Below are 72,089 nucleotides of genomic sequence, written 5' to 3'. Positions count from 1 at the left end.
GAAGACAACACAGGTAAAGGAGTCACCTTTCTCATTTGTGATTTTGCAATATGTAGATGATATTTTTCTTGCTACTGCAGATAAGGAGATTTGTTTGAAGTTGACCATCGATCTGCTGAACATGCTAGGTCAGGCTGGATACCGGGTGTCCAAAGAAAAAGCACAACTGGTAAGACCACAAGTTATCTACTTAGGATGTGAAATTTCTCAAGGAGTGCGTAAGTTTGGGGTCAATCGAATTCAGACTATCTGTGCTATCGTGACCCCACGAAATCATCAAGAATTGAGGTCATTCTTGGGAATGGTGGGGTGGTGCAGGTTGTGGATCCCTGATTTTGGATTAAAGGCCAAACCTCTCTACGAGGCTGTGAAAAATCCCGAACTGAAATGGGGCAAGATTGAGGAAAAAGCATTCCAGGCCCTCAAACAGGCACTGAGAGAAGCTCCGGCACTGGGATTGCCTGACCTCAATAAAGATTTTCAACTCTATGTGACCGAGAGGCAGAAATTGGCATTGGGAGTGCTCACCCAAAAATTGGGATCATGGAAACGCCCGGTAGGATACTTTTCCAAACAATTGGACTCAGTTAGTGCTGGATGGCCAGGATGCTTGAGAGCAGTGGCCGCAACGGTACTATTGATACAGGAAGTCAGGAAATTAACTCTTGGAAGGAAAATGGAGGTATACGTTCCCCATATGGTGTTGACTGTTTTAGAACAAAAAGGGGGGCATTGGTTATCCTCAAGCCGGATGTTACAATACCAGGCATTGCTGAGAGAGCAGGATGATATTGAATTAAAATCGACTAATCATCTTAACCCAGCAGAATTCTTAAGAGCAGAAGAGGAAACTGGAGAACTGGCACATGACTGTGTGGAAGTCATTGAGCAAGTATATGCCAGCCAAAAGGACTTAAAAGATGAGCCCTTGGAGAATCCCCATTGGGAACTGTTCATGGACGGATCAAGCTTTGTGGAGAATGGAACCAGGTATGCTGGGTATGCGGTGGTCACCTTGCAACAAGTGATAGAGGCCAAAGTTTTGCCTCCTGGGACCTCGGCCCAGAAGGCTGAAGTCTGGGCCCTAACACGTGCTCTCATATTAAGTCAAGGGATGAGGGTAAACATATGGACAGATTCTAAATACGCCTTTGGGGTGGTACATGTACATGGTGCCCTTTGGAAAGAGAGGGGCCTGCTGAATTCCCAAGGATCATTAATTAAACACCAGGAAGAAGTAAAAGCTCTTTTAGAAGCTATCCATAAGCCAGAGGCTGTTGTGGTGATGCATGTGAGAGGACACTGAAACAAGGAAGGGAAAGCATTCCAAGGGAACCAGTTGGCAGACCGGACGGCCAAGCAGGCAGCCCGAGAGGTATGGACTCAGTTGGTATTACTGCCCACACGAACCAATCCAGCCACACTGTTTATGGATAAACTGAGATATTAATTTTAAAGAATTAAGGACTTTAGTTAAAGTAGACGTGGACTTGCTGATGCAGACTTCCCTTTACATTTTGAAGAGCACGTAGACTCCCCTTTTACTAACTAGACATTGCTGAGGTAAACTTCCTTTTTTAACATAAGCCGGATTTAAGGAACCGATAAATCAGGAGACCTGTCAACTTAATCAATAGACCCCAAGAACACAATGTGATCATAAATCAGATAGTCTTGAGAAAACAGGATCCAGGTGTCACCAACACTAAAAGGTTAAAAAGGCAAAGCGAGGAAGACGCATCTTACTTCATCATTTTGAGACCCCACCCCCTAAAAAGGACCACCGACCCATTTCAAAGAACAAACTACGCATGCTTAATTGCTTTTTGGCTAATTACCATACGAAGCGGGGAATGGGATGGACCAGAGTCATGAATATGCATTTGTGTTTTGGGTATTCAACACTTTTGTACATAAAAAGACCCTGTGATCATCTGTAAATTGCGCGTGTGTATTTGGGAGCTATCCCTCACGCTGCCCGGCGTCGTAATAAACATCCACTTTCTAACTTCAAACTGTTAGAGAGTCTTTGTCCGTCATAGTTGGATATTGGTATTAGATCAATATCCATATTTTTTTAACAAATCATTTTGGCGACCGCGGCAGGACACTGCTCTCTCTGGCCGAGGGGGCCATCGGGGTCTGGGACCCCTCAGGGCGCCCGCCCAGAATTTCCTGGGAAGAGGGGCTCCCACGGCCCCGCTGACACCCCCGGGGAAAGACCAGAGCCTGCTGGAACTACGGACAAAAGGTATGTTTAAAATATTGGGAACAGGTACCTTGGAATAGAGGCGGCTTATAAGTCATAAGAGACGTCTTATGCAAAGCAGAAGCCTGACTGGGTTTTGGAAACTCCGCGGAGTCTTGTAAATGGTTGGTTGTGTTCCAGGTAGAGCTGGTAACTTGTAGCTCCCTCCCGTAGAGGGGAGGGCAGCAGCGGCCCCAGGGCTGCAGGTTTTGTTGGTTTGGGGAGCAGTGGTGGCTCCGATTTTGGTAATTTAAAGCTCCCTCCCGTAGAGGGGAGGGCAGCAGCGGCCCCAGGGCTGCAGGTTTTGTTGTTTGGGGAGCAGTGGTGGCTCCGATTTTGGTAATTTAAAGCTCCCTCCCGTAGAGGGGAGGGCAGCAGCGGCCCCAGGGCTGCAGGTTTTGTTGGTTTGGGGAGCAGTGGTGGCTCCGATTTTGGTAATTTAAAGCTCCCTCCCGTAGAGGGGAGGGCAGCAGCGGCCCCAGGGCTGCAGGTTTTGTTGGTTTGGGGAGCAGTGGTGGCTCCGATTTTGGTAATTTAAAGCTCCCTCCCGTAGAGGGGAGGGCAGCAGCGGCCCCAGGGCTGCAGGTTTGTTGGTTTGGGGAGCAGTGGTGGCTCCGATCTCGGCTTGTAGTTTAAAGGTGCGCCTTGGTGATTCATACTCTGAAAGGCCGGCCCGAGTTTTGGGGCACGGAAGGTGCTGTCTTGGGTCGTGGTCCCGCGCCGAAGGTGTGTGTGTGGTGGTCCTGTGGTTTGGTGATTGTGTGCGTTTTGGTGAGGAAAGAATCATTTGTGTACCGTATGTGTTGTGGTTTGTAAAAGCTTGTGTAGTACGCGTTTTGGTTTGTGTGACTTTGCTGCGTGTTACTAACCTTTGTGAGTGTTTTTGGAAGTTTTGCAAGTTTATGTCGTGATTGAAGTGTATCTGTAATTTGAATCAGTGTGTTGTTTAGTAGAAAAACATCTGTGGGTGAACAAATTGTTTAAAAGAAAAGGAAAAAAAAAAGGAAAAACAAACAAACAAACAAACAAAAAACAAGCAAGGGTAAGGGGTTTTCCTTTTCAAAGTGAATGCCCGACACAGCCGCGGTGATTGGGGGTGATTTGTTTCCCTGGTAACCGCAGAGGAATCTAGGCTTGCGCAACCTCAAGCCACGTCCCTTAGCTCTATGTAAGACGCGGAGAGGTTTTGGCGAGTGGATGTTTTAGTTAAAAAGAAATATTCTTATCTGTTTGTGAGGTTTGCAGTTGCCAGTGTGTGGTAGTATCTTAAAGTGCTGGTGGCTTAGTCCTCAACCACAGAGGAGCAGAAAAGCAGTGTAAGATCAAGGTCCCCCCCCGCTTTCCTGCGGAAGGGTCTGTGCTACGTCCCGGCTGAAATCTGTGGGAATTTTGGCGAGACCTTGTTAAATTTTTTTGGTTCAATGTGTTTAGGGGCGCAAGGGACCCCGGCTGTTTCTTTTGTGAGCCTAAAACTGTTGGTGTTTGAAGCCAGGTCCCTGCAGAAAAGGGAAACCCGGTCTAGCAGCTTTTGATTGTGTGCAGAGAACGGAAAGCCCAGTGCCAGCCGAGGTGGCCGAGGGATTTTAGTAGAATTGTTGGATTCCTGCGAGAACTCGGTTGATACTCTGCAAAGTTCACATTTGTTAATTTTAATTATTTTAGTAGTAATATACCCAAGGCAAGGCATAACAGAAGACCCGGTTTAATAAGTGATTAATAACCAGCAATTTGGGGTCAAGTGCCTGGCTGATTGTGTAGTGGGTTTTTTTTAAGAGGAAATTTTTTTTTTCCTCTGTTCTTTTTTTCTTTTTTCCTTTTTGTGTGTCAAAAGGCATTGGGAAAAATAGGATCCTGAATATGGGAGCAAATGAAAGCAAAGAGATTCCCAGAGGAAGCCCTTTGGGGTGCATTTTAACACACTGGAAAGAGCTGGTGGGTTGTGATGGTACAGAAACCAGGAGGGAGCTGGTTAAGTTATGTACACAGTGGTGGCCACTCTATAAACTTGATGAGGGAGTGAAGTGGCCAGCAAATGGTACACTGGACTATGAGACACTATTACAGTTAATGCTTTTCCTCCGGCGGGAACAAAGGTGGTCAGAAGTGACATATGCAGATATGTTTTTCAGCCTTCGAAATCACCCTGAGTAGGCAAAGGGCATTGTGGAATGAAGCCTCTATCTGATCCTTTAGTACTGGCCCTTGAAAAGGACAATAAAGCTACTAAAGGGAAGCCCAAACGTTGCTGCAGCACCTGCTCTATAAATCAGAGGTGCACACATCCCGACAAGGTATACCAAGTAGAGGCTTTGGAACAGGAGACAGAAGACATACTTAAACCACCTCCAAAGAGACAGGAAAGGGGGAGGGTGGGGGGAAATGCAGATTCAGAACCACCATTAACTCCTGCCTCCCCTGCTTCATCTGTAACTTCATCTTCCCTTGGAAGGACAGCAACTAAGGCAGGGGTTTCTCCACCCACTCCTGAACCATACCCACCACTGCCTAGCAGTGACAGTGAGTGGGATGAACCTGAACCTCCCCTGTCAGCCCCCAAACTTCCCCCACAAGGGCCTATAGCATCCAGGGCCCGAAAACAAACCACAGGGGTCATACAAGCACCTCTAAGACAAGCAATGACCTCTGATGGAGAAACAAAACTGATTAAAGTTCCCTTTTCCTCAATTGATTTAGAGATCTGGGAAAAGAGTGCTAAGGGTTATCGAAGTGATCCAATAGGGGTTGCTAAGAAAATGAAGTTTATAATTAAGCAGCATTTACCTGATTGGGCAGACCTCCAATTGCTGCTTGATGCCTTAACAGAAACTGAAAAACAATTAGTTTTGAAAGTAGCTAAAGACCTAGCTGAGGATGACTGTAGAACAACACAGGAAGATGTTAAAGATGTGTTTCCCCTTCAAGACCCGGGCTGGGATCCTAATAATGATGAGGGGTTGGGACGGTTAAAGAGATACCAGGAATTAATAGTAAAAGGGCTAGAAAGAGCAATCCCCAAAACCATAAATTGGTCAGCACTATATGCTGTCAAACAAGGCCCTTCCCAAACACCTTCTGAATTTCTAGATCACCTGCGAGACGCGATGCGCCGACACACCACCCTGGATCCTGGATCTAATGAAGGGACACAGCAATTAATAAATTTATTTTTAGGACAGTCTACAGGAGACATCAGGCGGAAACTCCAGAAGATCCGGGGTCCAGACAGCCGGAATTTAGAAGCTTTACTAGATGAAGCCTGGAGAGTTTTTAGTAACAGGGAAGAAGGATACAAACAGGGGATGAAGAAATTAGTAGCAGAAGTAAGGGAGAGAGAAAAAGAAAAACAGGGGCAAGGTCCACTGAAACAGGGACCACCCCGACTGGGAAAAGACCAGTGCGCATTCTGCAAGAAATTTGGGCACTGGAAAAACCAATGTCCAGAATTAAGAAAGGGTAATGAACATAGAAAAAGTGGTCAAAAAGGGGAAAAGGTGGTTGCTCATGTAAAAGAAGACTGAGGAAGACCGGAGGGCCCTACCCTAGAGGACCCTCTGGTTATAATGAAACTAGGGAAAAGAGAAGAAGAAGTAAAATTCCTAGTAGACACCGGGGCAACATTTTCAGTGTTAAATAAGGCCCTAATACCTGTAACCAATGACTATGTTATGGTAAAAGGAGCAACTGGCCAATCTGAAAGAGCTTATTTTTGTAAACCATTGAAGTATAAATTGGGGAAACAATGGGGAATTCATCGATTTTTATATATGCCTGGAGCTCCATCTGCACTGTTGGGCAGAGATCTGCTAGAGCAGCTGGAGGCAAAGATAATATTTAAGAATGGGGAAATTATTTTGGAGGTAAAAGATCAACAATATATAGAACTGTTAAGTTTAATGATGATAACCAAAGAAATTGAAGTTACAAATGAAGAAGAGAATTTCAGGAAAGTAATAGATCAGGTGTTTCCTGGAGTGTGGGCTTCTGACATACCAGGCAGGGCAAAGAATGCACTACCAGTACAAATCAAACTTAAAGAAGGAGAACAGCCAGTAAGAGTTAAACAATACCCCCTAAAGAAAGAAGATAGAGAAGGGATTAGTCCAATTATTGAGAATTTTCTGAAGATAGGGCTACTGAGGGAGTGTCAGTCTGATTTTAACACTCCTATCCTGCCAGTGAAGAAGCCCGATGGCACATACAGGCTGGTACAGGACTTAAGGGCTGTTAACAAGATAACTGAGGACTTGTATCCAGTAGTTGCTAATCCTTATACCTTGTTGAATCGTTTAACTCCCGAACTAACCTGGTTTACTGTTTTAGATTTGAAGGATGCTTTCTTTTGCCTCCCTCTCCATGAAGCCAGCCAGAAAATCTTTGCATTTGAGTGGGAGAACCCCAAAACGGGACGGAAGAACCAGCTCACATGGTGTGTGCTTCCCCAGGGGTACAAGAATTCACCCACTATATTTGGAGAGCAGCTTGCAAAGGACTTAGAGTCTTGGGTACCTCCACCAGGAGAAGGACAGTTGCTCCAGTATGTGGATGACCTCCTAATAGCCACCCAGACCCAGGAAACATGCGTGGACTGGACGGTAAGCCTCCTAAACTTTTTGGGCTTGCAGGGGTATCGAGTATCTCAAAAGAAAGCCCAAATAGTGAAGCAAACAGTAATTTACCTGGGCTATGAAGTGAGTGCTGGACAAAGAACCCTAGGGCAAGATCGCAAAGAGGCAATATGCCAGACCCCAAAGCCTCAGACAGTGAAGGAACTGAGAACCTTTTTAGGTATGACAGGATGGTGCAGATTGTGGATTTATAATTATGGATTACTTGTTAAACCTCTGTATGCCTTGATCACGGAAGGAAGCAGAGACCTTCAATGGACAAAAGAAGCAGCTCAAGCTTTTGACCAGCTAAAGAAGGCCCTCATGTCAGCACCAGCCTTGGGACTTCCAGATGTGAGTAGGCCATTCTTTTTGTTTTCTCATGAGAAGCAAGGGATTGCTTTAGGGATACTAGCACAAAATCTGGGTCCATATCGAAGGGTAGTTGCCTACCTCTCTAAACAGCTGGATACAGCAGCTAAGGGGTGGCCAGGGTGCCTCAGAGCCGTCGCAGCAGTGGCAGTGAACATCCAAGAGGCACGCAAGTTCACCCTGGGTCAGAAGATGACAGTGCTAGTGTCTCACACAGTGTCTACAGTCCTGGAAACGAAAGGGGGGCACTGGCTCTCCCCACAGAGATTCCTGAAGTACCAAGCTATACTGGTGGAACAAGATGATGTTGAGATTGTGTTAACTAACTCTGTGAACCCAGCTTCCTTCCTCAGTGGCAGTATGGGAGAACCAGTGATCCATGATTGCCTGGAGACCATTGAAGCCACCTACTCCAGTCGCCTGGATCTGAAAGATACCCCGCTTGAAAATGCCGAGACCTGGTTACTGATGGAGCAGCTATGTCATCAGTGGAAAGAGACATGCTGGGTATGCAGTTACCACAAGCAGAGAGGTAATAGAGTCCAAACCATTACCAGCAAATACCTCTGCACAGAAGGCTGAGATAGTTGCCTTAATTCGAGCTCTGGAGCTGGCAAAAGGAAAAAGAATTAACATCTATACGGACTCAAGGTATGCATTTGGAGTAGTTCATGCACATGGAGCCATTTGGAAAGAGAGAGGACTGTTAAACTCACAAGGGAAGAACATTAAACATGCACAAGAAATATTGAGACTGTTAGATGCAGTGCAACTGCCTGAAGAGGTAGCCATCATGCACATCAAGGCACACCAGAAAGTGAGCTCGGAGTTGGAAGAGGGGAACATGCTGGCGGATAGAGAGGCAAAAGAAGCAGCAAAAAGTAAGATAACTGATGAGACAATTGAGGCAGCATTAATCCCAGATGGAAAAATTTCTATTGAAGGTAAGCCCATATACAATAAAAAGGATAAGAGACTTATTAAGGCAGAAAAGGCAAGTTATAACCAGGAGGGATGGGCTGTGACAGAAGAAGGAAAACTTATAGTACCCTCCTATTTGTTGTGGTCATTAGTACAGAGAGAACATGAGAAAACACACTGGGGAATAGATGCCCTGTATAACCATTTAAAGGAAAGAATCATGGCCAGGAAATTGCAGGGCACAGTGATACAAGTAACTCGTCAGTGTAGCCTTTGCCTCCCAACTAATCCCAAAAACACCCCAAAGCCTAAAGTGGGACAAATTGGGAAAGGCTGTGGACCTGGGCAACAATGGCAAATTGACTTTACAGAGCTGCCCAGGAAGGGAGGATATCGTTACCTATTGGTGTTAACTGACACTTTTTCAGGATGGCCAGAAGCCTTTCCTGCCAAAACAGCTAAGGCCCGAGAGGTAACCAAAGCACTGTTGCAAGAAATAATACCTCGTTTTGGAGTTCCAGCCACCATATCCTCAGATAGAGGACCACACTTTATTTCAAAAATTGTACAGCAAATAAGCAACCATCTGGGAATAGACTGGGAATTACATACCCCATATCATCCTCAATCTAGTGGCCAAGTGGAAAAAATGAACCACTTGATTAAACAACAAATAGTGAGACTGGGGCAAGAAGCAAATTTGCCCTGGCCCCAGGCTCTTCCATTGGCATTATTGCGAATTCGGACAAAACCAAGGGCAAAAGAGAAACTGAGCCCTTTTGAAATATTATATGGAAGGCCATATGCAGTTCAAGAAGGAACAACACCCATGCAAGTGGGGGAAGAAACCCTACATAGATATATGGTGGCACTAAATAGACAACTCAGAGAAATTGAGAAACATGTGGCTGGAGCTCAAAACAGGGAATTAGATGGGCCAGTACATGATATACAACCTGGGGATTATGTATATATTAAGTCTTTTGCAGAAAAGACCTTGGAACCACAGTGGGAAGGACCATTCCAGGTGCTTCTTACTACCTTCACTGCAATCAAGGTCAAGGAACAGAAGGCCTGGATCCATCACTCCCGAGTGAAGAAAGCCCCAGAAGGAATCTGGAAGATCACACCAGGCGATAATGAACTGAAGCTGAAGCTCACTCGGAATCACGAATAGATGTATTGACAGTATGGACATTATGTGGAAAGTTGTAATTACTGCAGTAATTCCCTTAACCATAACGAGAGTCAATGCAGTACCTCGCAGATACAATGTGACTGAGATAAATAGGTGTCAAGGGAGAGCTTATGATGCTTACTCTCGTAAGGCTCTAAATAAGATGCTAAAAGTCACGAATGCAAGCTTGTGGGAAGGAAGAAATGTTTGGGGATGTAAATATGCATTCGTACAGGATGGGTTCCACGAGGCTTACCACCCACCCATGAGATCCATCCGCATTAGTCCTGAGTGTTGTGACAAATGCTTGAGTAAATGTCCACAGTTTAGGCTCAAAATAGAGGGGTGTGCAATAAGAGGGTATGACATTGACTTTAACATCACTCAAGTATGTACTGAGCTCCAGAAGGACCAGACCAAGATTACTCCACCAGTGCCAAAAAAGGCTGTGATCAACCAGGTGCCAGCTATCCCAGAAGTAGAGGAACAGATAACTCCTGTAATTACCAAAATTGGGCCATATGCTATTAAAAAGACGGGAGTACAAAAACTGATAATTAACCCAAAATGGTCTTTAAAACGAATAGAAATGGGAGTACAGGTAAATGCTTCTCACGTTAGACCAGAATGTGCTCCATTTCTCAAGAACTCCTTTACAGACTGGACTACTTGGCTCCAAAAAAGTATGCCTCCTGATGTTAGAAGTAAGAGGGATACTACAGGGTTGCTAGGAACAGGATTAGGAATACTAAATACCATAGATTCAGAAGTATTGATGAATAAATTAGCTTCAGTAGGGAATGATTTAGTCCAACTACAACAACCTTTGCAATCCTCTCTACTCTCACTGGGTAACAATCATTGGAAACTGACCCAAATAATACCAGAATGGGAAAATACAGAAGAGCGAGATCACGAGGTAATAATTAATGCACTGGGTACAGCTAGTAAAAATATTTCACTGGCTCTAGGATGTACTCAGGCACAATTGTGGATGCAATCAGTGGCCGCTGCGGTTATCAGAGAAGGTGGAGAAGGAACATTCCCTGCTGAAATTCGCAAAATTGTTTGGGATAATGCTTCTGATATGGAGAAGGAGCTTCAGTCTTGGTGGGTGTTGGTCAATTTCACCTATAACCCTGTGACTAGTATAGTGACAGCCTTTGTTTTAACCATACATGATGCCTCAGTGGACCTGATACATCCAATAGTCCCCTTAGGATTAAACCATGAGGGAACTGTATTGTACCCTTCTGAGCACAGGATGTGGGCACGAGAAATTGAAGGAAAATGGCAAACTGTTAATCTAGAGCCCTGCACTGCGAGGAGACAACTAGGATACATATGTGAGGGGACATTAGAAGGTGTCAAAGACACTTGCTTAGATACGGATCAAAATATTTGTCACTTTGAAACGCATCCAGGCGAACAGAAAACTTCATTGGTGTATACAGGACAAGGTTGTGTCTGTCTAAGGACAGCGTGCCCCATTATAAGAATAGACAGCCAAATTGTAAGGGAGACCAAATTCAATTTGTGTGTTTGCAATTTTGTCAGAATTAAGGGATGTGATTTTTCCTATCGAGCACCTGTAGTATCACAACAATATATAAAGACTAACCTAACCACTGTAGAGAAGATACTGCCTGTGCCCATAGGGATGAATTTGACTCTAGTTGCTCAATTGATGAAACACCCTGAACTGAGAGAAATCTTAAAGGAAATTAGAGAAGGGGGCAAAAAGACATTAATTACAATTCACCATGATACAGAGACCATCAAAGGAGTTTTTAAAAGGTTTGAAGAACATTTGTCTCATCATTGGTGGGATGTTCTTTTTGGGTGGTCTCCAACAGCAACGGGTATACTAAACACCTTAGTCCACCCCATAGTTGTGTTGCTTATTTTAGTTAGTATAAGTTTAATTTTATCTGTTGCAATACTTGTTTGGAATTGGAGGATGCTACGACGAGTAGCAGCCTTAACCTCACTATCAAAAGCATATGGCTTAGTCTTGAGAGACACCAGCTGTGCGGCTTGGATAGATGAAGAAGACTCTCTATATTGAGTAAAGGAATTTACTCACTTTAAAGAAGAAGTGGGGAATGAGATATTAATTTTAAAGAATTAAGGACTTTAGTTAAAGTAGACGTGGACTTGCTGACGTAGACTTCCCTTTACATTTTGAAGAGCACGTAGACTCCCCTTTTACTAACTAGACATTGCTGAGGTAAACTTCCTTTTTTAACATAAGCCGGATTTAAGGAACCGATAAATCAGGAGACCTGTCAACTTAATCAATAGACCCCAAGAACACAATGTGATCATAAATCAGATAGTCTTGAGAAAACAGGATCCAGGTGTCACCAACACTAAAAGGTTAAAAAGGCAAAGCGAGGAAGACGCATCTTACTTCATCATTTTGAGACCCCACCCCCTAAAAAGGACCACCGACCCATTTCAAAGAACAAACTACGCATGCTTAATTGCTTTTTGGCTAATTACCATACGAAGCGGGGAATGGGATGGACCAGAGTCATGAATATGCATTTGTGTTTTGGGTATTCAACACTTTTGTACATAAAAAGACCCTGTGATCATCTGTAAATTGCGCGTGTGTATTTGGGAGCTATCCCTCACGCTGCCCGGCGTCGTAATAAACATACACTTTCTAACTTCAAACTGTTAGAGAGTCTTTGTCCGTCATAGTTGGATATTGGTATTAGATCAATATCCATATTTTTTTAACAAATCACAACGACCCCTCTACTCGCCAGATGATGAAAAATTGGCAGCATTTGTTCAAGCTCGGAAAAATTTAAGAGGATGGTATGTAACTTCTACTGGACAGGTGGTACTGCCTCAGAGGATCATGAAAACAGTTTTGGAAATAGAACATAATAAATGCCATTGGGGAGCAGAGGCGCTGACAAAATTCTTGAAAAATGAGATAATCTCTAACCAGATGCTAACAATGGCGAAAAGGATCAATGCTATGTGCCCTTTGTGCATTAAGAACAATCCGGTGGTAAGAAAACAGGTGCAAATGGGTAAAATACAAATTGGACCACAGCCTGGAGACTATTGGCAAGTAGACTTTTCTGAGTTACCTAAAGCACAGGGGTATAAATATTTGTTGGTTTATGTGTGTACCTTTTCGGGATGGCCAGAAGCTTTCCCTTGCAGAACAAATCAGGCTAAAGAAGTAGTTAAAACGTTATTGAGAGAAATAATCCCTAGATTTGGGGTGCCATTAGGGCTATCATCAGACAGGGGTCCTCATTTTGTGGCAGGAATTGTGCAGGAGATAGCTAGGATGCTGGGAATCATGTGGAACTTACATACTCCATGGAGGCCTCAATCGAGTGGACAGGTAGAGAGGATCAATCAGACACTAAAAGGGCAGATCAAGAAAATATGCCAGGAAGCCAAAATCCAGTGGCCACAAGCTTTACCACTGGCCCTACTAAGAATAAGAATCAAACCGAGGGAGAAAGTTGGTGTAAGCCCATATGAGATTCTGTATGGCAAACCTTACCATGCATCCACCTATCAGGGAAACCCTCATTTGGTAGGAGATCAAGTGTTGATGAATTATGTGCTGTCACTAAACAAAACTCTTACAGCCATCCGAGGAGCTCTGCAGTGGAACCGCCCATTGCCGTTGGAAAATCCTGTTCACGACATTGTTCCCGGAGATCAGGTGTATGTGAAGAATTGGAACGCTGAGCCATTAAAAGAAACATGGGATGGTCCTCACCAGGTGATAATGACAACTTACACCGCAGTGAAGGTCGAAGGGATCGACAGTTGGATACACTATACCCGCGTAAAGAAGGCCCCGTCGAAATGGGAGGTGCAACCGCTATCTGCTACCCGAATGGTGTTCAGAGCAAAACACTGATAACTGTGTTTTTGTATATTGCATATCTGTCAAATGCTTTTGTGGTAGTGGATGTTCCTGAGCCTTTAGTGGTAATACCTGAAAATGCTACTCTGAAATTAACGTGTCTATTTTCTGACAATCAGGGAGCTGGATTCACTGACATAATTGCCGGATGGAGACGATCAGGAAAGGTAATAAAGGACGGAGTCACAAAATTTTGGGACGAGAATCAGCAAAGAGGAAATACTACCCTTCAAATACCTGGCATTCAGAGACATCAAGGTGGTCAATTTGCTTGTATTGTCTGGATAAGAAACAGTTTTGCATATGGGGATTTTGAAGTAAAGGTTTTGGCTGAGGATGAGGCAGCGGTCGGAGATTACCCAATATCAGTAATACCCGTAAGTACCCGAGTAGATATATGGGATGGCCCTCCGTTGCGGATAACTGTATGTTCAGGTTAGAAAAGGTTTGTAGGTGGAAGATACAGGTCAAATGGTGGAAACGGAATCAAGAACAAGGATGGGAAAGTCAAACAAAAGAAACAAGCTGGTGGTTGGAAGGAATGACAGGAAAAGGATGGTTGAATATCACTAATCCTCGAATAGGGGAGACAGAAGAACAATATTTGTGTGTAGTGTCCTGTGGGACTAATGGAAATTATGGGTTAAGGAAAGTGGAAGCCAGACCACATACAAATGTAGGGATACGCCCTCAACATAGTGTCTATAAAGCTGTCAGAGGGAGAGATGTCATTCTCAGTTGTAACTTGGAATCGGGAAGAAAGTTTTCAGATTATGGATGGTGGTTCAAGAGAAATTTGCTTTCTGGGGAAAAATACAAACTACAGGAAAGACCGGAGTTGTTGAATCTGACTCTCAAGGATGTGCGGGGGGGGGGGGGGGGGATAGATGAAGGAAATTACATTTGTTGGATAGCCCATGATGAATGGTGGGGGATGGGGACAATAACCGTGTCTATCTGGGAGATGGAGACAAGAGTGACTAGACAAACACCAGAAATTGACCATTTAGTCAGAAGTGCTGATCAGGAAAATTTGGTGGTAGGACTCATAAGGGATTTTGGTCAAATTCAGAATGTAACAACCATTACAGCTTGTCTACCTTTACCACACGCTGCTGGAGATCCTATACCATGGGGAGTAATCCCTGTGACGAATATGCCAACCATGGTAAAGAACGGGACTCGGGAATGTAGGAATGAATTACACAATCGAACTAAAACGGTAGAACGGTTGACGGTGGTTCGGAAACAGTGGTCAACTCCAGGACAACGTGCAGATTGTAAAGCACTTCCAAATTCGATTTTTACAAAGATAGGTAGATTTAAGGACGTGGGATGGTGTGAATATGATGAGATCCGGAAAACTGATAAATCTATTGTAGAGCATTATTATGAGATGGTATGTCAAGAAAATAAAGTTCAGTGGGAAAATTGGCAGGCCATTTGGGGACCAAGCTTACTGGAGACATATAGTTACTTAGGGGACATAGGATGATGTATAGAATGGAAAGGTTTGAAAAATCAAACTCATGGGAGGGTCGTAAGGGGAGACTCGGCTCATCGGAAAGGGAAGGAGCAATTAGGGAATTGGAACTGCACACAAGTGTTTACATGTGATAGTCCAGAACACCAAATCGGGTTAGTACCGGTGTTAATATTATTGAAATGGGGATGTGAATGTCGAGGATATAACCATACTATTAAAGGAACCTTAAAAGGGACAAATCAATTGGATTGCAAAAATACAATGGTTAGGAGCCCAGGGAATTTAGTTTGGATTATGGGACACAGACAATGGACTACTCACATGCCCATAGATGGTCCTGTCACTCAGATAACCTTAGGGGTACCTACTTTATGTCCATTTTGGAGACAGTCAAAATTAACAAGTGAGGAAATGAAAGGACGGACCCGACGAGAAACCGGAGATGAGTTAGGTCCTGAGGATGAGTGGCATGAACCATCAGGAGGAGTAAAATTCGGGTGGGTATTGGAATCTTTGTTTGCCCAAATTTCAACTTATCGTAATAGGGAAATGTTATATAAGTTAATGGGACAAACCGAAAGACTGGCTGCAGTCACAAAAAAAGGATTCAAAGATGTTAATTTGCAGTTACAGGCAACTACGAGGATGACAGTACAGAATCGTATGGCACTGGATATGATATTACTCAAGGAACATGGGGTGTGTGGGTATTTGAAGGGTAAGGATGACCATTGCTGTATACACATCCCAAATGTGACTACCGAAGTAGAGAGGGATATTAGCCAATTAGACCAAATTGAATCAAAAGTCCAGGAGGTAGAGAAGGAGGCAGAACATAATTGGGTTGGAGCTTTATTTAGCTCATTTGGAATCCAGATCTCTGGTTGGATCTCTTCAGTGATACAATATATGATCATGATTGTAATAATCATTATTGTAGTAGTAATCTCATACAGGTGCCTTCTGGGAATGATTATCCGGGAAGGAACTCATACCCGGAAGATCATGAAAGCAGTAACCCGAAGTGAAGTAATGGCTCCAACTTCTAGAAGAACTGCTCCCCTGCCGTATGTTGAAACCACAACTTGAAGAATTGAGCATCCTTGCAAAGAAGATTTTTGAAGAATGCTCAAAAGGGGGGAAATGTTACCAAAATATCAGAAAATCATATAGCAGTAGTTATGCTAAGGCTTCTTGGCTAGCATTAGGGCACTAGGCCTTGGGAAGGTAGCCTGGGAATATGTTGGGTCTGTGGAAACAATAATCAAAGGGATTAGCAAAGCATGAAGAACATGCTGAAAGGGAAAACCGTCTTAAAGATAAAGTTTGAAATATTACTAGGAGGGGGTCTAGTGACGGGGAAAAGTAAATTTTGGTAATTAACCTATAGTTTTAAACAAGACAAGCATGTAGAATTTATTACTTTAGAAGCCTGTTACCTAGTAGATGAACGTCATTGCTTTATCAAAGAATTTTTCTGTTTGTCACGTAGTATGATGAAGTAATCTTTGTAAAAAGGTATAAAAACCTGAGTCTTGATGAGGGTCTTTGGGAATCCTGATTTGGGACGTTGGTCCCCAGGACCCCGGGCCCCGAATAAAGCACGACATAAACTGACTCCTTGTTAGTTTGTGTTTCACTTCGTTCCGGGCAACACTTTGGTTTGGGGTCCTGGAAAGGGAGGAAGCCTCCGTATGTAGAGAGGACTTCCAAGACTTGTTCTATTATGCTAGAACCCATGTTTTTTTCTGTAGCGTTCAGGCTGCTTTCTCCACATTGGAGTGGCGGACCTTAGGGTCCCGCCTACTGCACGTGTTCAAGGCGGATGCTGGAGTGGATTTTTTGTGGTTGCTAATGACCTGGAAAAGGCGGGAAAAGGTGGTGCTCGGTATGCAGCTTCCCAGTTCTGGGACTTCAGAGGATGGCTCCAGCCTGATACTGTCTCCCGGGCTAGGTCCCAGGGGAGATGGTGCTGCCTTTTCTCCTGTCCCCGCACCGCGGACGCGCCGCTGGAGCGGAGAGGATTTAGCCCCTACCCCCGCTCGCACGGTGCCGGCGGGAACACCGATTCCCGGCCCACGTAGGCGCAGGAGTGAGGAAAGCCTGTCCTCCCCCAGCGCGGCAGCTGAGGAGGGCGCGGGGCCCGCAGACCGGACCCCGCCCGTACCCGCACCCCGCAGGCGTTGGAGTGCGGAGGATCTTAGGGCTTGCGGAAGCCCAGCGGGACCGGCGCTACCAGCGCCGCTGATTCCGTCGCCGCGGTAGCGGCAGCAGCAGGTCCTTTCCCCTCCCCATGCATTCCCGGCGAAGGAAGGGCCAAGAGCGCGTTTGGACCGGAGGAGGGGGGGGGGGGCAGTCGCAGCAGACTGCCCTCATTGTGGGATTTCCACGAGATATTCCATGGAGGAGGACGCCGTGGGTTGGCGATGTCCCGGGGAGTCGAGCGAAGCGGCCCCGGACCCGCGCTGCGGGGACCCGCAGTCCCCCATGGCTCCGGGCACGGCTCCGGGTGGCCAGCCAAGTCTGCCCGGGGGGGGCACGGCCCCGGAGAGTGAGAGGGCGGCCCCGCAGCGGGCGGGAGGTCCCCCCACCATTGGAGTTCGGGCGGCCGGAGGGACCATGCTGGGAGCGGCACCCGCAGCCCCTCCCGCAGCTGCGGCTCCGCCGAGGGATGCGTGGGGGAGGTGGCGCTCGGATGGCCTTTGGGCTGTACAGCCTGGCTCTCCAGCGAGACTTTTCACTCCCCGGGAGCCCCCCTCCTTCCCCCGTGGCTTCTCCCCCCCAATCGCCCGTGTCCTTGGAAGCGGTGCTGCACGACAAGTCCCTCAAGGCACTGCGTTCCCCTCCCCCCCCTCCCCCACCCCCCCCCCCGCGCTGAGCCGGAGCGGCTTCGCAGTTTTTACTTTTAGGGGGGACAGCGCAGCTGGCGACAGGCCGGTGTTCACCCATGGCAAGGGGTCCCGGGATGCCGGGTCGCCTTCGGGTGGCCATTGGATGCTGCCACCGTGTCAGGTGACGGTCGGGCCGCGGGACCACGCATAGTTTTGGGAGGATGTCCGATCCAAGGCTGATGCTGTGGGCGGCCATGGTTCGGCACGGCGCTCCCTGAAGGGCCGGGATGAATTCCCCAGATCTGCAGGTGCTGTGAGACAGGCACCTGCCTCCGTACCCATGGAGTCTAGGGGACAGGGTTCAGAGGATGAAGATGCCTCGACAGGCGGTCTGCGAGCTTTCCATGTGTTTCGGGATGCTGGTTGCAAGAAACATGCCCATTTGTCTTGGCAAGAGTTGGTTGATGTCCGAGATAGGGTTGGTAAATACGATCTGGGGTCTCCGGAGATGATGCAGGTGCTCCGGCTGATAGACAGACGTGTTACCTCCTTATGACATTCGGTGCTTGGTCAAGGTTCTCTTTCAGCTGGTCAAATATGACCTATTTGAGTCCAAGTGGTCTCAATTGGCTGAAAAGACTGCAGCACAGAATCAGCTGGCTCGTCACGATGACCCCAGGTATGGGGTCAGACCTGCTGCTGGGTATTAGGTAAGTTTGCTGATGTTAATAGGCAGATCACCTGTGAGCCCTTGGTACTGGAGCAGTGCCAGAAGGTTGGCATGGCAGCATTGGTACAGACAATGGAGATGTCTGCACCGAAACAGTCTTTTGCCACGATTCTTCAGGGGACTGATGAACCCTTTCTGCAGTTCGCAGAGAGGCTGACAGCTTTGCTTGAGCAACAGGTGGATGCTTTTAATACTAGAACGATGTTGCTCAAGCATCTGGCAAGGAGCAATTGCAATGCAGAGTTTAGGTGGATCATTGAGGCCCTTCCAGGTGATCCCTCACTCTTGGAAATGGCTGAGGCCTGTGCAGAGCTGGGCACTACAGGTGCTAAGGTGGCTGCCGTGGCTACCACCCTGTGGCCACCCTGGGAGGGGCAGCAGGGTGGGAAGCCAAAACAGGCAAAGGCTCAGGCTGGCAACACAAAAGGGAAAAAAGGGAAACAATTTCAAAAGGGGACCACTCCTTTGTTTCTCTGTGGACAGTGTGGAAGGCCAGATCACATGGCCAATGATTGTAAGGCCACAGTTCATGTGAATGGCCAGCCTCTATCGGGCTCAGGAAATGGGCAGTGGAGTGCGAAAAGGAAGTGTGCTCAGACACGAGTGCCTTCCCAATCCCCAGAGCCAATGGAGGTCTGGTGAGCGAGTAGAGTTTCCACACCCACCTGCCCCGTTACTGTCCCTGAAGGGTCCTGAATTGCTCAACTTGTGTTTTTTGAGTCTTCTTTTCACTGGACAGAGTGCCGGTGGTGAGAATGAGGCTACTCTGAAGCTACTGGGCTGCCTCACGTTTACTGGACTGTTGTTCTTGCCAGAGACTGTCCTGAAATGACTTTTACTCTGTGTTTGCAGTGGACATTGTGAGTTTCTCCCTTGCTGCTTGGCGTCTGGAATGGACCCTTTCTTCTAGATTACTTCGTTGCCCTTCGTGAGTTGGTTCGGGAGCAGTTGGTCCAGGATCATCTGGAACTTTCTTCCAGTCCCTGGAATGTCTCTGTTTCCTGCCTCAGAAAGAAGTCTGGGACATGGAGGTTGTTAGAAGACCTCTGAAAAGTTAATGCTGTGGTGGCAGGCATGAAGATGGTGCGGGCTGATGTGCCGTCACCCATCATGCTTCCCACAGATTGGTTGATCCTTGTTGTGAATCTGAAAGATTGTTTTCTTGTGATTCATTTGTACCCTACAGGTATCAGTGGCCGATGGAATGTTGAATAGTCCAATCCCTTGCACGTTTTGGACTGGGTCTTTCTGCCCCATCAGCCGCAAAAGATGGCAATTGCATTGTTTGAGCTCATTGCTTGATTGATAATTAAATGCAGGCAACAGTGCTTGCAAATTGATGGGTGCGGATTTTGCAGAATTTATACTCTCAGTATTATGGGAGAAATTTGACTGGAGCTTTGCAAGCAGTGTTTCTCTGCCAAATGATCTGAAAAAATTTTTAGGGCAGGTTGCTTGTCATCTGCCCAGCCATGAGCTATTGCAAGTGGCAAAAATTCTTTGAAATTTTTTACGGCCCGAAAATAGTCAGAAGCCAGTGCAAGGACCTGTGGTCTTCACAGACGGTTCAGGAAGGACACGATGGGCCATTGTTGCTTGGAAGGATGGATCTGAGGGTCAAGTTTTGGAAGGTCATGAGGATGGGACAACCCAACTGGTTGTATTGAGGGCTGCCATCATGGCGTTTCCAAAGTTTTCCCAGGAACCTTTCAATTTAGTCACGGATTCCGTTTCTGTAGCCGACATGGCACAGTAGTTGGGTCATTCTATTTTGAAAGGAGTCAGCAATGTTGCTTTGTTTCATTTGATGAAGACCCTGTGTTGTGCCTCTGGGGCCTGGGTTCTTCAAAACAAAAACGGGGAATGCAGGGTGAAACCCTGCAAACAATTGGCAAAGGTTTTGTATGCCATCAAGCACCATAAGGTGCTGCAGGGTTCTAATAACCCTGTCATGTTGAAAGCAGGAGACCGTGACCAAAATGAAGGTCAACAAGTGGAGGAACCACTGAGTGATGACTCAGATGTCGATAATCACTCCTATGGCCCATCCATGTCAAGAAATTGAACATTGTTAATTTTCTTTTTTCTTTTTTCTTTTTTCTTTTTTCTTTTTTCTTTTTTCTTTTTTCTTTTTTCTTTTTTCTTTTTTCTTTTTTCTTTTTTCTTTTTTCTTTTTTCATGGTAAAAGGGTGAGATGTTGCCTCAAGTTTGCCTGCTTTTCACTGTTTGCATTTTGTTCTCACGCAGCTTCAAGTAAACTATGTATGTTTTTCAGAAAATTATTTATATACTTCTCTCTAGGAGGAGAAAGATGATTGATGGTGATGTTCTCCAACGAGGTCGAAGAGGTGGCTACCTGTGTAGCCAATCTTGGCCTGTTTGTAAAATTGTATATATTATGGAGTCAGAAAAATAAAGTAGAAGCTTTCCTGCTTGACCTCCTGCTGGCGTGATTCGTCCTTTAGTGCTCCTAAGAGCAGCCACAAGTGTGACCCTCCGTCACACTGGGACACTGATTACTTTGTCCAGCCAGTCTGCTGTGCTGTACCCTTAGAGGCAGATACTGAGACTGATGCAGCTTGATTTTACCAGTGCTCTTTGCAGCTGGTTTGCTGCATCCAGAAACCACAGAAAGGTGAAATGAAACTATATGCACCATATCTGCAGGTCATCTGGGCCCTGACATCCTTGTGTTTATGTTCACGCTCATTATGATACATGGAAAGACAGTGTGCAAAAAAATTGGTCCCTGGGGAATAGTGATTTTCAAGCTGGTTGCTCTGCAAGTAAGAGGCAGAGTGCTAGCAAGTAATGCCTCCAAAGTTGTATGTCTTGATTTCTGCTGTGTGGATCAATATTAACAGTAATATTGTGTTTCCAGGGCACAGTCAACCAGCAGAACTAGTGATTATTTGGTATGCAGCCTTGTGTTGATACTTGATAGAAAACTGGGACATCAAAATAATAAATGTGCAGTTGTTAACAAGCAACAGAGGGCATTGAATTTCAGTAACAACTGGAATATTGCTTCTTTTGTCTAAAACGGATAATCTTTAACATGTCAGAAATATAATTTACTTCTCTGACTTCTTGAAATACCTTCTTCCCTGAAACCTGCAGATTAAGGTCATGTTTCCACATATGTGCCAAATTCAACCAATAATTTCATCCCTACTGTGGCCAAAATCTTGAGGTATTCTTGAAGGGAAAATGCTTTTTTTTAAAATATGATTAAACAAGTCTTCTATCAGATCACTTTCTGCATGAATAGATTTCAATGAAAGACAGTGAAACATTACATTTTGGTTGCAGCAGCTGAGCTATAGTTGGTTTTGTTTTGTTTTGTTTTTTGCCAAGGTTTTTGATTAAGTGGGGAGAAAAAAAAAGTATATTTGGATAGGAGGGACCCAAAATGAAACATTCTTTATCAAACAAAGGGTTTACTTATATTTGAAAGACATAATGCTGAATCCTTCCATGAGCTGTTTTATTATGTATAAGAATACAATTATCTCCGAAGGACACATTTAACTATCAACAATCAAACCATTTAAAGAAAAGTATGTAGAACATCATGGCTAGAACCTATTGAAAAAAGGAACCTCCCTATGGTGAAGGAGAAAGAAATACTTTTTGTGAGGAAAAATAACAGATGGCACTGTTGCAGGAAAGAACACCTCAATGAATTCATAGTGTTTTTATCTGAGCTTGGAGAGGTAGGGGAGGTGGCTAGTAAATATGCAGGAAATGGACCTGTACTATACATCACCTTTTTCAAGAATAATGCAGCTTTTTCTCTGCTTCCAATGTGTTGAACCCTGTAGGCTTAGCTTCCTTAGTAACCGTCTACATTTGGAGAAGTCAGGACCAAGGGAGGTTGAATCAGCCTCTGATAATGGCTCCCCTTTCACACTGCTGACAAATGGAGTTTAGGATGATGAAGTCCAGTTTCTCAGTTGGACCTGAGCCTCTTCATCCACTAGTAAATTAAATGTGCCCAGAAATATTCCCAGGCATTAAGGCCAGCTAGCACAGAACAGTTCGTATACCTTAACTTCCTTAATGCAGCAGTTAAATGCAAACAGCTCACTAGGATGAACCCTGAATCATCCTTACGATCTTGCTAGCTGTCATGGACCAAAAATGTGCCAAGGACTGGTCTAATAGTTTGAGCATACTCAGTCACACTCCCATGAACATTCCCAGACACTTAAATTTGCTCAAGACAGATGCAGCCTAAGACATTGGTATGACATATGTCCTTCTTCCTCTTTTCCTGCCTCAGATTCTCTTTCCAGCCAGGATAAGGGAAGTGTATTGCTTTAAAATTGGTTATAACAATAATCTTTTGCTGGTTTGTGAAATAACTCTTATTGGAGATTACTGTCATCTGCATCTAAGAATAATTGCAAAGAACCAGATGTCGTGTTTAAAATGACAAAGATGTTGCATTTGGAAAGCTTAACTTCCTAAACAAACCACTGTTCTCCTTTTCCCATACCACACCACTGTCATCTGCCTGATATTACATCTTCAGTGTTTGCAACTTGTCCTGGGTTGTAGTGTAGGATATGCACAAAGTATTCTATCACCATCTTCATGAACTGTTGAATCCAGGTGAGGCAGTGTTTTCCCAGGCCCCCTCCCTCTGGGCTATCTTCTGTTAATGGCCCATCAAATGCCTTGCTGCCCAACTCATAGGTAACTCCCTCTGGGATCTAGCTCTGTTTAATGGGACATCAAGGACCCACTGCATGACTCATCATCCCATTGTGAGATGCTCCGCCCAGGGGGAGGAACCAAGCATTCTCAGCTGAATAAAATCTGGGACTTGGGACAGTAGAAGCAGCCCTTACCCACTGGATTCCCAGAGGACCAGAGCTACCAGACCTTTCTACGGGATCACTGCTTCAGCAAGACCACCTCATCTGGACTGCTTCCATCACCCTGCTCAGGTTGTATTCTGACTCTATCAGTGGCCTTTTGTATTACTGCATTTATTTTACTATTTTTTCCCCTTTCTTCATATTAAATTGTATTTATGACTTGGAGCCTCTCACTTGTTTTGCTTTCAAACCACAACAAAGTGCCATGGGAACTTCTGTGCTGAGCTACCCAAGGCAAAGCAAATTTGTTTTCATGGGCCCCTCTGAGCTACAAGAAGCTGAACACGAGCTCTTTACTTTGAGAAGAATTTATTATATCAGGGCAGAGACCATCTTGCAAAAGGCAAACAAGATTAATGCAATCACACACTAAGAGGGAAGATCTTGGCATGGTGTCACCCATGTTTGGGCACCATCCTACACCCTGTGGGGTGTAGGAAAAAAGCACTATACCAGGCAGTGGAGGGAGGCAGAGGAAACATTTTGTACCTGAACTTTCTTTACTACACACATCAAAAAGCCTTCTCAGTGGAAAGGTTTCAAAGCTGCCATCAGAAATGCTTACTCTCAAATGGGAACTGTTCAGAGGAACCCATCGCTTTGAATTGTTTCACTCATGATGCTTCTAATACTTTGCTTGGGCATCACTCATGCAGCAACTGAATCGTTTGCAAATTGAGGGAGCTCCTTATCATGCTGAGCTGTCTGCATTTTAGCTATGTCACTTTCTCCTTGAACAGACAGCACCAAAGCTGTCATCCACCCATTGCAGTGCCTGCTCTTCCCAAAGAAGAGATGGTGGAGACTTGTGTCAGGTGCCTCCTCCCAGTTCCTATTTGGACACCTCTGTGGTCCTAGCAGCTGCAGCTAAAAACACCATGTGGGCTCACAGCCTCAACATTTCACAGCAGCTCCCTGACTCAGGAAGCTATAATGCCAGAAAGATGGTGGATTACTTGACGTCAGCAAAATCTAACACTTTATGATCCTATGATCTAGTGCAAAAGGCAGGAGGAGTGGAAAGTCCAGCAGGCACCTGATTGAAGAGGCTGGGGGAGATAAGAGGAGACAGTGTCCTACTGTCCATTTCTTCCACCTCCATAACCTACTTATTTTCAAAGAGTCTCCATAGGGCTGTAGCAACTGTTGTTGTCCAGACCTGGTGCATCAGCATTTCTACTACACTGACAGCAGTTTGGAATTCATACAGTGCCAGCCCTTCTCCTTCTTCCTGTCCAGAAAATGAGCAGCTTTTTTGTCTTCAAGAAGCAGCAAAACATGTACAATTTGGGTACCTCCATGTTAACTGTGTACAAAACTCTGCTACATGCTCCATAACCATTGTGGGCTACCTGGGAATGTGCTCGTGCTTGTATAGACCCGAATACATTTACATCAGACTTCATTGAGATTGAGTCTGCTTTACATCAGACTGCACTTTTAGTGCACCTTCAGTAAGTTCCCAGATGATACTAAACTGTGTGAGAGTGTTGGTCTGCTGGAGGGTAGGAGGGCACCAGGCCTGCTAGAGTCAGATGAGCTCCATCTGTCTAGCAAAGGCAAAAGGACTCTAGCCCTTGCGTTGGCAGGGATGATTGAGAGGGCTTTAAGCTAGGTTTGAAGGGGAGGGGGATGAAACCAGGCTCTCCAGAGATGAGACCCAGGGTGGTAAGCCAGAGTCAGGGGTGAAATCAGCAGCCCAGCTGAAGTGCATGTACACTAATGCACACAGCATGGGTAACAAACAAGAGGAGCTGGAAGCTATGGTACAGCAGGAAAGTTATGATGTAGTCTCTGTCATGGAAATGTGGTGGGATGACTGGCATGACTGGAGTGCTGCAATGGATGGCTACATGCTCTTCAGAAGAAACAGGTGGGGTAGGAGAGGTAGAGGGGTGGGTTGGTATATTTGGGACACTTGTGGTGCTATAGAACTTGAGGTTAATGATGGTAAGGTCAAGTGCCTATAGGTAAAAATCAAGGGTAGGCCAACAAGGAGTCTGTTATAGACTACCCAACCAGGATGAAGAGCTGGATGAATTATTCTAAAAGCAGCTAGAGGATGTTTCAAGATTGCTATCCCTTGTTCTTGTAGGAGACTTTAACTTGCCAGATGTCTGCTGGGAAATCAACACAGTGGAGAAGAGGAGGCCTAGGAAATTCTTAGAGTGTATGCAGGACAGCGTCTTGTCAAAGCTGGTGAGCCAGCCTACCACGGATGGAGCTCTGCTAGACCTGCTGTTTACAAAGAAGGGCTGGTGGGAGATGTGGTGGTTGGAGGCTGTCTGGGGTACAGTGACCATGAAATAATAGAGTTTTCAATATTTGGTAAAACAAGGAGAAGCATCGACAAAATTTCTACACTGGATTTCTAGAGGGCAGACTTGAGCCTATTCAAGAGGCTGATTTGGGGAATACCCTAGGAAACAGCCTTTAAAATCAAAGGGGTCCAGGAAGGATGGACATACTTCAAGAAAGAAATCTTGACACGCAGGAGCAGAGTGTCGCTATGTGCTGAAAGCCAGGCCGACGGGGAAGATGATCTGCCTGGCTGGGCAGGGGGCTTTTGTAGGAACTCAGGGAAAAAAAGAGGATGTATCACTGTTGTAACCCTGGAGGCTGAAAAATTCTAGGCTTTCTGAGCTGAGAGGTCCTGACATTCAGGCAAGCATCACATTTGACTTGAGGCATTGGAACAGGCTTCCGAGATTGTGTGATAGCACAGGGGTTGTGGATGTGTAGTTTGAATGGTGTGTGATCTCACAGAGTGAAAATTTGGATTTGGGGTTTTAGTATACAGTAATGTGTATGGGCCAAGATGGAGGATTCAGGGAGTTGCCTGGGTTCTTCTTCTTCACCTTCTTCTTCCTTCTTTATGGATTTGGGTGGTGTGGTGGTTTCACGTTTGCCAAATTTTGTTTATCAACTGGGAGATAGGATTTTGGGAGAAAAAGACGAAACAGGGTAAACTCAAAAGTAAAATAGATAGATTTTATTAACATACACTAAGGAAAAAAAGAGAGAAAAAAAAATTAGACATTCAAACACCTTCCTCCCTACCCCAAAATGTTCACTTTCCTACCCAACACAGAGAGAAAACTATGATTTTCAGTCAGTTGCCACCATTTAAACACGATCCTGCATCACTTTGGGAGAGGAGCCTCTCTAGAGTTCATGGAGAACACGCCACAAGAAAAGGTCTGGTGGCTCTCAATATCACAAATCTGCAACTGCCTGGAATTTTGCAGATTCTGTGCAGTCTCACCCATATAACAGTTTCCCAAGCTGCTTATGGGCCTCTGCATGTTTGGGGTATCATTTTAAGAATACTTTTCTAGTACAAAACAAGGATTCTCTTCTTCTATCTCTAAAATCATCTCTACCTCAAAAGAAATAGAGACCTCCTTTTATGCCCAGGAGTCAGGGTCTAATCACTTTCTCTCCAGAATCATCTTTGTCTCAAAGGCTGAGACCTCCTCATTTTTTCCCGGGAGCTTTTTCCCTTTGGCTAGAGTTTGCATTCCCCCAAACAGCATTATGATATCACAAGAAATAGTCCATTTCTCCATAATTCACATCCAGAGAAGTCCGGTCAAAAATGTCCACTTCCTCCATCCCATCTTCCAATAATCTTCCTCAGTTCTTTCACTGACTTTGTCTCATGCTGTCTCTCTACATTTCAAATCACTCTGTCTTCCATGGAGGAGGGAAAAGAGTTAATGTCTTTGCCCAGAGTATTTTTTTTTTTTTCTCCTCTCCAGCTGACTCCTGGAACTTCAAGGCCACAGGTGATTGGGGGGGTGGGGGGAAAGGAGGAAAAGGAGCATGCTCAGGAATGCTGATGGATGACCCTCCTCCACACCATGTCTGATCTAAAGCAACCCAAACTTGAATCAGCTCCAGAGAAAGGTTATCAAAAGTCTCTCCTCCCTCAGACCAGAGGGTCTGGCAGCCATGCAAAGAGCATGGCCGCCGTGGCCACTGATGCAGGGCCAGCATTGCCGATCTGCAATTATCCTCCTCTCCCCATTGGCCTGAACTGGGGGAGAGGGGACACTGCTAGTCCAGGCTGCTCTCCCACAGGCAGGGCCCCCTCCGAGGCCTCGCAGGGCCTGGCTCTGGGAAGGCTGTCGTGGTTTAGCATTCGCCAAATTTTGTTTATCAACTGGGAGATAGGACTTTGGGAGAAAAAGGCAAAACAGGCACAACTTAAAGATAAAAACGGATAGATTTTTTTAATATACACTAAAGAAAAAGAGAGGAAAAAAAAATTGAGACATTCTGAGACATTCAAACACCTTCCTCCCATCCTCCAAACTGTTCACTTTCCCACTCACCACAAAGAGAAAAGCATGATTTTCAGTCAGTCACCACCATCTAAACACGATCCTACATCACCTTGGGAGAGGATCCTCTCTAGGGTTATGGAGAACACGCCACAAGAAAAAAAGGTCTGGTGGCTTTCACAGATCCGCAACCGCACAGAATTTTTGCAGATTCTGTGCAATCTCACCCATATAACAGTTTTCCACGCTGTTTATGGGCTTCCACATGTTTGGGGTATCATTTTAAGAATGCCTTTCTAGTACAAAACAGGGATTCTCTTCCATCTCTAAATTCACTTCTATCTCAAAAGAAATAGAAACCTCCTTATTCTTTCCCAGGAGCCAGGGACATATTCTAATCAAAATTCTTATTTAAAACCCATGTATATCAATACACACAACCCTTTGGCTAGAACTTGCATTCCCCCAAGCAACATTAGGATATTACAAAAACAGTCCATTTCCCCATAATTCACATCTAGAGAAGTCCGGTCAGAAATGTCCGCTTCCTCCATCTCATCTTCTAGTCTTTATCAGTTCATTCACTGACTTTGTTTCAATGCTGTCTCTCTGCATTTCAGATGTCTTCCACGGAGGAGGGAAAAGGGTTAAAGTCTTTGCCCAGAGTTTTTTTATCTCCAGCGCTTTCTCGGAGCTTCAAGGCCACAGGTGATGGGGCGGGGGGGGGGGGGGGGGGGGGGGGCGGGAGGGGAGGGAGGAAGGAGGAGAGAGAGAGAGTGCATACTCAGGAATGCTGATGGACGAAACCTCCTCCACCCCTGGTCAGATCTAAAGCGACTCAAACCTGGATCAGCTCCCTGGGACTCTGGAGAAAAGTTCTTAAAAGTCTCTTCTTTTTCAGACCAGCGGTTCCGGCAACCAAGGCCCAGAGCACGGCCACCGTGGTCCTGGCGCAGGGCCAGACTGCTGGTCTGCAGTCCTCCTCCTCCTCTCCCCATCGGAGGAGCCGGGAGGGACATGGCCAGCCTCAACTACTGTCCCACAGGCAGGGTCCCCCCCTGAGGCCTGGCATGCCTGGCCCCAGAGGGCCCAGCCCGAACCCCGACTCACAAGGTGTTACCTTTCTGGTGGCTGGAAAAGAAGGGAGAGCAAGTCACCAGAACTTGTGATTTAAGGCTGTGTTTCCAGAGACATAGAAACACTCCCATTCGTCAGCCAATCTGTCAATCACAATTCATGCTAGAACTTCCTTTAAAAAAAAACTTCACATTCATGCTAAACCACCACAAAGGCTTAGCCCAAACTTCTGACTTCTGAGGTGATGTTAGCTCCTTGCCAGTCGGACAAGGAAAAAGGGCCGAGCCACTTGGGACTTTTGATTTAAGACTGGGTCTCCAGAGGTGTATACAACACTCTTATTTGTCAGCCAAGCTGTCAATCCATGCTATAACTTCCTTAGAAAAAAAACCCCTTCACATTCATGCTAAAACACCACAAGTGGTTTTCTCTTATTGGGTGAAAGATGTCTGCATTGTGGACCTTGAATGGTCATTATTGGGTAAAAAGCATAAATAATATGTGTCACTTTGGTATTGGGTAATTATCTCTTAAATAGCCTTGGTAAGAGTTAGAAGCACTAAATTTTGTCTTGTTTCTTTAACTGGAAAGTTGGAGCTCATGCTTTGTGACACTGTAAATAGATAAGATATAATGAGCAACCAAGACCGAACTCAACTCTACTTCTCCCGTGTCTTTCATCCTAACCTCGGCCGAGATAAAGCAGGCAGAACTGTAACAAATTACCTCTGGAAAAAGGAGCAGACAACTCAGGAAATGTTTAAGGATGTCATTAGGTCATGCAGAAAGAAAATTAGAGAGGCAAAAGCTAAACTAGAACTTAACCTGGCCATTTCTGTGAAGGATAACAAAAAATGTTTTTATAAATACATTCATGGCATAAGGAGGGGCAAGGAAAACCTCCATTCTTTATTGGACATGGAGGGGAATACAGTCACCAATGATGAGGAAAAAGTTGAGGTACTTAACGCTTTCTTTGTCTCAGTCTTCAACAATAAGACAGTTTTTTCCTCAGAATAACTGGTCTCCTGAGCTGTAGATGGGCATGGGGAGCACAATAGCCCCCCTGTAATCCAGGAGGAAGCAGTTAGCAGCCTTCTGGGACACTTAGATGCTGACATGTCTATGGGACCAGATGAGATCCATCCTAGATTGATGAGGGATCTTGCAGAAGGGCTGCCAAGTCACTCTCCATTATTTATCACCAGTCCTAGCTAACTGTGGAGGTGCCAGATGACTGGAAGCTGGCCACTGTGATGTTCATCCATAAGAAGGGCCGGAAAGGAGATCTGGGAAACTACAAGCCTGTCAACCTGACCTCAGTGCCAAGGAAGGGTATGGATCAGATCACGTTGTGTGTGATCACACAACACCTACAGAATGGTCAACAGATCAGACACAGACAGCACAAGTTGAGGAGGGGCAGGTCCTGCCTGATCAACCTGATCTCCTTTTATGACCAGGTGGCCTATCTGGTGGATGAGGGGAAGGCTCTGGATGTTGTCTACCTGGACTTTAGCAAAGACTTTGACACTGTCTCCCACACCAAACTCCTGGAAAAGGTGGAAGCCCATGACTTGGACAGGTGCACTCTTCACTGGGTTAAGAACTGGCTGGATGGCCAGGCCCAGAGAGTGGTGGTGAATGATGTTGCATCCAGTTGGTAGCCAGTCATGAGTGGTATCCCCCAGGGATCTGTGTTGGGCCCAGTTCTGTTTAATATCTTTACTGATGATGTGGATGAGGGGATTGAGTCCACTATCAGCAAATTTGCAGATGACACCAAGTTGGGTGCGAGTGTTGATCTACTGGAGGGTATGAGGGCTCTGCAGAGGGACCTGGACAGGCTGGATAGAGGGGCCAAATCCAACAATATGAGGTTTAACAAGACCAAGTGCCGGGTCCTGCATTTTGGCCACAAGAACCCTCTGTATCACTACAGGTGGGGGACAGAGTAGCTGGACAGCATCCAGGCAGAAAGGCACCTGGGGGTACTGATTGATGGCAGACTGAACACAAGCCAGGAGTGTGCCCAGGTGGCCAAGTCCAGTGGCAACCTGGCCTGTATCAGGAATAGTGTGTCCAGCAGAATTAGGGAAGTGATTCTTCCCCTGTACTTGACACTGGTGAGGCTGCACCTTGAGTACTGTGTCCAGTTCTGGGCTTCCCAAATTAGGAAGGACGTTGAGATGCTTGTACATGTGCAGAGAAGGGCAGCAAGGCTGGTGAAGGGTCAAGAGCACAAGTCATGTGAGGAGCAGCTGAGGGAGCTGGGGTTGTTTAGCCTGAAGAAGAGGGAGGCTCAGGGGAGACCTTATCACTCTCTACAGCTACCTGAAAAGAAGCTGTAGCCAAGTGGGATTGGTCTCTTCTCTCAGGCATCCAGTGACAGGACAAGAGAACACAGTCTTAAGTTGCTCCAGGGAAGGTTTAGGCTGGACATTAAGAAGTAGTTCTTCACAGAAAGAGTGATTAGGCATTGGAATGGGCTGCCCATGGAGGTGGTAGAGTCACCATCTCTGGAGGGGTTTAAGGAAAGACTGGATGTGACACTGTTCTGGGTTGACGCTGTCTCCTATCCCATATCTTGGACTACATTGTTATGTCTAACAGCTGCCTCCCTCCCTCTTTGGCGGGGCCTGCCGCTTTGCTGCTCCCTCTCGGGCTCAGCTTGCTGCTGCTGCTGCTTCTCTCTCTCTCTGCCGCCTGCTCCTGCCTGCTGGTTTTCGCCGCTTCTGTTTGTTTTTTCTCCTTCCCTTCCTTTTCTTTTCCCTTCCCCCCCCCCCCCCCCCCCCCCCCCGAAGATTTTGGACTGGCTCCCGACCTGACCTGACCTGAGAAGTCGGAGAATCTCCCGGGCCCACGGAAGAAGCTCTGCGCCCTCCCCCTCACAGTAACTTGCCCTTTTCCTCGGTGTTGGGGAGTGTTTTTTTTCATTTGTCAATAAACCGTTTGTTTCCACTTTTTCTCCAAGGCATTTTCCTTCTCAAACCCAGGGCTGGGGGGGAAGGAGTGGTGGGGGTTTGTTTTTAGGGGACTCCTTTTAGAGGTTCTCCCCTAATTTATTCCAAACCAGGACAGACACTCAGTGCCATGTTCTAGTTGACAAGATGATGTTAGGTCATAGGCTGGACTTGATGATCTCAAAGGTCTTTTCCAACCTAAATGATTCTGTGAAATAATTAGACGTGGCACTTAGTGCTATGGTTTATTTGACAAGGTGGAGTTCAGTCAAATGTTGGACTCAGTGATCTTGGAGACCTTTTCTAACTTCAATGGTTCTGTGATTCAGAAATATGTGTCGGTCCTGTCCGGTCTCCCCTTCCCTTCCCTTCCCTTCCCTTCCCTTCCCTTCCCTTCCCTTCCCTTCCCTTCCCTTCCCTTCCCTTCCCTTCCCTTCCCTTCCCTTCCCTTCCCTTCCCTTCCCTTCCCTTCCCTTCCCTTCCCTTCCCTTCCCTTCCCTGTGGCCACAGCAACCAGATCAAACTTTGGCACAACCATAACCAATGTGCAGTCAGCAATGAATGAGTGTTCCTTTATGCTCACTTATCAAGGAGGCTAAAGAATCATACTGGCCATTAAAATTACAAGAAAGCTCATTCAAACATATAGCAAAGTTTAAGGAGCAATCCTGCTCCATCAGATAGATAAGATCAATGTAAAAGTTGCTCTTGTTTCTGTTTGGTTCTGTAAAAAGCGTAAAAAAAAATCTGTGCATTTTTATGAAATGTGCATTTTTTTCCCTAAAAAAGGTCAAAATGAGTTTAAGAATTACTGTTATTATCTGTAAAATGACAGAGACGTTTCCATGTGAGTGTTTCCCTTTGCAGTCAGATATCCATATTCACCATTTGTATACGTTCAATTCAGGGACTGCAGCTCCCCTGTGGGCCAAGGACTCAGGGTCCATTTTGTGTTCATCTTTCTGCCAAAATAGCGTTATTAGTGAAAGGCAATATTGCAAGGTCACCCATAGCCTTTATAGAAACAAGAGAGTAGGAGAAAAGTAGGGAGAAACTGTAAGCTGTAATATCCAGCTGCAGTTGGCAAACTTGAGCATATTTAGATTTCCTGTACCAGCATTTCACTCTCCTGTTTGCAAATTATGTCCTGGCCCTAGTGGTTACCATCTGAATATACCCAAGAAGGATATACACAGAAAGGATCTCATGATAAAAAGTCTGTTCCTGGTCTTCTTTCCATCACATCATAATCTGTTGTCTTGGGTTATGTAATCAAAAAATATTTATTCTATTCCATCTGTTGAAACCAGTTGGGGAAGTGTTTTCTTTATCTCTTGTAACTCCAGGGGGGAGGGGGTGGCTGCCTTCTGATAATGGGCCAGCTGTTAAAACCGGGTGGGGCATTGTTCCTTATCTCTTTCCACCCTCTGGGGGAACATCTTCTGGTAATGGGCCATTAAGGCTCACTAATGACATGACACATTACAGCATCCCATTGTGAGATGCTCCACCCAGTGGGGAGAGCCAAACAGTTCCTACCTAGATAAAAAACTGAGACGTAGGGACACCAGACACTGGTTTTCCACTGGATTCCCGAAGGAAGACTGGACCCATCTTGCCATTACTGGACCTTTTTCTACAGGACCATCTCTACTCCAACAGAACTACATCTGCCACTCCAGGTGGGCTTACTTTGTACTGCTTCCAACACCCTGACCAACAGGGTGTCAGGTTATATTTCTGACTGTCATGGTTTCTAGGATTTTCTGTTTGTTTTGCTTGCTTGTTCTTTGTGCTACTACATTTGTATTCTTAATATTTCTAGTAAAGAGCTGTTATTCCTATTCCCAAATCTTTGTCTGAAAAGCCTTTAATTGCAAAATTATAATAATTTGGAAGGGAGGGGGGATTTACATTCTCCATTCCAATGGAAACTCCACATTTTCCTGGCAGATACCTGTCTTCCCAAACCATGACATCTGTCCACTAATATGGTTTGAGATGTCAGTTGATCAAAAGGTCAGAAGGTGCTACCACTTCTGTCACAGTTCAGCCAAAGGCATTTTTATGTAATTCAGCAGACAGAGGAATTCTTTAGCAAAGCTTTCAAATCTGTTTACATAATAGATTAAATCTTTGCTATATTACATTTATCTTCCTTCAGGGAGTGACACCTGAAAAATTAATCTCTAGTTGCTAGAAAATTTAAATAAAACAAAGGCAAATCATACCTTTGCACACTATAAATATATAACTGCAGTGAACATAAGAGTTACCATTCTCCCACTATTTTCTTTGGTACAAAAGCTATAAAGTGCTGACCACCTTCAAATTCTACCAAGATCAAGGGAGCCTAAACCTCTGAGTATATTATGAAGACTGTCGTGATAACACAGGAGGAACTAAAAGATACTTCACTCATTTAGACTAATGAAATGGTAAAAAGTACTTTTAAAGTTAGTAAAATCCAAAAACATAACAAAGGGGTGTTATTAGCATATCACTAGGAATAAGGAAATGAAAATGGGGGAAATCTGATCAATGGGGCAATGTGTTTCTCAGGGAATAATGCCAGGGGAGACAATTTTCCAACATCCTGGGATGAATAAAATACTGAAGCACATCCTACCCAACACCACCACATTGAACAGCTAGTCACCACTATACTGCAGTTGCAGTGGGTCCATCAGTCCTACACTGTGCCCATCCCTGGATGCCAGCCATTGCCTGCAGCACCAACCACAGAACTCTGTCCTGTTCTGCTTCCAAGCCATTCAACATGGGCAGAGATTGCTGCCCAAAACAGCAGGGAGAGAGGGTACCACTACCAACAGCCACATGCCACCTGAGGTCTTCATCTAGTGGGTCTGCAGAAGTAGTTTCTGTGAGCATTGCCATTGGAAAAAACACTGTTTTGTCTCCTGCACACCTGAAGAATTGTCACAAGCAAATAAAACCCCTCAGCATTTCCCAGACTATCTGCCCACTCCCTGACTCTACAGAGCTCTACACCAGGACTAACAGACAGTTTCTATAACTGCAACTGGCACTCATTTTACTCCTTTACATGCTTTCAAAGCTGAGATCCATCAAAGATTAGCAGAAAAAAAATTCATTACTATTTTTCCTTTAGAAGCAGCATTGGTAATAGGCTTCAGAAAAAATCCTCCTAAATGCAAATGATAAGCATAGACTCTGGGAATGCTCACATGTCTGATTATAATTATCACTGCAAAGGAACCAGCATTAACCTCCCTTCTGGAAGACATATGTAAGTCTACGGGCCCTGATGAGATGCATCCCAGATTCCTGAGGGAATTGGCTGATATAGTTGCCAAGCCATTCCCCATCATATCTGAAAATTCATGGCAGTCAGGCAAAGTCCCAAGTGACTGGAAAAAGGGAAAAATTGTACTTATCTTTATAAAGGGCAGAAAGGAAGACCCTGGGTACTACCAATCTGTCAGCCTGACCTCTGTTTCTGGGAAGATCATGGAACAGATGTCCTAGGAGCTATGCTAAGGCCCATGGAGGACAGGGAGATGATTCAGGACAGCCAGCACAGCTTCACCAAGGGTAAATCCTGCCTGACCAACCTAGTGGCCTTCTATGATGGAGTGGCTACATCAGTGGACAAGGAAAGGGCTACAGATGTCATTTATCTGGACTTCAGTAAAGCCTTTGACACGATCTTCCACAACATTCAGAGATGGATTAAATTAGTGGACTGTTAGATGGATAAGAAATTGCTTGGACAGTCATATCCAGAGGGTAGTGGTCAATGGCTCAAAGTCCCAATGGACATTGGCGACAAATGGTGTCCCTCAGGGGTCCGTATTGGGACCAGTGTTATTTAGTATCTTCATTAATGACATAAACGAAGGGAGCAGGTGAACCCCCAGTAAATTTGAGATGACACCAAACTGAGTGGTGCTGTTGATATAGCCAAAGGACAGGATTCCATGCAGAGGGACCGGGACAGGCTCAAGAAGTGGGCCCATGGGAATCTCAACAGATTTGACAAGACCAAGTAGAAGGTGCTGCACCTGAGTTGGGGGAACCCCTGGTATCATTCCAGGCTGAGGAATAAACAGATCCAGAGCAGCCCTGCCAAGAAGGACTTGGGGGGTTGGCAGAGGAGTGTCTGGACATGAGCCAGCAATATGCACTTGCAGCCCAGAAAGTAATTTGTATCCTGGGCTGCATCAAAAGCAATGTGGGCAGGTCCCCTCTATTCCACTCTGGTGAGATCCCACCTGGAGTGCTGCATTCAGCTCTGGGGTCTCCAACACAGGAAGTACATCAACCTATTGAAGTGAATCCAGAGAAGGGCCACCAAGATGATTAGAAGGATGGAGCACCCCTCCTATGAGAAAAGGCTGAGAGTTGGGATTCTTCAGCCTGGAAAAGAGAAGGCTTCAGGGTGACCTAATTGCGGCTATCCAGTGCCTGAAGGGAGCCTACAAGAAAGATGGAGAGGGACTTTTTACAAGACTGTGTAGTGACAGGACAAGGGGGAATGGCTTCAAACTGAGAGTAAGTTTAGATTAGATATTAGGAAGAAAATTCTTTCCAGTGAGGATGGTGAGGCGCTAGAACAGGTTGCCCAGAGAAGCTGTGGATGCCCCTTCCCTGGCAGTGTTCAAGGCCAGGTTGGATGGGGGTCCAAGCAACGTGGTCTAGTGTCGCTGTTAGGAACACGAGAGAACGAAGCAGGCAGCAGGAAGGTCAGCAGGAAAGCTCTCTACTTTATTTTTCTGAGTCTAGTATACACCTTTGACAAGCAGGCCAAAGATTGGCTACACAGGTAGCCACCTTGTCGACCTCATTGGTGAACATCACCATCAATCATCTTTCTCCTCCCAGAGGAGAAATATGTAAACAAATAGATAAATTCTAAAAATATACATACTTTGCTTGAAGCTGCACCAGAACAAATGCAAGCAGTAAAAAGCAGGCAACTTGAGGCAACAGTCTAGTGAAAGGTGACCCTGCCCACAGCAGGGGGGTTGGAACCAGATGATCTTTGACATTCCTTCTAAGCCAGGCCAATCTATTGTCAGGACTACAGCTCATCTGTAGCTGCAAAGATAAATTTGGCCATAACAGACCTCCAAACTTGACCAGCCTAGAAGTAAACAAGTGTCTGTGTGAGGAATGATAGGATGGATTTGAACCTAAACAGGGAACCCCAGCCAATCCCATTCAACCCTGTGTCACTGTTAGCAACATGAAAGGACGAAGCAGGCAGCAGGAAGTCAAGCAGGAAAGCTCTACATTATTTTTCTGACTCCATATATATACAGTTTTACAAACAGGCCAAGATTGGCTACACAGGTAGCCACCTCTTCGACCTCGTTGGAGAACATCACCATCAATCATCTTTCTCCTCCCAGAGGAGAAGAATGTAAACAAAGATATAATTTCTAAAAACATACATAGTTTATTTGAAGCTGCGTGAGAACAAAATGCAAACAGTGAAAAGCAGGCAAACTTGAGGCAACAACCCTGAATGTAGACATATCACTGGTCAGGGAGCTGGGCAGTGTTGAGACCCTGACCAATCAGTTGCCTAAGCCCAGGAGTTTTGAACCTCCTATAAAAGGGGACCCTGAACAATAAACCAGGCTGTTTGTCGCATGGTCCTTGGTGCCTTGAGTCATGTGTCTGTCTCCAACCTATGACCTAACGTAATATTCTATGATTCTATTATTCCATGAATTGTCTTCCACTAGAAAACTAAATAAGACCCTGATTTGGGGGTGAAAAAAACTAACAAACCTTGAGTACTGAGAGGGACCAATCAAATTTTTATTTATGTCTCAACATATGTTATACATGATGTTAAAAATGACCCTATAATATTTGCTTTCACATTTGTATATTAGTCTTTATATGTTGTAATTGATTGTAAGTATAGTGCAATTCATAACCCCTTTTAGCTGCTTGCTAATATAACCTAATTTCTCGTTTTAAGTATGCACCATATAGCCCATGGAAATAGTAGTGTGATGAATATATTATGTTGATGTATACACCTTATAGCTTATAGAAATAATAGTGTGATGAATGGATTGTACTTAAGCCTTAGCAAAATATAAAATGCTAAAATACTTTTATGTAACCAAGAGAACTGTATAAAGCAATTGTTTCCCACATCTGCTGACTGACCTCTCCAATAGATAAGATAACCGTGACACAAACCAGAGTACTGGAGGAGAATTAAAGAGCTTGTTAACTCCTTGTTATCAGGGAAGTGTTGTGAAATGTGGGGTTGTGTTTCCTGTCAGGTAGAAAAAGGTGGCCTCTGTATTTGTGGTTGTGAAATGTGTGGAATGAGGCCATGGGACAGTTATAAAAATTAGTTTTAAAGAACAAAGGGGAAAAGCATGGAAAGAGGCTTTTTGGACAAATATTTTGCGTGCTTATGAGTGAATAATGTGAGCTTTAAAGTTTTCACAATATAAGTTTTAAGGGTTTTTTTAGGCCTTTAACATGTAGGATAGAAGAATGCAGAAGTATTATTATTTGCTTTGAAAATAAAATTATTATAAGCTTTAAGCTGCTTTGTAATAAGAGGTTTTGAACTAAAACTTTAGAATATATAAAAGGAGTTGTAATCATCTAAATAAAAGAAGGAAGTGAGCTTATCCCAAGCTGTAAATTGAAGATCCTGGAAATGAAAACTGGATGATCCTGGAAAGGGAATCTAAACATCACCATCACTGATTTATGGTCCTACAAAGAGAAGCTGGACCTCACCATCACTGATGTATGATTCTGAAAAAGGGAAACTGGACATCACCATCACTAATTTACAACCCTGGGGTATAGAAATTTGATGTCACCAATAAGAACTGATCACAATGGGGTATAGAAATCGGACTTCACAAATAGAAACTAGGAGGAAACCACAAAAAACCCTGCTGAGAAGTGCTTATGAAGATGCTCAATGCCAGCAAAAATTAGTAGCCAGCGTGCAGTTGGAGGGGAGACCCCCACTGTACCCAGAGCACTGCTTTGCTCGCACTTTACAATTTGAATTAATGAATTAATAAATTGATTGTTGCTTGATATATTGGCTGAGTCAAGCTCTTCTTCCTTACAGTGTGAAACAATGGGATGAAGCCACAAGAAGGAATAAAATATATTGACCTTATCTGCAGGATGTCATGTAGATAATCAGAGTGGAAAGCCAAAACAAAGGAAAGTTTCCAAAACATCAAAAGCTCCCAAGAATGAATAATGCATCAAACTTATGAATACGGTAATAAATTATTAGCCAAATTAATCAATAAAAATAGAATTTATTGATTAATTGGAGAATAGATTTCAAGAAAGACACAAGCAAACAGTGCCGAGCACTGGGTGAACCTTAGATTCGGTCTCTATTGCCCCGAACCTCCCTCTGTTCACGAATTCTGCCTTTGGAGGGTACGTTTTTATACAGTTTTTTCTGCTGGGCAGGGGTTTTCTCATTCCTTTGTCCCTCTTGTCCTTCTAATGTAATCATGTTCCTTTTTTTCTGGCTACTGGTCTGTCAAAGAGTTTTCCAGGAAGGGGTGAATACTTGGTTCTTTCTTACGGAAATCTGGTATTGGGATGTACACCCTTGATGACGCAGATTATCTTATCATAGATGCATATTGGGTGACTATCACTGATTATCACCGGGGCGTTTTCAGGCCCATCCAGGAAAGAGGCTCATCCTTGTGAAAAACGAGATTCACTTTTTGGTATATTTTAAGAAATAGGTTTTAATAAAAAGATAAGACAATTAGGAGATAAGGAAAAAGTAAAGTACGGTCGGCTGGGTGACTTGGCATTTAGCCAAGTCCACAAATTGCTATTTCATAGGCTTTCTTTAAATACCCTTTCTATTGTATTTGTTGAATATTCATATTTTTCCATAAACTAGTTTCCATATTCCAGGGACTGTTTTGCATGGCCTCTCCTTGGGTTCACCTTTTTAGAGCATGCGTGTTTTTTGGTTGTGTCTTTATTATCGCCTCTAGATTGGGCTTTGGTCTATGCTTTTTTCAGATGGTAGATGTTGATAGTTGGTGTATCAATAGCAGGGTCTTCTTTATATGTTCATTGGATGTTATCTCAGCCAAACAGACAGTTTAAGCATACTATATCACTACTACCACTATGCCTAATTTTCTTTATTAACAGCAGAAAATAAAGACTTCTATATTTACCACGAAATTATTAATCATATAACACACATCTTGCAAAAAGCCAACTTTATAATAGGCATTTATAACATCCTCGATTGATGGCATCTCCTTTTCTATTGCAAATCAGTTTCTTCCCCTGCTGCCATATGTAGTTTTTCAATTCCTGAAATCTTTAATTCTTAAGCATGAATTATTTTATACCATATATTACAATATGTATGTACCTTAGTAAGGTAACAGTATATAGATAACACTGTCTTAATGTACCGGGGTGTTCTTTGGCTGATAGCCAGGAACACCCCAGCGTTGAACATTGTCCTTTTTTATTCCCTTATTAAACTTTTGGAAAATACTTTTAGTGTGAACTTTCATTTTTCACACATGAGATGAAGTATTCTTATAAGTGTTACATATGTGCTAGCAGCCCTGACCCTGGAGAGGCTTCTCCTGGCAGCCAACTGGGGCAGAGAAAGCTTCCACAATCGGACTGTGAGTGACCCCCCTCCCCTCACTTGCTGGTGGGCCAATGCCCGGATGCCCGCAAAAAATGCCCGGGAAATCAAACTGGGGGAGGAAGTTGAGCACATAAGGGCAGCTAACTGCTATACAAAAGGAGCCATTTTGTTTTGGGTAACTTGGAGGGGAGCCGGGGCTCGCCTGTAGGGTACACTCAACCCTTCTCTGCCCCCTCCCCCCCCCGCCTTTTCCTTCATGTGGTCCTGCTTCCCTGCTTCATCTTTTCTTGTCATCGCGATGACTTCGTGCTCCGCTGCCTCTCTGCCTTCCTGACGGAGCAGGAGCCGCCACAGCCAGCCACCCCGCCATACTTCCTGGGCACAGCCACCGCTGCAGCCATCATCTGCAGCACGAGCCCACTTGTGAGATATTAATTTTGAAGAATTAAGGACTTTAGTTAAACTAGATATTGCTGAGGTAGACTTCCCTTTTACTAACTAGACATTGTTGAGGTAAACTTCCCTTTTTTTAACATAAGCCGGATTTAAGGAACCAATAAATCAGGAGACCTGTCAACTTAATCAATAGACTCCAAGAACACAATGTGATCATAAATCAGATAGTCTTGAGAAAACAGGATCCAGGTGTCACCAACACTAAAAGGGTAAAAAGGCAAAGCGAGGAAGACCCATCTTACTTCATCATTTTGAGACCCCACCCCCTAAAAAGGACCACCGACCCATTTCAAAGAACAAACTACGCATGCTTAATTGCTTTTTGGCTAATTACCATACGAAGCGGGGAATGGGATGGACCAGAGTCATGAATATGCATTTGTGTTTTGGGTATTCAACACTTTTGTACATAAAAAGACTCTGTGATCATCTGTAAATGGCGCGTGTGTATTTGGGAGCTATCCCTCACGCTGCCCGGCGTCGTAATAAACATACACTTTCTAACTTCAAACTGTTAGAGTCTTTGTCCGTCATAGTTGGATATTGGTATTAGATCAATATCCATATGTTTTTTTAACAAATCACTTGCACCTGACTGCAACCGCCACTGCCGCTGTTTCCTGCACTGCCCACCTGCACCAACTTGCTGTAGCACTAGCCCATAGGGACCAGCCTGTCGCCGCCGCCTGCATCCAGCCACAGCTGCCGTGCCCCAACCCTGGGAACCTGCAGCTGCTCCAGAATTGCCTCCATGGCCACGGCAGCCTGCTCTCTGCGAACGGAAGGAACATGCAGCCTGCTACTGTTTGTACTGAACATGAGCCAGCAGTGTTCCCAGGTGGCCAAGAAGTCCAATGGCATCTTGGCTTGTAGTAGCAATAGTGTGGCCAGCAGGACCAGGTGAGTGATTGTCCCTCTGTACTCAGCACTGGTGAGGCCACGCCTCGAGTACTGTGTTCAGTTCTGGGCCCCTCGCTCCAGGAAAGACATTGAGGTGCTGGAGTGTGTCCAGAGAAGGGCAACAGAGCTGGTGAAAGGTCTAGAGAGTAAGTCCTATGAGGAGTGACTGAGGGTCCTAGGGTTGTTCAGTCTGGAGAAAAGAAGGCTCGGGAGTGACCTTATTGTCATCTACAACTACCTGAAGGAGGTTGTAGTAAGATGGGGATCAGCCTCTTTTCCCAGGCAGCTAGTGACAGGATGAGAGGATATAGCCTTAAGCTATGCCAGGGAAGGTTCAGGTTGGACAGCAAAAAGAATTTCTTCTTAGAATGGATTGTTAAACATTGGAACAGGCTGCTCAGGGAGAAGGTGGAGTCACCATCCCTGGAGATGTTTAAGAAATGACTGGATATGGCACTTAGTGCCATGGTCTAGTTGACAAAGGTGGTGATTGGTCAGAGACTGGATTTGATGATTTTGGAGGTAGTTTCCAACCTAAATGATTCTGTGATATAGAAGATTCAAGAGACAACAGGCTGCCTCTCACCATCTAACTGAGAGGTCCTATATGGTAATGCCCTACAAAGAACAAATATTTGAAATATCTAGAAGGAAAAAAAAAGGGAAAAAAGACACACTGCCATTGTGGTCTGCCCCTCCCCCAGTCCTCCTTTGTCCCCATAGCTGCCATTGCTCTCCATAGCTACCATCAGCCCCTGTAGCCCATTCTTCTGTCTGTCCTCCCTAACCCTCCTCTCCCTCCATTCATTCTTCAAGAATGTAGCCCGCTTCTTTAACTTGGCATGTGTTTAAGCAGATGTCCAAAAAACTCACTTCAGCAACCAGGGTGGGAAATTCCTGCAATTCAGCCCAGGCTCTTTCCCCCCATCCCACTCCATGCTTTCACTCTCCTTCTTTTTCTTTGCTTCTTCTCTTTTAACATGCTGAATGATTGATAATGCTCACCTTGACTCACAGCTGCCTGTTTAAGTCCTTTTTGCCTGGCATCTGCAGCCCTGTAGGGAAACTAGCTCTCGTAGGCGATGGGATGCTGGAGACTCCCTTTGGTTCTTTTCATAAATTAAATAAATAAAAGGATAAAAGGAAAGAGGAGAGAAATAAAAGAGAGTCTGGCAAGTTTTGCAGGGAGAAGGGAGAGGTGGAAGGGAACAGCTAGGAAAAGGCCTTGATAAGGACAGGTCCAACACTAACAACCCAAAGCAACTCCTCTGCATGCCTCGTAGTCTGTTTGCCATGGAAAAGTGAGTGGAAAGCTTTGTTCTCTCGTTTTGCATTTTGGACCCCAAATAGTAGGTTTGTGCAGAATTTCTAGCTTTTTGTGATGCTGTCACAATGAATGAGTGCTGTCCTAAAGTCACACCTTCTGGAGCCATTTATTTACTTGAAAATCTTAGGCTTAATTTAAAAACAAATGAACCTGTATTTGTCTTTCCAACAGCAGAAAGAGATTAGACAACATGAGTCCTAACACCTTCTACTTCATACACAAAAAAATATGTAATTTTTATGTCACATCATCGTGCCTTATGCTTGTACATATATGCAAGCATCCTGTTTTCAGAGTTCTCAAAGTATCCACAGGATGCCATGCTGTTGTGTTTCAAAAATGGTACTCCTCAATTTAGTTTCCCCACTGAGACTCTCCAAACCACATGATGCTTGCTCACTCCCCTTTCCCCTACCCCTCCACCCCTGTGGTGGGATGGAGAGGAGAACGTGAGGCACAAAAGGTAAAGAAATAAGAAAAATTTACTGGAAGCAGCAATGAAATAAGACAATGAACAGTAACAACAACAATATTAATAACAAAAGTATACAAAAGAGAGAGTGATTCACATGCAAAAATGCTCACCATACAGCTCAACCCATTCACAGCCATGCCACCCCAACAGTTCCCTCTGGCTCAGGACCAAAGCTGTGCTTACTTGACTGGAAGGATCCCCTTCTCGCCGGAAGAGAGTACCTTCCTCCACCTCTGGCAATGACCTGAGGTGGTATAGAACAACCTCCAGGTCCCAGCCATGCCTCCTCCTGCCTACTCTAAAAATTAACCCTGTCCTGGCTGGAATCAGGACATTATCCACCCCTTATTCTATACCATTTACATCATACCCAGATCCTACACCTTCTAACTATATATATATGAAAAGATATAATTTCCATAGTCAATGTCTGTCCCTCCAAGATGTCTGTTGAGTTCATTTAGCCCATAACTGTGGGTTTGATCTATCCTAGACGTTTTCTAGGCAGGAGGGCTGGTGTGCTATCAGCCGGTTGCTACATTAGGAGCTCATGTCTGGTGTACCTGGAGCAGTTCATCCTCATTGTCCATGGTAGTATGGCATGCAGTGGCAATGTCATTCAGCAACCATTATACAATTCAACATTATAGATGGTTCTCATCCAAAAATCAAATCCCCTTGAGATAAACACTGTGATTTGCTGTCCCTTTGTATTACCCACTATTGTGGTTTTAAGCCCAGCTGAAAATTAGCACCATGCAGCTGCTTGCTCAGCACATGCTCTCCACCCCCAAAACCCTGCTGGAATGGGGAGGAGAATTGAAGTAAAACTTGTATGTTGAGATAAGAATAGTTTATTAATTGAAAACAAAGTAAAATACAATAATAATGGTAAATGATAATGATAATGATAATGATAATGATAATGATAATGATAATAAAAAGGGAAAAACAAGTGATGCACAATACAGCTGCTCACTGCCTGCTGACTGATGCCAGACCTCCTGTTCCCCAACCCAGATCAGCCACCCTTCCGGGTAACTCCCCCCAGTTTATATGCTGGACATGCTGTTCTATGGTGTGGAATATCCCTTTGGTCAGTTCAGGTCACCTGTTCCAGATATGCTCCCTCCCAGTTTCTGTGCCTGCCTCCTCACAGGTAGAGCAGGAGACAAGGAAAAAAAGTCCTTGACTTAGAATAAACATGACTTTGCAAAAAAACATCAGTGTGTTGTCAACACCATTCTCATTCCAAATCCAAAACACAGCACTGTAACAGCTACTAAGAAGAAAATATTTCTGTCAGCTGAAACCAGGACACCCACCAAGTGCACCCAGGTCATTGGGAAAAAACAATACCATGGATGGATTTGCCTTTTGCTTGAGGCAGGACTAATACAAACTGTCTTCCCTCATACATTCTTCATATCCACCATGGGGACTTTATCCCCTCCTACAGTATATGGGGGCTTTAACTGGGTAGGGACAATTCCATTGGTAGAACCTCTGGTGTCAACTAACCAGGTGGCCTTCACTAAATGTAGATCCCAATGTTTGAAGGCCCCAATGCCCATTGCTTTCAATGTGATTTTTAACAGTCCACTGTACTGTTCAATTTTCCCAGCAGCTGGTGCATGATAGGGAATATGATACACCCACTCAATCCTCTGCTCTCTGGTCCAAGTGTCTATGAGGCTATGTTTGAAATGAGTCCCATTGTCTCACTCAATTCCTTTTGGGGTGCCATGTCACCACAGGACTTGCTTTTCAAGGCCCAATATGGTATTCTGGGCAGTGATGTGAGGCACAGGTTACATGTCCAGCCATCCAGTGGTTTTTCCCACCATTGTAAGCACCTAGTGCTTGCCTTGGTGGGTTTGCAGCAGTGTGATGTAATCAAACTGATAGACCTCCCCATATTTATATTTTGACCATCATCCCCCATACCACAGAGGCCTTACCCACTTGGCCTGCTTTACTGCAGTGCATGTTTCACAGTTATGGATAACCTGGGAGATGGTGTCCATGGTTAAGTCTACCCCTTGATCATGAGCCCATCTGTATATTGCATCTATTCCCTGATGACCTGAGGCGTCATGGGCCCACTGAGCCCACTCGATCCACTTGTCCGTTGTTGAGCTGTTCTTCAGTAGCCTGACTCAGGTACATGAGCATCTACATTATATACTTTTACAGCCAATTTCTCCACCCAGGCAGTGATGTCTTGCACAATTCAATAGCCCACATGTGTTTCCCTCTGCACTACCAATTGGCCTTTTTCCATCTGTCCAGCCACTCCCACAGAGCATTTGTGACCATCCACGAATCAGTGTAGAGGCAGATTGTTGGGATTTTTTTATAGAGTGTTATATTGGGATTGATTGAGGGTGAGCAATTCCAGACTGGGCCCTTTGGCCTGCAGAGCCTGTGGACCCCTGAGCCCACAGGGCCTGCAGGCCACAGTGGTGCAGTAGAAAATTCACAGTTTATATTAAGGTGTTCTGGGAAGTAATGGGTTTCTAAATGTAGAATTGTAGTTCTAACACTTTAGCCACCTTAAGACTTAGATAAATAAGAGTTGTTTGCATTCTTTGTATAGCCTGTAACTGTAAACTATGTGGTGAACCTTTATAACTCACCGCAGGCTGATAATAAAGGGGAATTCGACATGGTGGCCGCATCGGTTTAGACGTGTCGTCTGTTCTGTCCGATCTCCTAATAGTCAGGACCCTTGCTACAGTAGATTGTTGGGAAAGATGGGACAGGAAGGGCTTATGGATATGATTGTCTGGTAAGAAATACTGGACATATAAAATCTGTGAGTGAAATAGAAATGAAGGCCAGCTTTGAGATGTAGGCATGGCAGGCAGGAAGACTGTGATTAACTGGAGATAGGTTGAAGGACAGAAAACAAAAGGGCCCAAGAATGCAGTTCATCTCCACCCTGCCAAGACATCAAGGAAAAAGTAGATAAGAAGAGTAGTCTTTAGAGTTTAGAATATAGGATGATATGGTAATTTAGTAGTTCTCATAGGTTGCATGCAAAGTTTGTAGGTTTTGTATCTTGCGCTGGTTGGTCACTGTAAATTAGAATATTTAACATAAAAGGAGATATAATGTGTTGGAACAAGGTCCTTGCTCTCTTGCTCCTTCCCCTCTTGCCGCTCTCTTTCTCCCTGCTCTTTTCCCTCTTGCCTCTTTGCCCCTTCTCTTGCCCACTCTCTCTCTCTGCTTCTTCTATCTCCCTCTCTCCTACCACCCTGACCCTGGCACTCTTCTTACCTCCCTTACCCCATACCCCCACTCTCTCTCCCTCTCTCTTTAAGGGCTTTGCTTCAGCCGAGGCTGGTGGCTGAAAGTAGGCCCTCTTTACCCATGATCCTTGCAATAAAACCACGTGTTTCTAGAATATCTCAGGTCTGCAGAGTACCTTGTCCCTGCCTCCATGGATGCCTCTACAGCAGATAATTTCCCATTTCTCCTGTTGAGTGATATCTAAAGCCAACTGGATGGCTTTCAGCTCTGCAATCTGACTTGATCCACCTTGTCCCTCAATAGCTTCTGCAACTCGTCATTTGGGAGTCCATATGGATACTTTCATTTTCGATGTATCCTTACCTGTCCTGGGGTTACTTTCTGATGCTTGTATCCCCAATTGTCTGTTCTGTTTATGCTGTATGTTAAGTTCTGTACCTTTAAGACTAGTTCCGAGAGCGAAAGAGGAGAAAGAAGCAGTGTGGAGTTTGTTGGCAGAAACTGCACTCCCCCCTCTGCATTCTGGCTCCTGGGCAGTGTTTGTCTGAAGAACGGATAGACAGCGGGACAGAGATCTCCTGTGCTTTTAGTTAGTTTAGCTAGCTGAGACAAAGAAGTTCCCTGGACTGTTTTTTTCTCTTTTTCTTTCGTTTTAAACCTGTCCTGGAGTGAAAAAAAACCAGAGACACACATGGATCTCACACCTGCAGCTCACTGGCGCCCAGGACGGCATTTATCAACACCGGAGGGACTGATGGGAGACTGCATGAGCTGAGCTGCAACCCATGGCAAGGACATTCTGAGTTTGCCATCTCACTTCAGAATGATGAGAGGTTTTATTGTTTCATATTATTCATTCTTTATGCTTTTGGGCATTTTGTTTGTTAAACAAATAGTTTTTTCCACTTTTCTGTAAGGAGACTTTTTCCCGGACCAGTTGGGGGAGGGGCCGTTTGGATTTGCTTTTCCAGAGGGACCCTATTTGGAGGCTTTCTCCCAAATTTGCCCTAAACCAGGACATTACCATACAGCAGGAACCATCAGTGAAGAGAGTGTATCGCTTTTCATTTTCTGGTAGCTGATTATAGGGTGGGGCCTCTTTAGTACATGTCACTTTTTCCTCCTCTGATGATGATGATAGTCCAAAATTTTCACCTTCAGGCCAGTTTGTGATGAATTCCAAGATTCCTGGGCAACTCTTTGGTCAGCACAAACCAATTATTCCACATATCATGAGTGGCATGATGCGTGCAAGGGACTTTCTCTTTGAACATCTAGCCCAGCATTGGCAGTTGGGGTGCCAGAAAGAGCTGTGCTTCAGTGCAAATCATCTCTGAGGCAGCTTGAACCCCTTCATAGACTGCCAGTATCTCTTTTTCCATTTGGTTATAAAAGACCTCAGATCCTTTCTATCCCAAATTCCAGAATCCCAGCGATTGTCCTTGAGTCTCCCCAGGTACTTTTTGCCAGCGACTCCAGGAAGGATCACCCTTCCCAGCTGCAGAATAAAGCACATTCTTCTCATCTTGTTTTTGCCTAACTGGCCCTAGGGCTGCTGCATGAACAGTCTTCTGATTAATTTGTTCAAAAGGACCCCACTAAAAATCTTTCTTCTTCCAGGTCACACGATAGAGAAGATTTACAATCTGACTGTAATCTGGAAGATGCATCCTCCAAAAACCCACAGCACCTGAGAAAGCCTGTGTTTCCTTCTTGTTGGTCAGTGGAGACATAGCTGCTATTTTGTTGACCATATCCATTGGAATGTGACCATGTCCATCTTGCCATTTTACTCCTAAAAACCTAATTTCCTGAGCAAGTCTCTTGACTTCAGTTTGTTTGATGGCAAAACTGGCCTTCAGGAGGATGTGGATTATCTTCTCCCCTTTCTTAAAAACATGCTCTGCTGTGTTGCCCCACACAATGATGTCACTGATGTACTGCAAGTGTTCTGGAGCATTACCCTTTTCCAGTGCAGTCTGGATCAGTCCATAGCAGATGGTGAGACTGTGTTTCCACTCCTGAGACAGTCAGTTCCAGGTGTACTGGACACCCCTCGAAGTGAAAGCGAACTGTGGCCTTTTCTCTGCTGCTAAAGGAATGGAGAAATATGCATCAGTAATGTTGATGGTGGCACCATTTTGCTGCCTTGGACTCCAGTTTGTTCTAAAGTCCCAGCATGTCTGGAATGGCAGCATTCAGTGATGGTGTGACTTTGTTCAGTCTATGATAGTCCACTTTCAGTCTCCACTCATCATTGATCTTACTGGCCATATAGGACTATTAAACTGTGAGTGAGTCTTGCTGGCCACTCCCTGGCTCTCCAGTTCACAAATCATCTCATGGATGAGGGTCATGGAGTCCCAATTGCTGCAGTATTTTTGATGGTGCACTGTTGTAGTAGTGATCAGTACCTGTTGTTCTTCTACCCTCAGCAGTCCCATAGCAGAAGGGTCCTCTGAAAGACCAAGCAAGGTATTCAGCTGTTTAATTTCCTGTCTCCACAGCAGCTATTCCAAAAGCCCAATGAAGCCCTTTTGGGTCCTTGAAATACCCTCTCCTGAGCTAATCTATGTAAAATACATGGGGCATCTGGGGCAGTTGCAATGGGATGTTTTTGCCATTTGTTCCCAGTCAGGCTCCCTTCAGCTTCCAGTAAAGTCAGCTGTTGGGATCCCCCTGTCACCCCAGAAATGAGGATGGATTCTGCCCCTACATATCTCAATGGCATCAGGGTACATTGTATACCAGTGTCAGCTAAAGCCTTATACACTTGTGAGTCTGATGTGCCAGGGCATGAGATCCATACAGTCCAATAAATCCAACTGTCCCTTTCCTCCACCTGGTTGGAGGCAGGGCCTCTCTAGTTCTGGTCATAGTACTCATTGCTCACTTCTTGTAAATATGAACTGAAGGTCCCTTTGAGAAGATCAGAAGCAACATCAACCCTTCTATTCTGTCTGAGGACTTGCTCACTGGAAACTGGAGCAACATTTATTCTTGAAGAATTTCCTGGGATGGTTGTTCTTCCTCTTAATTCATGCTCTTAGGGCAGAGGTGGGTTTTCTATCCCATTTCCTCATGTCCTCTCCATGGTTATGCAGGTAAAACCACAGGTTATCTCGTGGTCTGTATCATCTGTCTTGAGCAGGGGGCTCTAGCTCCCAATAGCAGAGACTGATCTGTACTGGTAGGGCATGGGACATTTCCTTTCTTGTTTGCTCAAGACTTTTGAGACTGTCTACAGTCTTGGAAAGTCTTTCCAAAGCCGAAGTGCAGGTTGATAGGGAGTAAAAAAGATGATCATCTTATTGCTGGAGTCAGGTAGTCAGCTGAAGCACTGTTTGTTCTCCTTTCATTGACATCAATGCAAATGAGCTGGTGTACAATGATGACACGCTCTGTACAAACTTCCGTCACATGGATTGTGTACACTGGACTGAGACGTAGATTTGAAAAATCCGAGCTGATCCTTTATAGTAGATTTAAGAACGTATACTGCATGTTAGAATGTATTCCACGTAGTACTTTAGAATATATGAGAACACATTTTAGAAGACATTTAGTGAACACTGAATGCTGTGTCTGTTACCCTTTTGCATGTTTTTAAGCACCACAAGTATGGGGAACCTTCAACATAATCAGAAGAACTAGCCTAAACCGCAGAATAACAGGGCTAAGGGCACAGATAAAGAAAAGAACAGAGACTCTGAGATGGTATGTTCCCTTGAAAACATGTCAAGATGTTGTATTGCACTAAGTAGTTAGTTTGTTTTGCACTGAGTGTTCTTTGATTATACCTTCCCATATATCTTTCCACCTCTCCTTCACTTGATACCCCCTGTATCTCCCCTCCCCCTGGGTCCACCCCCATTGGTCAACACACCCCCTTCCTTCCCCTCCTCCTTAGGGCTTAAAACCCCTCTGACGAGAGGTCCTGCCCTCTTTTTCCTCCTGGGCTCTGAGGAGCAGGTTCTGCATTAAACCTGTGGGATTGTTTCCCACGAGGAATCAGAGCGCCTTTTGTCTTTTATCTTTGTCTTAGCCCAGATTCCTCCCCGAGGTCCACAGCTAGCCAAGGCTGGACCTTAGGGGTGCAGGGACTCGGGCAGATTGGCGCCGAAGATGTGGGACCTCCTCATGAGGTCTAAGACCCCACATGAATAGCTGAATTTCCACTGGAACCTGTGGATTTTACAAGCTTTTTATTACCCAAAATTGGAATTGCTGTTTTTTTTGCACGGTGCTCTGGTTTGGGACGGGACCAGCAACCCGTCAAGACCCAGATGGATCAGTTCTGGATGAGGGACCCTTTACAGTAGATTGCAGTCAGCCAAAGTATCCAAGGGGAAGGTAAGTACCTTTTGGAACCCCCCGAGGTGACCCCCGAGTGTATGGGGTGGTGGAGCACATAACTTTAGCTATAGGGAAGGGATGCCACGCCGGTGGGTGGATTAAAAAAGCTGTGGGCTTCCCCCGACACGTGATTTCTTCATCTTACCTCACTACCATGGGGGAAGAGAAAGTTATTCTTTCCTAAGCTGGGTTACTGTTGCTTTTCGTTTTGGTTTGCATTCTGCTGCAAACGGGGTAGATAAAACTGCACAGACTGCACTGTAACATCCATAATGGAGTCAAAATTCTCTGTGCAGGAAAAAGGCCAATATTCCCTAATCCTACAAGCTTTAGATAGGGAGGACAGAAAAATCTCAAAGAGAAAATTACAACAGTTTGTTCACTGGCTGTCCTCTCTTTTGCCTGACTTTAATGAGAAAAATATAAATTCTGTCTCGTACTGGGACAAAGTTGGAACATGGTTAACAAACCAAGTTGAATTAGGTGATAAAACAGCTCCAAAATTTCTCCCACTGTTCATTTAAATTTGTAATGTTATAACAATGGTGGAATTAATTTGTTCTTTCTCGATAAATATCCTGTATAAAACATACACTATATCAAATGTCTCTGTCTCCTTGAAATAAAGGTATGGTGCAACTATGAGTTGTTTCCAGGAATAGGAAAACCTCCATCTACAAAATAAAAGAAGGAGTTTCCTGAAGGAGATGAGCCTTCTCCTGAGATAAGATTACTAAGAACCCGGTGATCATCGCCTGATTGGAACCTTATCTACAATCAGACCAGTGGGTGTGTGTATGCCAAGTTCCCAAAAACCTAATCAGAAGTATCAGCTCTGCCCGGAATCCTGATTTATTAAAAAAAATATGAATATTGGTCTAATACCGATATCCAACTATGACAGACAAAGACTCTCTAACAGTTTGAAGTTAGAAAGTGTATGTTTATTATGATGCCGGGCAGCGTGCGAGATAGCTCCCAAATACACACACGCAATTTACAGATGCTCACAGGGTCTTTTTATGTACAAGAGTGTTGAATAACCAAAACACAAATGCATATTCATAACTCTGGTCCATCCCATTCCCCGCTTCATATGGTAATTAGCCAAAAAGCAATTAAGCATGCGTAGTTTGTTCTTTGAAATGAGTCGGTGGTCCTTCTTATGGAGTGAGGTCTCAAAATGATGAAGTAAGACGGGTCTTCCTCGCTTTGCCTCTTTAACCTTTTAGTGTTGGTGACACCTGGATCCTGTTTTCTCAAGACTATCTGATTTATGATCACATTGTGTTGTTGAAGTCTATTGATTAAGTTGACAGGTCTCCTGATTTATCAGTTCCTTAAATCCGGCTTATGTTAAAAAAAAAGGGAAGTTTACCTCAACAATATCTAGTTAGCAAAGGGAAGTCTACCTCAGCCATATCTAGTTTAACTAAAGTCCTTAATTCTTCAAAATGAATATCTCATTCCCCACTTCTTCTTTAAAGTGAGTAAATTCCTTTACTCAATATAGAGAGTCTTCTTCATCTATCCAAGCCGCACAGCTGGTGTCTCTCAAGACTAAGCCATATGCTTTTGATAGGGAGGTTAAGGCTGCTACCTGTCGTAGCATCCTCCAATTCCAAACAAGTATTGCAACAGATAAAATTAAACTTATACTAACTAAAATAAGCAACACAACTATGGGGTGGACTAAGGTGTTTAGTATACCAATTGCTGTTGGAGACCACCCAAAAAGAACATCCCACCAATGATGAGACAAATGTTCTTCAAACCTTTTAAAAACTCCTTTGATGGTCTCTGTATCATGGTGAATTTTAATTAATGTCTTTTTTCCCCCTTCTCTAATTTCCTTTAAGATTTCTCTCAGTTCGGGGTGTTTCATCAATTGAGCAACTAGAGTCAAATTCATTCCTATGGGCACAGGCAGTATCTTCTCTACAGTGGTTAGGTTAGTCTTTATATATTGTTGTGATACTACAGGTGCTCGATAGGAAAAATCACATCCCTTAATTCTAACAAAATTGCAAAGACACCAACTGAATTTGGTATGAATGCATACTTCTTCTTTGACACCTGTTTATCTCAGTGACATTGTACCTACGTAGTATTGTCTTTTTAATTATAGCAATAATTACAACTTTCTACATAATGTCCATAATAACTATTAGTCAATCTATTCATGGTTCCGAGTGAGCTTCAGCTTCAGTTTGTTATCGCCTGGTGAGATCTTCCAGATTCCTTCTGGGGCGTTTTTCACTCGGGAGTGATGGATCTAGACCTTCTGTTACTTGGAACGGTCCTTCCCACTTCAGTTCCAAGGTCTTTTCTGCAAAAGACTTAATATATACATAATCTCCAGGTTGTACATCATGTACTGGCCTGTCTAATTCTCTGTTTTGGGCTCCAGCCACATGTTTGTATGGTGGCTGGAACTCCAAAACGAGGTATTATTTCTTGCAACAGTGCTTTGGTTACCTCTCGGGCCTTAGCTGTTTTGGCAGGAAAGGCTTCTGGCCATCCTGAAAAAGTATCAGTTAACACCAGTAGGTAACAATATCCTTCCTTCCTGGGCAGCTCTGTAAAATCATTTGCCATTGTTGCCCAGGTCCACAGCCTTTCCCAATTTGTCCCACTTTAGGCTTTTGGGGTGTTTTTGGGATTAATTCGGAGGCAAAGGCTACACTGACGAGTTACTTGTATCACTGTGCCCTGCAATTTCCTGGCCATGATTCTTTCTCTTAAATGGTTATACAGGACATCTATTCCCCAGTGTGTTTTCTCATGTTCCCTCTGTACTAATGACCACAACAAATAGGAGGGTACTACAAGATTTTCTTCTTCTGTCACAGCCCATCCCTCCTGGTTATAACTTGCCTTTTCTGCCTTAATAATTCTCTTATCTTTTTTTATTCTATATTGGCTTACCCTCAATAGAAATTTTTCCATCTGGGATTAATGCTGCCTCAATTGTCTCATCAGTTATCTTACTTTTTGCTGCTTCTTTTGCCTCTCTATCCACCAGCATGTCCCCCTCTTCCAACTCCAAGATCACCTTCTGGTGTGCCTTGATGTGCATGATGGCTACCTTTTCAGGCAGTTGCACTGCATCTAACAGTCTCAGTATTTCTTGTGCATGTTTAGTGTTCTTCCCTTGTGAGTTTAACAGTCCTCTCTCTTTCCAAATGGCTCCATGTGCATGAACTACTCCAAATGCATACATTGAGTCTGTATAGATGTTAATTCTTTCTCCTTTTGCCAGCTCCAGAGCTCGAATCAAGGCAATTATCTCAGCCTTCTGTGCAGAGGTATTTGTTGGTAATGGTTTGGACTCTATTACCTTTCTGCTTGTGGTAGCTGCATACCCAGCCTGCCTCTTTCCACTGATGACATAGCTGCTCCCATCAGTAAACCAAGTCTCGGCATTTTCAAGCGGGGTATCTTTCAGTTCCGGGTGACTGGAGTAGGTGGCTTCAGTGGTCTCCAGGCAATCATGGATCGCTGGTTCTCTCATACTGCCGCTGAGGAAGGAAGCTGAGTTCACAATGTTAGTCACCACAATCTCAACAGCATCTTGTTCCACCAGTATAGCTTGGTACTTCAGGAATCTCTGTGGGGAGAGCCAGTGCCCCCCTTTCGTTTCCAGGACTGTAGACACTGTGTGAGACACTAGCACTGTCATCTTCTGACCCAGGGTGAACTTGCGTGCCTCTTGAATGTTCACTGCCACTGCTGCGACGGCTCTGAGGTACCCTGGCCATCCCTTAGCTGCCGTATCCAGCTGTTTAGAGACGTAGGCAACTACCCTTCGATACGGACCCAGATTTTGTGCTAGTATCGCTAAAGCAATCCCTTGCTTCTCATGAGAAAACAAAAATAATGGCCTACTCACATCTGGAAGTCCCAAGGCTGGTGCTGACATGAGGGCCTTCTTTAGCTGGTCAAAAGCTCAAGCTGCTTCTTTCATCCATTGAAGATCTCTGCTTCCTTCCATGATCAAGGCATACAGAGGTTTAACAAGTAATCCATAATTATAAATCCAGAGTCTGAACCATCTTGTCATGCCTAAAAAGGTTCTTAGTTTCTTCACCATCCAAGGCTTTGGGGTCTGGCATATTGCCTCTTTGCAATCTTGCTCTAGGGTTCTTTGTCCAGCACACACTCCATAGCCCAAGTAAATTACTGTTTGCCTCACTGTTTGGGCTTTCTTTTGAGATATTCAATACCCCTGCAGGCCCAAAAATTTAGGAAGCTTACCATCCAGTCCACGCATGTTTCCTGGGTCTGAGTGGCTTTTAGGTCATCCACATACTGGAGCAACTGTCCTCCTCCTGGTGGAGGTTTTCAAGACTCTAAATCCTTTGCAAGCTGCTCTCCAAATATAGTGGGCGAGTGTTTGTACTTTTGGGGAAGCACACACCACATGAGTTGGTTCTTCCATCCCGTTTTGGGGTTCTCCCACTCAAATGCAACGTTTTTCTGGCTGGCTTCATGGAAAGGGAGGCAAAAGAAAGCATCCTTCAAATCTAAAACAGTAAATCAGGTTAGTTTGGGGGTTAAACGATTTAACAAGGTATAAGGATTAGCAACTACTGGATACAAGTCTTCAGTTATCTTGTTATCAGCCCTTAAGTCCTGTACTAGCCTGTATGAGCTGTCGGGCTTCTTCACTGGCAGGATAGGAGTGTTAAAATCAGACTGACACTCCCTCAGTAGTCTTATCTTCAGAAAGTTCTCAATAATTGGACTAATCCCTTCTCTATCTTCTTTCTTTTGGGGGTTATTGTTTAACTCTTACTGGCTGTTCTCCTTCTTTGATTTGTACTGGGAGTGCATTCTTTACCCTGCTTGGTATGTCATAAGCCCACACTCTAGGAAACACTTGATCTATTATTTTCCTGAAATTCTCTTCTTCATTTATACTTTATGGTTTTTTTATCATTATTAAACTTAACAGTTCTAAATATTGTTGATACTTTACCTCCAAAATAATTTCCCCATTCTTAAATTTTTATTTTTACCTCCAGCTGCTCTAGCAGATCTCTGCCCAAAAGTGCAGATAGAGCTCCAGGCATATATAAAAATCGATGAATTTTCCATTATTTCCCAATTTATACTTCAATGGTTTGCAAAAGTAACCTCTTTCAGATTGGCCAGTCGCTCCTTTTACCATAACATAGTCATTTGTTACAGGTATTAGGGCCTTATTTAGCCATGAAAATATTGCCCTGCTGTCTATTAAGAATTAAACTCTTCAGGCCTCATCCAGTAAAGCTTCTAAATTCCGGCTGTCTGGACACTGGATCTTCTGGAGTTTCCACCTGATGTCTCTTGTAGACTGTCATAAAAATAAATTTATTAATTGCTGTGTCCCTTCATTAGATCCAGGATCCAGGGTGGTGTGACGGCGCATCGCGTCTCGCAGGTGATCTAGAAATTCACAAGGTGTTTGGGAACGGCCTTGTTTGACAGCATATAGTGCTGACCAATTTATGGTTTTGGAGATTGCTCTTTTTAGCCCTTTTACTATCAATTCTTGGTATGTTTTTAATTGTCCCAACCCCTCATCATTATTAGGATCCTAGCCTGGGTTCTGAAGGGAAAATACATCTCTACAATCATTCTTGGCTAGATCCTTAGCTACTTTCAAAACTAATTGCTTTTCAGTCTCTGTTAAAGCATCAAGCAGCAATTGGAGGTTTGCTCAGTTAGGTAAATGCTGCTTAATTATAGACTTCATTTTTTTAGCAACCCCTATTGGATCACTTCGATAACCCTTAGCACTCTTTTCCCAAATCTCTAAATCAATCGAGGGAAAGGGAACTTTAATCAGTTTTGTTTCTCCATCAGAGGTCATTGCTTGTCTTAGAGGTGCTTGTATGACCTCTGTGGTTTGTTTTAGGGTCCTGGATGCTATAGGCCCCTGTGGAGGAAGTTTGGGGGCTGATGGGGGAGGTTCAGGTTCATCCCACTCACTGTCACTGCTAGGCAGTGATGGGTATGGTTCAGGAGTGGGTGGAGAAACCCCTACCTTAGTTGCTGTCCTTCCAAGGGAAGATGAAGTCTGCATTTCCCGCCACCCTCCTCCTTTCCTGTCTTTTTGGAGGTGGTTTAAGTATGTCTTCTGTCTCCTGTTCTAAAGCCTCTACTTGGTCTATCTTGTCGGGATGTGTGAACCTCTGATTTATCGAGCAGGTGCTGCAGCACCGTTTGGGCTTCCCGTTAGTAGCTTTATTGTCCTTTTCAAGGGCAAATACTAAAGGATCAGATGGAGGCTTCATTCCACAATCCCTTTGCCACTCAGGGTGATTTCAAAGGCTGAAAAACATATCTGCATAAGTCGCTTCTGACCACCTTTGTTCCCACCGGAGGAAAAGCATTAACTGTAATAGTGTCTCATAGTCCAGTGTACCATTTGCTGGCCACTTCACTCCCTCATCAAGCTTATAGAGTGGCCACCACTGTGTACATAACTTGACCAGCTCCCTCCTGGTTTCTGTACCATCACAACCCACCAGCTCTTTCCAGTGTGTTAAAATGCACCCCAAAGGGCTTCCTCTGGGAATTTCTTTGCTTTAATTTGCCCTCATATTTAGAATCCTATTTTTCCCAATGCCTTTTGACACACAGAAAAAAAAAAAAAATCCTCTTTTATAAAAAACATTACACGATCAGCCAGGCACTTGACCCAAATTGCTGGTTATTAATCACTTATTAAACCAGGTCTTCTGTTATGCCTTGCCTTGGGTATATTACTAAAGCTGGGGTCTCTTTCTAGAGGTTGGGTTGAGTTAGGACATTCACACCGAGGCCGTAGTTGATGCCGCACTGATGTTTATTGTTTTTCACTTCATATTTATTTTCTTGCGACTTTATTGACATTACAAGGCACTTAAAAAATGTACACACTTGCTGCCTTAAGGAGGCTTCCATATTAACCCTATAAAACTACATATGAACACCCGTTAGAACCTGGAACACCTTAAGGGAGAGAGGTGAATTTTTTTCTGCGCCACAACCTGAATTTTTGCTGCGTCACAAAGGCCCACCGGTTCTGCAGGCCAAGGGCCCAGTCTGGAATTGCTCACCTTATTCCAAATATTTCTGCAACATATCACTATTAAAATATTTAAAATAAACAAATGTGAACTTTGCAGAGTATCAACCAAGTTCTCGCAGGAATCCAATGATTCTACTAAAATCCCTCGGCTACCTTGGCTGGCACTGCGCTTTCCATTCTCTGCACACGATCAAAAGCTGCTAGACCGGGTTTCCTTTTTTTTTTTTTGTTGTTTTTTTGTTTTTTTGTTTTGCAGGGACTTGACTTCAAACACCAACAGTTTTAGGCTCACAAAAGAAACAGCCAGGGTCCCTTGCGACCCTACACACATTCAACCAAGAAAATTTTAACAAGGTCTCGCCAAAATCCCACAGATTTCAGCCGCGACGTAGCACAGACCCTTCCGCAGGGGAGCGGGGAGGGGGAGACCTTGATCTTACACTGCTTTTCTGCTCCTCTGTGGCTGAGGACTAAGGCACCAGCACTTTAAGATATTACCACACACTCTGGCAACTGCAAACCTCACAAATAGATAAGAATATTTCTTTTTAACTAAAACATCCACTCGCCAAAAACCTCTTGGCATTTCACAAGGAGCTAAGGGACGTGGCTTTAGGTTGCGCAAGCCTAGATTCCTCTCTGGTTACCAGGGAAACAAATCACCCCCTAAAGTTGGGGACTCTTTTGAGAGGTCGGGCTGAGTCACGACTTTCACACCGAGGCTGTGTTCATGTCGTACTGGTGTTTATTGTTTTTCTCTTCATATTTATTTTCTTGCGACTTTATTGACATTACAAGGCACTTAAAAAATGTACACACTTGCTGCCTTAAGGAGGCTTCCATATTAATACTATAAAACTACCTATGAACACCCGTTAGAACCTGGAACACCTTAAGGGAGAAAGGTGAATTTTTTTCTGCTTTACAACCTGAATTTTTATTGCATCACAAAGGCCCACCGGTTCTGCAGGCCAAGGGCCCAGTCTGGAATTGCTCACCTTATTCCAAATATTTCTGCAACAACCCCCGATCACCGCGGCTGTGTCGGGCATAGACTTTCAAAAGGAAAACCCCTTACCCTTGCTTGGGTTTTTTTGTTTTTCTTTTTTTTTCTTACAAACAATTAAACAATTTGTTCACCCACAGATGTTTTTCTATTGAACAACACACTGATTCAAATTACACCATTAGTTATACAGTCAAAACTTACACACAGCGCTTTCCGTGACATGCTTTAGTCACGACATAAGCACTCAAATCCCTTCGCTTTCTCAGAGGTATTCTTCCGTGGATCGGCGGGAGTTTTAAAATCTCTTACAATTATAAACTTGCAAAACTTCCAAAAACACTCACAAAGGTTAGTAACACGCAGCAAAATCACACAAACCAAAATGCCTACCACACAAGCTTTCACAAACCATAACACATACAGTACACAAATGATTCTTTTTCTCACCTAATCGCACACAATCACAAAACCACGGGACCACCACACAGACACGGATCCGTCAATACACACACATCTTCGGCGCGGGACCACGACCGAAGACAGCACCCCCCGTGCCCCAAAAACTCGGGCTAGCCCTTCAGGTTATGGATCACCAAGGTGCACCTTTAAACTACAAGCCGAAATCGGAGCCCCCACTGCTCCTAAAACCAACAAAACCTGCGGTCCTGGTGCCACCGCTGCCTCCCCCCACACGGGACGCAGTTACAAGTTACCAGCTTTACCTGGAACACAACCAACCAGTTACAAGACTCCGCAGAGTTTCCAAAACCCAGTCAGGCTTCTGCTTTGCATAAGACGTCTCTTATGACTTATAAGCCGCCTCTATTCCAAGGTACCTGTTCCCAATATTTTAAACATACCTTTTGTCCGTAGTTCCAGCAGGCTCTGGTCTTTCCCCGGGGGTGTCAGCGGGGCTGTGGGAGCCCTCTTCCCAGGAAATTCTGGGCGGGCGCCCTTAGGGGTCCCAGACCCCGATGGCCCCCTCAGCCAGAGAGAGCAGTGTCCTGCCGCAGTCGCCAAAATGTTTTATTAAAAAAATATGGATATTGGCCTAACACTGATATCCAACTATGACGGACAAAGACTCTCTAACAGTTTGAAGTTAGAAAGTGTATGTTTATTACGATGCCGGGCAGCGTGCGGGATAGCTCCCAAATACTCACGTGCCATTTACAGATGCTCACAGGGTCTTTTTATGTACAAGAGTGTTGAATATCCAAAACACAAATGCATATTCATAACTCTGGTCCATCCCATTCCCCACTTCGTATGGTAATTAGCCAAAAAGCAATTAAGCATGCGTAGTTTGTTCTTTGAAATGGGTCGGTGGTCCTTTTTAGGGGGTGGGGTCTCAAAATGATGAAGTAAGATGGGTCTTCCTCGCTTTGCCTTTTTAACCTTTTAGTGTTGGTGACACCTGGATCCTGTTTTCTCAAGACTACCTGATTTATGATCACATTGTGTTCTTGAAGTCTATTGATTAAGTTGACAGGTCTCCTGATTTATCGGTTCCTTAAATCCGGCTTATGTTAAAAAAAAAGGGAAGTTTACCTCAACAATATCTAGTTAGCAAAGGGAAGTCTACCTCAGCCATATCTAGTTTAACTAAAGTCCTTAATTCTTTAAAATTAATATCTCAATCCCATTCATCAGACCAGCAGAGGGAAAGAAATGAAATATGAATTTGAAATACCCACAGAGTGGACAATGGGATGAGGCAACTTTTGCCTCAAGCAAGAAAAACTCTATAAAAACTGGACTGTGTGTGGGCAGGATTTGTGAACGGGCAGGGGTACAGCTTGCAGTGGCACCTGAGGTTCACCCAGCATTTGATCCTGGGGTCCATGCTTTCTGATTGATTTTGCGTTTTTCCATAAAATTCTATTTCACAAAATTCTATTAATAAATTGGCCTTTTTTATGAAATTGGACTTGTTATTTATAACAATAAGGAGATAAATAAGAAGCAGGCAAAAGAACAGCTGGTACAAACCCCCCTTCCCACAAGCCTCCCTACCCTTCTTCTATCATCTCTGCCCCTGAGTTGAGGGAGAAGTGTGAGACAACCCGGGAAACGCAGGGAGCCTGGCCAGAAAGCCACAGTCTCCCTAGTCTCTTGCTTCCCTCTCAGTGCCCTAGCTCTAGCAGCTCTGCGCAGGCTGACAGAGATTCTTCCCTCTACCCTTCTTTCCCACCCACTATATCTGAAAATCTGTGCTTTGACGGCTATGAAAAGAAGGGTTCTTACCCCATAAGCAAGCCTGACCATATAGCATGCAGCCAAAACGGCCGCAGCCATGTAGGTAACCCCTCATGCTATCTTTCTTCTTCCCACAATCCCTTTCACCCACATGTCTCCTTCCTCAACCCCTCCCAGTCCTACAACCTCTTCCTCCCCCAGATGCCCCTGCCCCCTCGCCCATGTTCCTGCCCTGCATGATGTCATCCTGCAACCCCGCCTCCTGATGTTGCAATCCCTGTTCCCACAGTTACCATGCCTCCCCCAGCAGCCCTCCCCCCTCTCACTTCCCAGTTCCCCTGCCTGCCCCTTTCAACGCCTGGCTCCCACACGCCCACTCCCGCAATTCCCACGGAGCCAGAGGTGGGGGTGGGGCTGGGGGTGCCGAGGCCTGCAGGGGTTGGGGTTGTGCCGGGACTGCATGGTCTGATAGGGGTGGAGCTGGGGCTTCCGGGGCCTGGGCAAGAGCCAGCCCCAGGGCATCGGAAGAAGCTGGGGTGGGAAGGGGTCCCAAGCCTGGGACCCAGAGTAGCCCCAAACCCAGTCCCCATGAGGGAGAGGTCAGCCCCGAGGCCAAGGCCTGGGAAGAGCCCGGAGCCCCGGGTGATGCCAGACCCAGGGTCGGGGGTGGGGCCAAGGCTGCTTCTGCAGCCACAGCTGGGACCCAGGGTGAAGGGGAAGAAAACGGGACAGAACAAGCCTACAGCCAACCCCCATAAAAACAAAACTGAGTGGTATAGCCCTAAAGAGCAAAGCCAGAAAGGTGAAGTTATATTTTCAGCAGCTCCTATTACTTATTCTGCTAGAAATAATGCAATTAGAAACTACCAGCCTTTCTCTGCCTTGGTAGAGACAACGAAGTATTTAAAAGTATGTTAAGAACTACTTTTGCATATCTCAAATTAACACCAGCAGATTTAAAAGAAATATTTAAATGCCTGTTGTCTCAGAATTTGATTTCTGCAAAGATACCTGGAAAACATCATTAAAATAACTCCTAAAAGAGCTTAGTCAAACTGCTCAAGGTGCTAAAGATTTAAAGGGAAGAGATATCACCTATGAGCACTTGTGTGGGGAGGGACAATGGGCTCTTCCCAAAGAACAAGCTAAAGTATTATCAAAGTTCATTTTAGAAAAAATTTGTAAGGTTGCAGAAAAAGCTTTTTACCAGTTACTGACAATTGAACCACAAAGTAACTATCTTAATATTAAACAGCATGATTCTGAAGGGTTTTTGCAGTTTGTGGACAGGCTTCGAGCACCAATTGAAAGACAGGTGCAAGGCTCAGTAGCACAGGCACAAATACTCCGAAACATGGCTCAGAAAAAATGCCAAAGACGCCTTTTTTTGTTGAATAAACTGAGTTGTCCCCTGCTGTGTCTTTTGCGCTCTGAGTTCCCTAAAACGAACCATCGGGTTTCCCGTATATGTTTGCAGACCCTGACATTCTCAGTTTATTCAACAAAAATGCACCTTTATTTAGTGCCACCAAAATGTGATAGTGGGGAGAGAAATAAAGAATAGTAAGAAAGGCAGAAAAGAGAGGAAAGGGGATCATAGCTACCAACATGGAGAGACGAGTCCTCAGGGCCGGGATGCCTATAGACGCAATCTTCTACAGTGGGGTGATCACGAAAGTGAGCGGAGGTCTCCAGGGTTTTTATAGGTTGGTTGTGGGAATACACAAGTCTGAGAGGAAGACAGACTTAATTAGCATAACTAGTCTAGTGACTAGGATGCTGTGGCAAGGACAAACAGAACTTTGAGCCTATGAGAAGATGGGATTAAAACCTGCTTAAGGGAAAAGATTCAATCAACCCCCTACGATAAAGATGTTGTATAATGCATGAGTTGCTTGTATGATCTTCTAACCTAATTATTGTAGTAGAAATTATTAACCTCACTGAAATGGTATATAAGACTTGGAAAACCTCAGGAAAATCGAATTCTGATCATGAATCAGTCTTCCCATGTCTCCATCAATTGCCAATAGTTGGTCAAGGTGGGGACCAAAGTGAGTGGCACAGCCAGAGCAGGAGCCACCTGTGTTGAGGCCAAGCAAGTGCTACAGAGCCAGAGTGGGAACCACCCGTGTTGAGGTTGGGTGATCAGGAACAGGCTGCACACCGTACATGTCCGTACTCTGGTATGGACAGACCAGTTTGGGCAAGTAGCCTTGGCTCAGTCCACTGTGACCAGTTCCATTGTTCTTGCACTCTGTTCTCATGGAGATGCATACCAGTCCTCTGGGACTTGGCAAACATTCCACCTCAGCCAGGCCAGGGGCTCCTTTCAGAGTCTGGGGTCTCAGTCCTCAGTCATTGGAGACAGTCCAGAGGCATATCACATCCTTGGACAGACTCTGACACCATGACCACCAAAGGGAGCATACTTAAATTCAGTCTCTTGGAACGTTGTCCTCAGCCACCCTTCTATTTGGCCAAAGGGCAAATCATCACCCAGGCCATTCCCATTCCAGCAGAGGTCCCAGTAGATGGCAAAACACCTGATGTCTACTCAGCAGAAGTGGTGGGCGAGGACAAGCCCATGCTAGGATGCAATCTAACCCGTGGGGCAGACCATCTCCATGTGAATGGTTTGTTAGACTGCAGCTTGGATATCACGATTATACCTGAAGAGAAGTGGCCTTCTCATTGGGAATTGCAACCCATGGCTGGCAGACTTCATGGTATAGGAGGGCTCCAATTGGCAAAAATCTCAAAAAGCATGGTAAAAATTGAGGGGCCGGATGGAAAATTGGCTAGTGTCCATCTGTTTGTCATCAACTATAAGACTTCCTTGTGGGGGAGAGACACCATGTCCCAGTGAGGGGTCAGATTGGTTATCCCAAGAAACCCCCAGGATTTTTAGAAGTGGCCACTGTGGAGCACCCTACCCAAAAGTTTAACATGGCTGGACCGTACCCCAGTCTGGATAAATCAGTGGCCACTCAGTAAAGAAAAGTTTAAGGCGCTCAAAGAGCTCATAGAAGAACAATTGGCAAAAGGTCACATAGAAGAAACCAGCAGTCATTTGGAATTCCCCAGTATATGTAATAAAAAAACCAGGGAAGAATAACTGGAGGCTCCTCCATGACCTCTGAGAAATAAACATGGTCATACAAGACATGGGCTCACTCCAACCAGGGATGCCTTCCCCAAGCATGCTCCTCCAAAACTGGCAATTAGTGGTCTTAGACATCAAAGACTGCTTCTTCCAAATTCTGCTACACCCGGAAGATGCTCCACAGTTTGTGTTCTCAGTTCCTACCATCAACTGAGAAGCCTCAGTGAAATGTTATCATTGGAAAGTTTTGCCGCAGGGTCTAAAATGCAGCCCTTCGATCTGCCAGCAATATGAAGCCTCATTACTGTCCCTGGTATGCACCGAAAGAAAGGAGGCCATCATCCTCCACTACATGGATGATGTGCTTGTGTGTGCCCCCAATGACATTGTACTCCAACACATGCTTGACCTAGTGGTTAAGGTTTTAACCTCTGCTGGATTCCAACTGCAGGAAGACAAAGTTCAAAAGATGCCACCTTGGAAGTATCTGGGCTTGGAGATCACTGCGTGGACTGTAGTCCCGCAAAAATTGGAAATCAGGAGTGATCCCAAAACCCTAGCAGATCTCCATTCCCTGTGTGGGTCCTTGAACTGGGTCAGGCCCTGGCTTGGTCTCACCAATGAAGACTTAGCACTCCTCAACAATTTATTGAGGGAGAAGAGAGAGATGCTCTCTCCCAAATAACTGATCCTGGAGGAAAAACTGCAATAACAAAAGCACAAAAGGCTTTAACTGAGAGGCAGTCTCACTGTTACCAGCCCAAGCTGCCTTTCAAATTCATTGTTCTAGAAAAATTGCCACACTTACACCGTTTGATATTTCAATGGATTGAAGGGCAGAGAGATGCGTTCTTAACAATAGAGTGGGTCTTCCTCTCCTGTCAAAAATCCAAGAGTATCACAAGGCCACAAGAGCTGACAGCTCAGCTCATCCAGAAAGCCAGGCTGAGACTGTGTGAGCTGGCTGGTTTTGACTTTGACCTCCCAGTCAGGCTTTCTGAGGAGGAAAAGAACACTCCTGAGAGGCTAACCAGAGATGTTAGAGTGTCTGCTCCAGGGGAATGCCAACCTCCAAATACCCCTGGACAGCTACAGTGGGCAAATATCAGTCCATGCCTTGTCTCACAAATTGTTTGATGATGAGTTCAACCTCATTCCTTGTGAGAAAAGGAGTTGTAGGCCACTCAAAGCACTCACAGTGTTCACTGATGCATCTGGAGCATCCCACAAGTTTGTGACGACTTGGAAAAATCCCCAAACTCAGCATTGGGAAGCCGATGTGGAGTTTGTGGAGAGATCGCCTCAAGTAGCTAAACTGGTTGCAGTAGAGAGAGCTTTTGAGAGGTTCCCGGAGCCAATTAATTTGGTAACAGACTCCGGCTAGGTGGCTGGGGTAGAGTCCAGGGCAGAGCAGGCAATTCTCAAGGACATTGAGAATGAGTGTCTCTTCAGGTTGCTCTCAAAACCAATTTATTTAGTTTCGCACCGAGAGCACCCATTTTATGTGATGCATGTGAGGTCACATACCGATTTGCCAGGTGAGATCGCAGAAGGTAATCGCAAGGCAGATTCCCTTGCAGCCCCAGCAGAATTGGCACACCTTCCAGATCTTTTCCAACAAGCAAAGCTAAGTCACCAGCAGTACCATCAAAATGCACCAGGTCTAATGCATCAATTCCAGCTGACAGGCAGTCAGGCTTGTGCCATTGTGGCCACCTGCCCTGACTGCCAACAAGCCATGCCATCACTAGGCATGGGGGTTAACCCCAGAGGGCTTGGGAGCTGCGAAGAGTGGCAAACAGACATCACACACATTCCAAGTTTCAGCCACCTAAAATATGTACATGTAAGCATTGACACCTATTCAAGTGCAGTTTATGCCTCTGCCCATGAAGGAGAAACGGCTGCACATGCCAAGAAACATCTTGTGCAAGCCTTTTCAGTACTGGGGATCCCTAAGAAAATCAAAACTGATAATGTCTCAGCATACAAAGGCAAAGAATTCCTAGAGTTTGTCCAGCAGTGGAGAGTGGAGCATATAACAGGCATCTCCCACTCCCCCATAGGCCAAGCTGTGGTCGAACATGCCCACCAGACACTCAAAAAAGGCCTGGCTAGTCAAAACAGTTCCACAGCATGTATGCCACCACCACAGAAACTCTGCAAAGCCATGTTTATGATCAATTTTCTAGATTGTTCATTTGAAAATATGAGTCCTCCAATGGTATGTCACTTTAACAGCGGTAATCAGTTTAACTTGTCACAACGTCCACCAGTTTTACTTAGGGACACAGAGACTTGGGAAATCAAAGGTCCCTATGAACTTGTGACCTGAGGCCATGGCTACGCATGCGTCTCCACCCCCTCAGGCCCACGCTGGATACTCCAAAAGTGGGTAAAACATTTTGTTCCTAAAAATCCAGCACCAGCAGAAGATAATGAGAAGCAAGCAGCTGTTGCTTCAAAAAGAAGATGCTGCTGGAAGAAGAAGACAGAACTTTCTTAAGTATCGGGTTAATTCCAGCAAATTTCAGATTGTTAATGTGCTTTAAACATGTTTGTGTTTCTTTTTAAAGAAAAAAAAAAAAAAAAACAACCCTACCTCCCACTCAGCTTCATGATGAACCCTGTCAAAATTGTCATCCTGTTTGTGCTGAGCAGTCTGACAGTGGCGTGGATTGTCCCTCAGCCACGCCAAAACATCTGGGTGACCCTGGCACAGACACTCCAACAAGAAAATATATGCCTGTCTACAGCAGCAGCAAAAAACCCAATGTCTACCTGCCTGGTAGGGATTCCCCTGCAAGCTGGAGAGTATCCAGACAGGTTTGACACACATGTGCCAAATTCAAATCCAAAATCACATGACACACATCCAAACGAGATCCACCATCGGCGGGCTGTAATGATAAAAAATCCCAAAGAAGAAGGGCTACAAAAATTGCCCAGAGCAGCTCAGGAACACCAAGAATTAGAATTGCTGGGCTCCTCTCCAGCACCATACTGCATTCATTTTGTCTTCACTCCACTATCTAGCACTAAAGCGCTTCACAACATACTACAATATTGAGAGGAATTCACAGCAAAAAAGTGGTGTGGAATCCTGAGTTATGTTGCAGCAGACAATCCATACTATTCATACCCCAAGAGCCTCCCTAAGGGTTTATTCCTAATCTGTGGAGATTGGGCATGGGCAGGCATCCCATCCTGGCTTCTAGAAGGGCCGTGTACCATTGGGCAGTTGTCTCTGTTGGCACCCAACCAAACCTTGATTGGCAAATGGACTCGGAAAAACAATTCGGCTAACAAAATTCATAAGAGAGGCATTGACAATTTGGACCCTTGTGGAATGCTTTCAGCCACTCAGTGTAATCTCTGTACACAATGGTTTGGTTGGTTTTGCCCCCCCCTCAGTGACCTTGGCCTTGTGGTTCCTTCCCCCTCGGTGTGTCTCCATTGGCTTCAGGTCAATGCCCTTACCTGCCCTTCGCCCCACCCTCAGACCCTCTACTTAAGGGGAGACGGAGCTGAAGTTCTCCCTCTTCCCCTCTTGCCTCTCTCGCCCCTCGCCCTCTCTCTCATCACCTTCTCCTCCCACCTAGGCTCGGGGTGGGGGGAGGAAATAAAATGGACTCTTGTGCTTAACCAAAGAGACTTGTTTTGTCTGTTTCCCAGTCGGCGGCTATACCTCCCTGGACACGATGAACACTGTTGCTATACAAAGCAACAGACCCAAATTGTAATTCAGAATTTTTTTATTAGTCCCAGTCAAAAAGAGTTGCTGTGTCCTGTTGTGAAGTTTTTAATATTTGGAATAAGGTATGAGCAATTCCAGACTGGGCCCTTGGCCTGCAAAACATGTAGGCCTTTGTGGCGCAGCAAAAATTTCACCTCTCTCCCTTAAGGTGTTCCAGGTTCTAACGGGTGTTCATATGTAGTTTTAGAGTGTTAATACAGAAGCCTCCTTAAGGCAGCAAATGTGTACATTTTTTAAGTGCCTTGTAATGTCAATAAAGTCGCAAGAGAATAAATATGAAGATACAAACAATAAACGTCAGTGCGGCATGAAACATGGCAACTGTGTGCATGTCGTAGCTCAGTCCGACCCCTCAAAAGGGACCCCAACTTCATCTGGCGCCTGGAACTGGGACCCTTTGCTTTACTTACCATAACCCTGCTCCTGAACGTGGGTGGGTATGGTCCGCTGGCCGAAAGAAGGGGCTCAGCGGGGCTCCCCTGATTTGTGGTATCGGGGAGCCGGCCCAGATGTGGGTCGTGTGGAATTGCTACCTCGCGCTGGCCATGGAGCATTCCACAGGATTCATCAAGCGGATGAATCTCGCGCCGTCCCCAGAACGTGGACGGTTTGCGGTCTCCTGGACGCAGGAGAGCTCGCTTCACAACCTCGTTCGGCTCAGTTCGGCCGGGGAAGCAAGCAGAGGCAGAAAGCGAGAGAGGTCGGAACGGTGTTCGCAGTAGCGATCCGTGAGGCTACAGCGACACACCCTGGTGGAAGGTAAGACTGTGTTTTCTGTGGAACAAAGAGACAGCGGGAAAAACATGGATCGAGAAATGCAGGCAGCAACGTGACTTCTTGTCAATATTATTTTTAAGAAAGGAGAAAAAGTCAAAGAAGCAGACTTAGAGCATTTGACCCTATGGGCCAGGAAATGGGGAAAGCTGAACAAGTCGTCGCTTGTTTTTAGTAAGACGGAGTGGCGAGAGATAGGAGAACTGCTATGGGATTGTGCGATCAGTGGCGGAAAAGAAGGAAAGGTCACCCAAGAACTAGGAATGGTGTGGAAAAAGACCTTGGTTACCTTACAAATGCTCACGGCCAAGCGGAAGGCCGCGGAGGCTGCGATTCGGGCTCTGGAGGGTGAGAGATCTAATAGCACGTAGGATCAGAAGCCCTCCAAGATCGGTGCAGGGATCGAGAACAATGAGAAGCGGAAACCCTCTAGGCTGGCAAGATATTTCGGTATTTATAGTGCCTGCCCTGTGAAAGGCACACGGGCCCCCGTTTGCCCAACACCGCAAGATGTAATTCAGCACGTTCAAGGACCGGATGTGGCCCTGGCCGCGCCAACGCAGACTGACTCTGCTCGGGACAAAGCTCGCCCGCCAGAGTCTGGGGGCGTGGTGAAAGAGGAGACGGCAGGCGGAGCCAGTGACGAGAGGGGGCTGGCCACGGGCATGACGCAAGGAGGCAGCGCGCAAGGCGGAGACAGCGGCGCAGCGTCCCAGCCCCTTCCATCTCCCGGAAGTCAGGAAGCGGCGGCGCTTGTGAAAGGCGGGGCGGCTCCATCTCCCCCGGAAACGGTGGCTGGCGTCCCGGCGGCGCTTGTGAAAGGCGGGGCGGCTCTGTCTCCCCCGTCAACCGCGGCTGGCATCCCGGCGGTGCAGACGCAAGCCTCCACAGCCGCCGCGGGTTTCCCACTTCCACATGACCCTGAGTTCAACTCTGACAATGACGAACCTAATGACAATTTACATGGCGAGCAGCGACCGCACGTAACTTTGCCGCATGGAAAGGACTTACAACAGATAATAGCTAAGCTTGGTGAGCTTTCCACTTGACAAGACTTGCTGGAAAAGGAAACACAGTCACAGTCAGGGGGAGAAGACAATTCTTCAGTTGTGCCAACAGCACCCCCTGCACCAGCAGTTCTCCCGTTGACCCAGCAGGTGTCACTAACAGCCATGTAAAGTAATCCTATTAAAAGGCGCTGGGCTGCAGTTTGGAAGAATGCTATGTTAGATGGGGACTGGGAAACTGCAGGTGCCTTGTCTTGTCCAGTTATCATTAATAATGGAAACGCTACCTGAGAGCCTCATGAGTGGAAGGTTCTGCAGTCGGCGAAACAGACGATCACCAATTATGGTATTAGATCGGAAGCAGCCAGAAACATCATTCAATACATCTTTACAGCAGATGTGCTTTTGCCCTGCAGATTCTACCAGCATTGCCTCACTGTTGCGAACTCCATCACAACTTCTTATTTTCGAATGTGAATGGAGACGGTTAGCGATTGAAGAAGCTAACCGACACCGAACTGTGGGAGATCCATTATATGGCGTACAGCCTGATATGTTAATTGGTCACGGACTCTATGCAATGACCAATGTTCAGCTGACCTTCCCATTGGAACTCCATCAATTGTCTCAGTCACTAGCCCACAAGGTGTTGCTTCTAGTTCCAGATAAGAAAAAACCGGCACCCTATACCACAATAAAGCAGGGCGCCACAGAGCCATATGGACAATTCATTGATAGATTGTCAGCTGTTTTGAAGGATGCACCAGATATGACACCAGAGGTACAAGAACATTTGCTTCGCTCTCTAGCCTTTGAGAATGCTAATGCACATACAAGGACCATTTTAGCCACTCTTCCACAAGGCACTCCAGTGGATGAAATGCTGGTCGTTGCCATGCGAGCCGAGCAAACTAGTCAGATTGCGGCACTTGCAACAGCTGTCCACGATGCTGTGGAAGAGGAAAGTCACATCATTGCAGCTGCCTTGTCAAGTAAATCCGGGGGGAGAGTGAGTGTTCTGACCACAATGACGAATTGCCGCATCCGAGCAACATCACTTGTTACAAATGTGGTGAATCTGGTCACATTAAACAGACTTGTCAAAAGGCTGTATGGTGCCAAAAATGTAATACAGACACTCATGCGACAGAACTTTGTCACAATTTGTGAAGCTTTTGTCGAACTTCAGAAAAATTACAGCATGGCTGGAGTGCTCGTCGTTTGGAACAACTCCCTTTGTCACTTTTTCTGTCTAATGCCTTTAACTGCCTGTTTGCCATTGTTTTTCAATGGCAAAAAGAAAAAGGGGGAGACACCAATCATCCTTGAGTGCTTGTTTTTGCCTGTCCAGCCAAAAAATCGGGTCATGAACAGATCAGAGTCTTTCGCTGAGTTGACCAGGAAAGGATCTGAATCTGTCTGTGTACTGAGTCGATTCACCCATACATGTCCCCAGTCAAAAATACCACGAAATAGTGTCAACAACGCTGACGCCCACGATTTGTCTTACACGCTCTATGCTTATAAGGTGTAACAGTTACAAAGTAGTCATATAAATACAGTCATAGAGTTAAGTTAAATAGAGTTATAAGTATATAGTATATAGTATATAGTATATAGTATATAGTATATAGTATATAGTATATAGTATAACTTGGCCAAGTTATACCAGTTAAATAAGTTAAATAAGTTATATCAATTACATAAGTTAAATTATGTTAAGATAAGCTAAGTTAAATTAAGTTATGAATAATATCTAAGTTACCATTCACAGTCCATCTATAGACAATTCATGCAACTGAGGAACGCTCTATTTGACCAATGGTTCGGTTCATGGAGTTTTGACTGATTGGGTCAAAGACTTGGTTCGTTTTAGTATTATGTGTGGTATTGCAATTGTAATTGTTTTAGTGGGTTTTCTGAGTCATGCTTTTGATTCAGTCTGAATTGCTCAAAAAGAAAAAGGGGGAAATGTTGCGGAGTTTTTAATATTTGGAATAAGGTGTGAGCAATTCCAGACTGGGCCCTTGGCCTGCAAAACATGTAGGCCTTTGTGGCGCAGCAAAAATTTCACCTCTCTCCCTTAAGGTGTTCCAGGTTCTAACGGGTGTTTATATGTAGTTTTAAAGTGTTAATACAGAAGCCTCCTTAAGGCAGCAAATGTGTACATTTTTTAAGTGCCTTGTAATGTCAATAAAGTCGCAAGAGAATAAATATGAATGACAAACAATAAACGTCAGTGTGGCATGAAACATGGCAACTGTGTGCATGTCGTAGCT

General features: G+C 44.9%; 1 pseudogene; it reads left to right on the top strand.

Annotated features, from left to right (window-relative positions):
- The first annotated feature begins 29,284 nt into the window (after positions 1 to 29,284).
- LOC136373441 (uncharacterized) lies at positions 29,285 to 71,344 on the top strand (annotated as a pseudogene).
- Positions 71,345 to 72,089: the final 745 nt, after the last annotated feature.

Source organism: Sylvia atricapilla, chromosome W, assembly GCF_009819655.1.
Source record: "Sylvia atricapilla isolate bSylAtr1 chromosome W, bSylAtr1.pri, whole genome shotgun sequence".
Lineage (NCBI taxonomy): Eukaryota > Metazoa > Chordata > Aves > Passeriformes > Sylviidae > Sylvia > Sylvia atricapilla.
This window is presented reverse-complemented; position numbering and strand designations above follow the sequence as displayed.